General features: G+C 41.7%; 2 protein-coding genes across 2 annotated transcripts; one reads left to right on the forward strand and one right to left on the reverse strand.

Moving 5' to 3' along the window:
* The first annotated feature begins 12,560 nt into the window (after nt 1–12,560).
* LRRC31 (leucine rich repeat containing 31) lies at nt 12,561–41,557 on the forward strand. Its single transcript, XM_065943644.1, is given in 9 exon segments — nt 12,561–12,747; nt 18,999–19,142; nt 21,096–21,263; nt 24,964–25,131; nt 25,639–25,806; nt 26,565–26,729; nt 33,351–33,518; nt 36,627–36,794; nt 41,226–41,557. Coding segments are annotated over 9 exon segments (1,668 nt in total).
* Nucleotides 41,558–42,577: 1,020 nt separating this feature from the next.
* On the reverse strand, nt 42,578–60,694 carry LRRIQ4 (leucine rich repeats and IQ motif containing 4). The gene is given in 9 exon segments (XM_065942305.1): nt 42,578–42,628; nt 43,698–43,829; nt 50,018–50,214; nt 51,717–51,855; nt 53,103–53,276; nt 59,675–59,827; nt 59,829–60,074; nt 60,076–60,168; nt 60,170–60,694. Coding segments are annotated over 9 exon segments (1,710 nt in total).
* Nucleotides 60,695–60,948: the final 254 nt, after the last annotated feature.

Raw genomic sequence — 60,948 nt, forward strand, 5'->3', positions numbered from 1 at the left:
AAGTGATGTGGGGAAAACAAACGCCTCAAAACAAAGAATACAATGAGCTTGCTTTAGGAAGTAAGACTCACAACATGAGTTATAGAATAATCAATACTTTCCCCATCCTAATGTTTAGGCCAGCTTTCTGGGTAGGGGGCTACAGCAGGTCAGTAGTCACAGTTCTCCTCCCCCTCCTGGATTGTCCTTTTGAAGGGAGGTGGCCTTGTGACTTGCTTTGGCCAACAAAATGTTCATGGAGGCGATGCATGTCATTCCCCAGCAGAAGCGTTCAAGAGTCTGTGGCCAAGTCTCCAACCTGTCTTCTTTTGCTGCAGCAATCATGGGAGCAGATATTTGAATAGAGATGCAACAAAATCAGAGCATGCCGATGGAGTGCATTCACTTAAGGTACACCTACTGAGTACCAGTCTTGGTGTGAAGCACTGTCAGATGGAATATAGCAGTCTCCATGCGCATGCACTTTCTTGTCTGCAGGGCAGACATCTATTTTTGACTTACGCAAATCAGCCTTTAACTCTGTCTGTGGCTCATGTTATGAAGGGAAGTAGAACGTGTCAAGAGAGCATGTTACGTGGACATCCTGAAGTCTAATGGGAGGGTTGATTTAACTCAAGTAGGAGTTACCAGTTAAAAAATATCCCTGGCTGGTTTTCTGAGGCACAGAAGGGAGAATTCAATCTGAAGAAAAGACCAGCATGGCTGGACAGGAAAAACTGAGGGCCTAGTGCACCAGGCTGACGGAACATGTAGAAATTACATTGTACAGCCTTGTGGGCTTTGTTAAAGATTTCAATCTCTTTTCTAAAACTTACTCAGGTATTCTTGAAGCAAACAACTAATGTTCATGTATCACTCTCCTATTATACTTTTCTCCACCCTAGCAGCCTTGTGGAGCGGTACTGAATTCCTTCTTGCTGAGGGGTATTTAAGCAAGCTGAGAGGTTGAGCAGGTACCCCTGTCTGATGAGGTCCCCGTGTGGCATCTCCCACTCCTCTGCAGCTCCCACTGTGCCATCCACTGAATCAGGCAGGGTTCTTCAGAAGGGACCAGGATCTGGGACTTCCCTGGTGCAGCGGCTAAGATGCTGAGCTCCCAGGGCAGGGGACCTCGGTTCAATCCCCTGGTCAGGGAACTAGATTCCCCCAGGCCTCAACTAAGACCTGGTACAGCCAAATAATTAATTAAATAAAAATAGATATTATTTTTTTTTAAAAAAGGGATTTGTAACAGATAGTATATGTGTTACAGAATCATGGAGAAATGGATTGTGAGTTGTGTTTCCGGGAAGACCACAAAGCCACCCCATGTTACTGGGCCACCAAGAAAACTGCTGCCCTGTCATAATGAAGCTGCTGCCAGTTGAAACTGGAAGCAGCTGCTGTTTCTGTTAACTCAAAACCACACACATCATGAAATTAGCCATCACGTGACCTGCCCCTGTCCCCGTGCACCTCAGCTGCAAATTCAATGTTTGCACAAATGCACCGGGTCAGCAGAACCTAAATCACAACCAGAGCCTAGCTTGAGGGGAGGCTGGGGAAAGGCATTTTAAGTCTGTAGTTTCTGCAATAGGGAAAACCTGCTGGAAGGGGGGTTGAAAGAGATTTTGAGCACATAATTCATGGTGTTCATCATACCACATATCAAAAGAATAAAAGTGAGATCCCTGCTTTTGAAACTCTTCCAGTCCTCACTTTAGCTCCTTAAAATCCTGTCCTCACCTAGTGCCACTGTGCTTGTTTTCCATTGTCTTTTCCCCTACCGAGAATCAAGTCACTGTAAAAGTGTGTATTTCTCCACTTCTTTTGCATTTGGCTAAATCATGTCCCTGACCTTCTATCCATCTATTCCCTGTTGTAGGAACATTAGAAGCTGTAAGAAGGCAAGTTCTTCATCACAAATGAGCTTTGTCAGAACCTAGCACTGTGTAATGTAAATACACATGCTTACTATACAAATGTTATTTGTCTAAGTTTCTCTATAAGAAGCCGCTCCTGTTTGAGAATACTTAAAAGGGAGCAGAAGTAATGTAACTGGGATGAGCTACTCTGCATATCCAGCTTAAGGACCAGAGGAGGGAGATACCTCAAACGTCTCTGGGCCTATATTATTTTCCGTAACTATTTGGATAGTGCTTTTATAACTCTGATTTTCTTTGTATTTCCCTTATATAAGGCTGCTTTTATGATCAGGCTATATCTAGATAGAACTTTGATTCTCAGAATTCTGTGTAAGTCTTGTTCTCCTGGTGCTGGGCACAGAGATGGTGATATCTAGGTAAGGAAAATGTTTAGTTCAGTTCAGTTGCTCAGTTGTGTCCGACTCTTTGCAACCCCATGGACTGCAGCACACCAGGCTTCCCTGTCCAACACCAACTCCTGGAGCTTGCTCAAACTCATGTCCATCAAGTTGGTTATGCCATCCAACCATCTCATCCTGTGTTGTCCCCTTCTCCTTCTGCCCTCAATCTTTTCCATCATCAGGGTCTTTTCAAATGAGTCAGTTCTTTGCATCAGGTGGCCAAAGTATTGGAGTTTCAGCTTCAGCATCAGTCCTTCCAATGAATATTCAGGACTGACTTCCTTTAGGATGATGAACTTGTTGGATCTCCTTGCTATCCAAGCGACTCTCAAGAGTCTTCTCCAACGCCACAGTTCAAAAGCATCAATTCTTTGGCACTCAGCTTTCTTTATAATCCAACTCTCACATCCGTACATGACTACTGGAAAAAACATAGCTTTGATTAGATGGACCTTGGTTGGCAAAGTTATACCTCTGCTTTTTAATATGCTGTCTAGGTTGGTCATTGCTTTTCTTCCAAGGAGCAAGTGTCTTTTAACTTCATGACTGCAGTCACCATCTGCAGTGATTTTGGAGCCCAAATATATAAAGTCTGTCACTGTTTCCATTGTTTCTCCATCTATTTCCCATGAAGTGATCGGACCGGATGCCATAATCTTAGTTTTCTTAATGTTGAGTTTTAAGCCAAGTTTTTCACTTTCCTCTTTCACTTTCATCAAGAGGTTCTTTAGTTCTTCTTCACTTTTTGCCATAAGGGTGGTGTCATCTGTGTATCTGCAGTTATTTATATTTCTCCTGGCAATCTTGATTCCAGCTGGCGCTTCCAGTTTGTGCTTCATCCAGCCTGGCATTTCCCATGATGTACTCTTTCCAACATCAGGAAAATGTTGGGAGTATCTAAATCCATCTGGATACTTCTGAGCTCAAATGGATACACTCTTCACATTGCAATTTTCCAATCAGGAAACGAGTTCCCTGTAGGAAATACCTGAGGACCAACAGCCCCATAATGAGAGTGAAGATCCCAAGGGCAGGCTTGTTGCTATATCCTTATGTAACTCTACATAATAAGGGATGCATGGGTGGAAGATAATGAGAAAGGACTAAGTGTTAGGGGTTGCAGAGAGGCCAGGAATGTATTGGCTGCACCCCAAATCCTGCACTCAAGACTGGTCTCTGTCTTCTGTTACCTTGGGACCCCAGAGGAGCCTTGGGTACAAGCAGTGAGTGAGTGAAGGTCATTCAATCCTGTCTGATTCTTTGTGACCCTATGGACTATACAGTCCATGGAATTCTCTAGTCCAGAATACGGGAGTGGGTAGCCTTTCCCTTCTCCAGCAGATCTTCCTGACCCAGAAATCAAACTGTGGTCTCCTGCATTGTGGGCAGATTTTTTACCAACTGAGCTAAAATTGCTATTATTATAACTTCTATTTTATAGAAGATATTGAGATTTATAGATTACAAATGTCTAGGATTACACAAAATAGTAGCTGAAAAATCTAAATATAATAAGTAAGACTTTGTTTGGGCAACATATTTCAACTCTTTTATTCTTTTGCCTACTATTTACCTCTACATTTCTACATAACACACTTATACTGTTATTTCAGCTTTAGATACTATATATGGTTCTATGAAGACCTACAAGACCTTTTAGAACTAACAAAGATACCAAAAAAGATATCCTTTTCATTAGAGGGGACTGGAATGCAAAAGTAGGAAGTCAAGAAATACCTGGAGTAACAGGCAAATTTGGCCTTGGAGTACAGAATGAAGCAGGGCAAAGTCTAGTAGAGTTTTGCCAAGAAAGTGCACTGGTCATACATAGCAAACACCCTCTTCCAACAATACAAGAGAAGACTCTACACCTGGACATCACCAGATGGCTAACACCGAAATCAGATTGATTATATTCTTTGCAGCCAAAGATGAAGAAGCTCTATACAGTCAGCAAAAACAAGACTAGGAGCTGACTGTGGCTCAGATCATGAACTCCTTATTGCCAAATTCAGACTTAAACTGAAGAAAGTGTGGAAAACCACTAGACCATTCAGGTATGACCTAAATCAAATCCCTTATGATTATACAGTGGAAGTGAGAAATAGATTTAAGGGACTAGATCTGGTAGACAGAGTGCCTGATGAACTATGGATGGAGGTTCGTGACATTGTACAGGAGACAGGGATCAAGGCCATCCCCAAGAAAAAGAAATGCAATAAAGCAAAATGGCTGTCTGAGGAGGCCTTACAAATAGTTGTGAAAAGAAGAGAAGCGAAAAGCAAAGGAGAAAAGGAAAGATATACCCATTTGAATGCAGAGTTCCAAAGAATAGCAAGGAAAGATAAGAAAGCCTTCCTCAGTGATCAGTGCAAGGAAATAGAGGAAAATAATAGAATGGGCAAGACTAGAGATCTCTTCAAGAAAATTAGAGATACCAAGGGAACATTTCATGCAACGATGGGCTCAATAAAGGACAGAAACGGTATGGACCTAATAGAAGCAGAAGATATTAAGAAGTGGCAAGAATACACAGAACTGTACAAAAAAGATCTTCATGACCCAGATAAACACGATGGTATGATCACTCACCTAGAGCCAGACATCCTGGAATGTGAAGTCAAGTGGGCCTTAGAAAGCATCACTACAAACAAAGCTAGCGGAGGTGATGGGATTCCAGTTGAGCTATTTCAAATCCTGAAAGATGATGTTGTGAAAGTGCTGCACTCAATATGTCAGCAAATTTGGAAAACTCAGCAGTGGCCACAGGACTGGAAAAGGTCAGTTTTCATTCCAATCCCTAAGAAAGGCAGTGCCAAAGAATGCTCAAACTACCACATGATTGCACTCATCTCACATGCTAGTGTTTGTTTTTGCCTATCTTCTATTCATCTCTCAATTTCTCTCTAGTCTTTTTATATCATAGATCAGTTTTCAAATGCCACAAATTCTTTGATATGCCTTCTTTTACAGAGTGAAACTCCCTGTACCCAGAGTATGAACTGGACTTAGGGACTCACTTCTAACGCCTGGAATAAGGTGGGAGGGATGGTGTGTGATCCATGAATCATGTCCTCTGGCAAGTCAGCTGTGGTTTTGTGAGAATATATCAGGCAGCCTATGAAGAGGCCCACGTAGTTACCTTCGGAGAGGAGGGTACAATGGGACAGCTTTCCTAGCTTGATGGCTTTGCTACTGTTATGGCAGTTAAACAATACTGCCTCAGGCTTTTTGAAGCTGTCCCCCACTTCTGCCCTGTCCCCCACTTTATCTGGATCTTCTCTTGCCTTTGCTTGTAGTATCTGTGCTACTCAATTTATTTACTTAAATAATGTAAAGAATTAATTATTTCTGGCTGCACTGGGTCTTCGTTGCTATGCATGGGTTTTTTCTAGCTGTGGTGAGCTGGGGCTCCTCTCTAATTGCAGTGCACAGGCTTCTCATTGCAGAGGCTTCTCTTGTTGTGGGGCGTGGGCTCTGGGAACACAGGTTCAGTAGTTGCAGCTCTCAGGCTCTAAAGCACAGGCTCAATAGTTGTGGTGCACAGGCGTGGTTGCCCCACAGCATGTGGGATCTACCCAGACTGAGGATCTAATCCATATCCCCAGAATTGGCAGACAGATTCTTAACCACTGGGCCACCAGGGAAGTCCTGTGCTACTCAATTTAGATTCTACCACAGACCCTTCTCTGTGAAGGACTCTGTCCTGGAAAGGACGTTCAGTTGGTTAGTTCTGAGATTTAATAGGACCCAGATTGTCCCATACCATCTAACCTTTCCTTTGCCTTCACCCTTAGAACCCAGCTCTGGCAATGTTCCCAGGAAAAACCCAACTATCTTTCTATACCAAGTGGGCACATTTAGAATTTAGCGTTAAGTGCCTTTGGCAGTTTGATTAGACTTTGCTCTTGTTCAGTGTCACCCCAAGACCCTTTGCCTGCTTTCTACTTCCTCTTGCCCACCTGCTGATACCCTGTAGGTCTCACGGATGTCTGTTTATCAGCCCTTTTCTTGTATTTCAGAGTTCACAGGATATCTTACTACTTTCATAGTAGATGATTGTCATGCATTTGTTGTGATGATGTTATTGTTGAGGATTAACATGTTGTTTTATTCTGCTTTTTCCATTTATCTTTCAATCTTGGGTGATTGTGTGCTCAGTCATGCCCCACTCTTTTGCGACCCCATGAACTATAGGATTAGGTGGATTCAAAACTACAGAATGTCACTTTAATCTAGCACAGAAACTATCTCATTTTTGATTTCTAAAATTTCCTTTGTCCCCTGGAGTTCCCCTCTTGTTCATCTCTGATTCTTGGTTTATGAACCCAAGAACTCTCAAAGTGTAATAGTGATTTAAAAAATTCTTTTCTTCTCCTTACACTGCCCTTATTTTCTGCAAGTTTCCTTTTCCTTACTGTTTCTGCATCTCATTTTCTTCTCAGAGTGTTTCCTCAACTACCTTGAGATATTTGTCCCAACCCAGTCATATAGAGCATGAGTGTGTGTGTGCTCAGTCATGTCCAATTCTTTGAAACCCTGTGGACTGTAGGCCACCAGGCTCCTCTGTCCCTGGGATTTCCCAGGTAAGAATACTGAAGTGGGTTGCCATTTCCTCCTCCAGGGGAACAGAATGAAGGGCTCTGTGTATATACATAATAGTGTATTGGTTGCTCAGTCATGTCTGATTCTTTGTGACCCCATGGTCTGCAGCCTGCCAGGCTTCTCTGTTCACAGAATTCTCTAGGCAAGAATACTGGAGTGGATAGCCATTCCCTTCTTCAGGGGATTTTCCTGACCCAGGGATTGAATCCAGGTCTCCTGCATTGCAGGCAGATTCTTTACCATCTGAGCCACCAGGAAAGCCCATAAGGTGTGTTGATCAGCGGGCCTCTCTGTAATTGCTTGGGCAGCTGCAGCTTCGTTTAATTGAGGGACTCCACACAATCAGTATCTGTAGTGTTCTTCTCTTGGGTTGGTCCGTTTCCTACATAGATGTCCTTCCACCTACCTCCACTGGGTGGGGCAAGAGAGTGACTAAATTTGGTTGCCAGTGTGTTCTTCGAGGACCTACAGGGGAAATAGGGAGAGATCTTATTTTTCTGTACATAGACTTTATTCAACCTCTGTATCCAATAAAGTATTCAAAACATGACCAGAGTCTCTGAATCCAGATCCTCTGTGTTTCAACTGGTTCTGAAAATAAACTTTCTGTCTTTTCTAGGGTGGGAAACAGAGCAGTCTTCGGTCTGCCCTGGGGTGAGAAATGGAATTGAATAGTTTAGTTTCTTACACTTTTAAGCTAATCATATTGTTTTCACCCCTACCTATACCCACGTCTTCCTTCCAAGTTACCTGGTACAATTACGGGTACACTTACTGAACCTCTGGGTTTCAGAAATTTGAAAAATTATAAAATATTTACCCTAGCCTTTGCAGGGAATTAAGTATAAAGTCAGGTAAATGCATCTTCATGCTATCTAGATTCCAAAATTTTGTTGGCATCTATCCAGTTTTCTATATCCTTACAGATTTCTTAAGTGGTTGTGTTTTTTAAATTCCTAACATGGGTAAACACATGTTTACCTTTGCCATCTTTTTTTTTTTTTTTAATAAATTTTCTTTTCTGTTGTTATTATTTGCAAAACAGATCATATTGTAATCTTTTAAAATTTTGTTTATCTTTAATGGAAGATATTTGCTTTACAATACTGTGTTGGTTTCTGCCATATATCAATGTGAATCAAACATAGGTATACATATGTCCTCTTCCTCTTGCCACCTTTTTAAAAGAACTGTTGTCATCTTTTTTTTTTTTTCATTTATTTTTACTAGTTGGAGGCTAATTACTTTACAGTATTGTAGTGGGTTTTGTCATACATTGACATGAATCGGCCATGGAGTTACATGTATTTTAGTAAACCTCTTTCCTTGCCTAAATTCATTGAGAATAGGAGTATTAACCAATGCTAGAAATGTATCGACAATAATACGTTTTCAAGACAAGAGTTCTGAATAGGGCTGAAGTAATAGGCCCATTAGACAAGCGACCTAAGATACCGTGGGCCACCAGAATGCTTTAGAACTGAGTGACTGAGTCAGTTTTTAAAAATTACCTAGGAGTTTTACTTTGTATTTCTTTTTTTTTTTTTTTTTTAAATATTATTTTATTAGTTGGAGGCCAATCACTTTACAACATTTCAGTGGGTTTTGTCATACATTGACATGAATCAGCCATATAGTTACATGTATTCCCCATCCCGATCCCCCCTCCCACCTCCCTCCCCACCCGACTCCTCAGGGTCCTCCCAGTGCACCAGGCCCGAGCACCTGACTCATGCATCCCACCTGGGCTGGTGGTCCGTTTCACCATAGATAGTATACATGCTGTTCTTTCAAAACATCCCACCCTCACGTTCTCCCCCAGAGTTCAAAAGTCTGTTCTGTACTTCTGTGTCTCTTTTTCTGTTTTGCATATAGGGTTATCGCCACCATCTATCTAAATTCCGTATATATGTGTTAGTATACTGTAATGTTCTTTATCTTTCTGGCTTACTTCACTCTGTATAATGGGCTCCAGTTTCATCCATCTCATTAGAACTGATTCAAATGAATTCTTTTTAACGGCTGAGTAATATTCCATGGTGTATATGTACCACAGCTTCCTTATCCATTCATCTGTTGATGGGCATCTGGGTTGCTTCCAGATCTGAAAGAGACACGTGCACCCCAATGTTCATCGCAGTACTTTGTATTTCTTAAAACCCATTTAGACACTTGGGTTTTTAAAAATTATGCCATACTTGTAAATACATTAGGAGAAAAAAAGCAAAAAGTGATTAAAGCATTTAAAAAACTTCTTTACATTTAGAGTCAGCCTTCTGAATCATATTTTTAAAATATATTTTAATTTAAAAAATTTTAAAAACTCACAAAACGTAAAATTTAACATCTTAACCATTTCAAAATCTGCAGTTCAGTAGTGTTAAACATACTCACATTGCTGAACAACTGATCTCCAGAGCTTTTTTACCTTACAAAAATAAAACCTTGTATGCATTAAGACAACTCCCAGTTTTCCTCTCCCCCAAGTCCTGGCAACCACTGTACAATCTGTTTCTATATATTTGATTCCTCTATGTACTTCATGCAAGTGGAATCATATAGTATTTGCCTTTTGGTGACTGGGTTTTTCCTCTTACATTCTCAAGCTTCATTCATGTTGTAGTATGTGTCATGCTTCGTAATGAAATAAGTTTTGGGAAGAAAGAAAAACACATTTTCCCTTAACAAGCAACACTGAAAGTATGATTCACTCTGAAAACATTGGATCAAAATTATAAGGCCTTTGAAAGCATTCCTTGAAAATTTTAAATAAACGTTAAGCCAAAACCTAAGGATGGGAAGGAAAAAAAAAGATATTCCTCACTTTTGCAAAAATAAATGAAAACCACTTAAAAGTAAGAGAAGTAATGTGTCAAACATGTATCATCCTTGGGGTTTCATGGCAAATAGCCTTACCAACTGATAATACAGTAAATTATCAACAATAATTACTCAGCTAAATGCCAGCCATTGGTTTTCCCAGAGAGTTTTTAAGTGAATGCCTCCGATTCTGGGACAAGAGGCAAAACCTCGGTTTTCTTTTGTGGCTATAGTCTAATCATGCTGTGATCTGAAAAGTTCCCCAAATTCAGTTTCCAGGGTTTGTTTACATTCACAGTGTAAAACCCAGCACAGAGATGAGGGGGAAGCCAGACTTAAAGCTTGAGTTGCTGTGAGAAATCCTGAGAACTTGTTCAAGTTTGTATATAAAGAGGAATTTCCCAAAGACATTTTGAAAACACTTTTTTTCTAAGCATGAGCATGGTAACCTATAGCTTACCCCACTGTGTATCAAGAAATAGGTGGGGGCTTTCCCCTTTGCTCCCACAAGCCGCCTTCCCCGTACTTGGGACTTTTCTGATTCCCTGGTGCCTCTCAGAAGCTTTCTTTTCCTTCCTGCTTTCCTCGTTCCCCACTGTGAGTTGTTTCCTCTGTGTAGTTTCTGACCCTCCCTGGCTCCCGGCCCTTCCTATTCGAGGACATGAGTGTCCTCGTGTACACGGAGAACCCAGCAGGGCCTCACCAGCTGGGTGGGGTTTCATGCGGGTAAATGACCACATCCTGGAACACCACCCCGCAGGGTTTTCTTAAGACTTGGGACTTGAAGTCACAGCATTTAAGGAGCGGGGAGAAAAAGGAAAGCATTTCCTGGGATGGCTCTCCAGAGAATGGCTGTGTATACACCTCCAAAAGGTGAAATTGAGTGAAGTGACCATGGAGGTAGTCTTGGGTGGGATGCCAGAGAAGCAGTGAAAGGAAAACGGCCCTTGGGAGATGGTGGAATTGAAATGGGGCAGGCACGGCTGCAGCTTGTGGCTGGATTCACAAGCTAAAGGTCTCTCCCACCTAACCTTCTGAGGCTTGGTCAGCTGTGGGGCTGTAGCTGGACAACTGTCTGGTCCCAGGGCTGTCTGTCCCTGTATACACCTGGGCTGAATCCTGCTCTAGTTTGAAAAGACCAAAAAAAAAAAAAAAAAAAGCCTAGCTGTTACTTATAAAATAGTACTCCAGGGGACTTCCCTGGCGGTCTAGTGGTTAAGACTCCAAGCTTCCACTGCAGGGGGCATGGGTTCCATCCCTGATCAGGGCCAAAAATAAATAAATGAAATAATTAAAGTGGTATTCTAGGTATTAGGAACATTCCATTCCCCAAGCATGGAGGTGGGCTCTGCAAGGTCATTGAGGATCCCCTGTGAACAAAATATTTCTTGAACCATTCTGGAATGTAGTACTACAGAAAGACCTATTTTATAGGGAGGGAGCCATGAACATTGTTATTTCAAGAATATCTATTAGGTCCTAGCCTAAGGACAGAATCTAAACTTTAATAGCAGAATCTAAAATTCCATTTATAGTTTTATCCCTTTAGTTTAAGTCTTTAGTACTTAGTTGCGTTGCTCAGTCGTGTCTAACTCTGCAGCCCCATGGACTGTAGCCTGCCAGACTCCTGTGTCCATGGGATTTTCCAGGCAAGAATACTGAAGTGGGTTGCCATTTCTTACTCAGGGGGATCTTCCCTATCCAGGGATGGAACCAGCATCTCTCTTGGATCTTCTGCCTTGACAGGCGGATTCTTTACCACTAGCGCCACCTGGGAAACCCTGCTTAAGTCTTTAATCCTCCTGTAAAATGTAAGGAGATCCCAGGAAGGATGATAGATTAAACCCTCATGAATTTTGAGCCTCAAGTCACACCAGACCCACCCCTAACCTCCAGCCCCCACATCACTTGCTCCAGGCACCCAGAATCCTCTCCTAGAGGCAACCCCAGGCTCCTTTAGGTCTTCATACCTGGAAGCTTTTGAGACGGATTTTTCCTGCCTGGGACACTTTCCCTTCTCTCTTTTTAACTATCTCAAGACCCAGGTAATGTCATTCATTGCTCAGAGTTATGCTCCAAGCCAGGCTTAGTCTAATGGTGGCTTTCCTGACCACGGGGGTCTCTCCTCCCTGACGGCCTTTGTCCCAGGGTAATTATTGGCACATGGGCCCATCTTTCCATCAGGTTAAGACTTAAGTAACATGAGCTGCGTCTTGTTAGTCACTGACGCTTGCGTCAAGAACAGTATCTGGCCCAGAGATGTTCACTTCGTGGAGTGAATTACTTCCTGACTGCCGATGTGTTTTTATGGGAAAAAGTGCAGGGCTGAGTAGGGAAGGTGAAAATGCCAAGAGAAAAGGAACAGTGTGCCAAGAGATGCACCTGGAGTCACTGCAGCAGTCTCCTCTGGGTGACAGTTTTGCAAAGGGCCAGGGAGCTTAGAGGCATGCCAACTTCTTTTATACAATCTCTCTCAGAAGGTAACTACGACTGTTGAAATTTAAAAGGTATCGACACATTGAATGCACTTGTCCAAGAGGTGTTTAAAGAATCGTTTCTCACAATAAAATAGGGCAAAGTCTCAAACTCAAATTTGCTTTGGATTTGTATCTGCTGCCATCTGTTAGTTCCAGGATCCTGGGTTACGTCCTTCTTATTACTACGTTAAACATTACCAGCAATAAGAACAGAAAGAGGAAACAAAAACGTGTGTAGGGAAGTTGGATTTCACAGAGGCTTGACAGTCTTATTCTCTTTTCTTGCTGAAATCCTAGAAAACAGAAAACCACAGGAAGATGGCTTATTGAGAAAGACCCTATTCAACTTGACCATGAGTTGAACAAGGAAAAAAAGTTCCTCAGATAGAGAAACTACACCCCAGGCTCCAGTTGTCGACGAGAGCATCAGGGGGTCAAAATCCAGGTTCCCCAAAGCTGGAAGCAGAAAAGAGTGCATTGACCCTAAAACAACTGATTCCCAATCCCAGGACAAGACACTGAAGACAATCTCAGACATTGGTAAGCTTCTGCCTGATGTTATTTCTTAATTTTTTAGAACAGTTTTCTCCCCTAAGGGCTTCTCTGGTGGCTCAGAGGTAAAGAATCAGCTTGTGATGCAGGAGTTGCAAGAGAAGTAGTTTCGATCCCTGGGTTGGAAAGATCCCCTGGAGGAGGGCATGGCAACCCACTCAAGTATTTTTTCCTGGAGAATCCCATGGACAGAGGAGCCTGGTGGGCTACAGTCCATAGGGTCACAAAGAATTGGACATGACTGAAGTGACTTAGCATTCTCTCCTAAAGAGATGACATGAGTTAAATGACATCTAATATAATAAAATCTGTTCTAAACATATATTTTGTTAAATGTTTTAAATAATTTGCTCATTTTACTTTTAAATTATCAAAGGTCACTATGTCACAGAAAGGTTTAGAGAAAAATACCCAGTTTCCTTTCATTTTAACACAAAGTGCTATCTCTTCAAGATTCTTTTCAGATTCTTTTCATATGCATATATCTACGGTCAACCAACCAGCCAACAAATATTGAGTACCTCCTACGTGCCAGTCACTTATTAGAAATATAGCCATGAAAAAGAGAACCTTACGTACAAAAAGAACCAAAAGCAGGCATACTTTTTGTGTGATAAGTCATATGAAAACCAATAAGCAATCTAAGGAGAGAGCGAATGATGGGCTGGGGTAATTTTAGATGCAGTTGGCAGGAAGGAGTTTCTGATTTAGTAGCAGAAACTCTGAGCTGAGATCTGAAAGTCAGCCACATAGAATGAATGAAACCAGGCATATAGATATTTTAGGGAGTAGCTTTCCAGGCAAAGTGATCTGTGAATGCAAAGGCCCAATATGGGAGTGAGCCTGGAGTGCTTGAGAGCTGGCCAGGATGTTAGGGATGCTGAAGCAGGATGAGAGATGGAGAGAGGAAAGAGTAGTAAGAGACTAGTCAGAGAGGTAGCAGAGGCCAAATGGACATACTTTGCACAATTAGAAGAGCTTATAAACCCCCCTGAGCTTACATGGAGACGTGATCCTACTTCTGGGACTTATACTGTTCAGTTCTCACATGGTTGCATGATGTTCATGTGCCTACTTTTGACAGTGGCATAATATTCCATTCCATGCCTATGGTAAAATTACTTAAGTTCCTCTTTTTGCCCTTTGGTGAATGAATATCTTTGGCTTTCCCTCTCCCTTGTCTTCTGCTTCCCTGTGTTACACTAAATAGCTGAAAGTTCCCAGCACAGAGATTACAAATTCAAGGGTTATGAAAATATTGCCAATCTCTCTCTAAAGTCAAGACATACACAGGGTCATCAATACATTATTAGAGTAAATGTATTTTTCAAGCATTTATACTTTTCATGCAAACACATATAAAAGAGAGAACAGTACGAGTCCCCATGATCACCTCCCTCTAACAATTATCAACCCATGGCCAGTCTTATTTCATTTATACTTACCCCCATGTCTGTCAGATTATTGGTACCAAATACCGGAAATATCACTTTACCAGTGAGCAGTTTGAATATATTTTTGAAAGTAGAAAATTAAGAAGTCTATCTTTAAAAGAAGGTAATCAGAAAGTTGTTGCTATTTGTTCTAAAATATGACTTGGGGCTTTAGGAACTTGGTTAATGGATACCCATGTAGTAGTGCTCAGTTGTGTCTGAGTTTTTTGCAACCCCATGGACTGTAGCCTGCCAGGCTCCTCTGTCCATAGGATTTCACAGGCAAGAACACTGGATTGGGTTGCCATTTCCTCCTCCAGGGAATCTTCCCAACCCAGGGATCAAACCTGCATCTCCTCTGCCAGCAAGTGGATTCTTGGGAAGCCCCAATGGATACCTACTATCATGATTAAATTAACAGTGCGGTCAGCTGGTTATCTCAGCTGGCCAATACCAGCCCCTCAAGATGTGTGTGGCTTCTCCATTTTCATTTCTCCCCAGACTCAGCGGCCCCTGGAGTTACATGAATTGTCCCCCAGATGGCTCTGGGACCTGGTTGGTCTTCTCTGTTGCTGTCCTGGCTTTCTTGTCTATTGCATGGACCACTGCTGCTGTTTCCTACCTGGTTTCTCTCCTCCTGGTCTTGCCAGCCTGTCCCCCACACTTCCGCCGGATGCTCTTTCTAAACCACAGATGTCTTCCACTGGTTTGAAATTCTTCACTGAGTCTTTCTTGCCTTGAAGAGAAAGTCTATATTCCCAAGCATGATCTTCATGGTGTTTGTGGTAAGCTGAATATCTCTTCATGGCCTCTGCCTTCCCCCAGCCTCACATTCATCCTCTACTGCTGATATTCTGATTTACTTGCTGTTTCCTGATCTGGCCACATTCCCCCAGAACAGTTCCCTGTGCCAAAAAAGACCTTCCCTTGTGTCTCTATTCTCCCTCTGCACCCCTCCCCCACTTATCCCTTCCTCCTGACCACCCACCTGGCTGACTCCAACTCATCTTTAAGGTGCAATTTATCTACCACTTTCACTTAGGCTTCCCTGGCGGCTCAGACAGTGAAGAACTTGCCCGCAATGGGGGAGAACTGGGTTTGATCCCTGGGTTGGAAAGATCCCCTGGAGAGGGAAATGGCAACCCGCTTCAGTATTCTTACCTGGAGAATGGCATGGACAGAGGAGCCTGGTGGGCTACAGCCCACGGGGTTGCAAAGAGTTGGACATGACTGAGCGATTAATACTTTCACTTGGAAGCTTGCCAAGACCCATCCCAAGAACGGAAGCATTTACTGTCTCTACCCTGGGCCCCCTGGCACCCCTGCTGGCCTCCACCCTGTTTTTCCTCTGTACTGTGACCCTGGCTCTCTCATCTGTCTCCTCCATCAGACAGGTAGCTCCTTGATAACAGGAGCTTGTTATCTTGATTCCTTGCACTGCACCACCCACGTTGCAAACATATAATCATGTTTTATGAGAGTATTAGGATTCTTGGTTGTAAACAGCAAAAGCCAACCTCTCCAGGTTTAGCTTGGAAAAGAACTAAGGTGAGAAGATCCTGCTTGGCTCACAGAATCTCCTGGAGAAGCAAGAATTTGGTTCAGCAGAACAGCAGCCAGAAAAGGCACTGAATCACTCCACGGAGCTGCTCACATGTGGTCACTTTGCCCCCTCCACGGAGCACCAGCCCTCCTGTAGCAACAGCCAACCTGTAGCAGATCTGACTCATCTCTTATATATATATTGAGCTGTGACATAAGATATTTTTTGAAGGAAGAGTTTCATAGATTTAAAAAAACATATATATGGTCTGTAAGGCGATGTGTGGGGGCCTCAAAAACTGGTACTCATATTTATACTTAGGTGTTTTGATACAGATTTATCATCTTGATTTTGGTAATTGAGGAACTATAAAGCTAATATTCATTCATTCAGTCATTTAGCTATTTGTTCATTCAACAGTGTTTACAAAGTATGTATCATGTCAAAGGTATTGTAGAGGCCCATCTTCCTGGGAAGGTTCAGCAACTTTAAGTCACTACACTCCTGATAAATGATCCAGGTGGGAACTATAGTTTCCATTTTAGATGAGTAAACCAAGGCTCAGAGAAGTTAAATGACTTGCTTACCTGATGGACCCACGAGTTGATCCAGGTTTTCCAGTTGGGCTGCCTTGGACTTGCCAATCATATAAAATATATATTACAGAGCACCCAAGTAGGATGTGGTCTGCAAAGGGATTTCAGAATCTGTCGGTTGGTGGGCTGCACCCTGCTGGCCTGCAAATCTTGTAGCTGCCCCGACTTAAGACCAAAGAAAAAGCCTGGTGACAGCAATAGAGGCATCAGTGTTCATTGGTTAGGGGCATCTTACAGAAAGGTCCTGGAGTCACAGCCCACCATGTGTGACAGACAATGGGCAGGACATGGCCGCAGCCTTGATATTCACCAGGAGAAGGAGGCTCCCATTTATAGGGGAGGTGGGCTCATCAGTAACCAGGGAAGCCAGCAGCTGGGGCATGGGGCAAGCAGGCAGCCAGTTACTGATAAAGCCCTGTAATTAAGAGGATTGGATAGTCATGTGAGGAAAGCAGGGCCTGGTCAAGCAGGGGATGGACAGAGATCAAGAGAACAACCATCCTTACTGGCCTAGCCATCATTGGTGGTGGTGACCTTGGAGAAGCAATTTATTTGCCCATGTGAGCGTGGCAACCAGAAAGTGGAGGATTAATTGGTAACTGTGTTGAAGAAGTGGGGCCAGCAAGCACACTCCACTCTTTTCAAACATTTGACAGTAAAGGAAATGATTGACAGAACAGTGGCTTGAGGAGAAAACAGAAAAAGAAGGCTTGGTGAAGCTGGAACTTGAGCACGGTTGTACGTTGAACCTACAGAGATGAAAAAGCTAAAAGAAAAAAAGGAGCACCATAAGACATAATGCAGAGAAAAAAATTTTAAGCACAAAAATTTAAAAAACACACATAATGGGCTTTGGAGCAGATTGTTCTGGGTTCAAATTCTGACTCTGCTGCTGACCAATTAACAGTCTGAGTCTCAGCTTCCAAATCTATGAGACAGTGTGCTTATGACTCCTTGCATCAAGTGTACACAAAATGTTCTGTCCTCACTGGCATGTTAGAGGCAGTCCCTCCTCGTCCCCCTCATCCATAACTCGCCTCTGTCCACCTCAAATTAGGGTTGTCAGAAAAAGAAAAATACCTGCATTATTTGGGATGTACTTTTACTAAACAATGATTCTTCGTTTATCAGAAGTTTAAGGTTAATTGGACATGGTATTATTGTTTTTCTTATAAATAAAATACCTTGTATCCAACTTACTATAATAAAAATTGAAGGCCAGAGTGAAGAGGTGAACAGTGGGAGGATGATGCTGCCTCTTGCTGGTAGAATGTGGCAACACCAACCATCCTATCAAAGATGTACAGCCTGTAGGTGGTATTCTTAAGAATGGTAAGCGATTCATATCAATGTATGACAAAACCCACTGAAAAAAAAAAAAAAAAGAATGGCAAGCCACTAGACCCACTGCAGAAGAGAGATGGAGTCTTTATTATCCTGCTAATATTTTAGTCTAAATTTACTACTATGGTAATGCTGCTATTTTTTCATTTTCCCTGATGCCAATATACTTCTTTTTCTCTATATGAGTTGTATACTTTTTTGTTAGGGTTAGTAGAGTATTACTGTACATTCTGAACTTATGTTTTCCTATTGGATTCCAGTATGCATGCTGTTTGTATGTATTTTATTTATTTATTTGGTCTGACCACACGGCATGCAGGATTTAAGTTCCCTGACAAGGGATTGAACCCATGCCTCCTGTGGTGGGAGTGTGGACTATTAACTATTGCACCAACAGGGAAGTCCGTATATGTATTATCACTACAAGACCTCATTAAAGTCACTGTCTGTACATGCTTATTCATTTTGTCTTACAAAAGTATAGTATGTTCCACATGTGGCTAACATGTTGACACATGCAGTAGTAAACAATAAAATTGACGCATTTATTAATTATGAATTAATAAAATTAGTATAGTCCATGGGGTTGCAAAGAGTCAGACATGACTGAGAGACTAACATACACACAAAATTATAGCTTTTTATTTTTATTTAATTTTTTAAATGTTAGTGACATGTTAGTGCAGCATTATTACAGAGGAACTTGGCAAGGGTGTTACATATGTCCCTAAAAAAAAAAAAAGTACTTAATAACAAAGACAAATGAGGTTTTCTAAATATATTCTCTGACAAAAGTTGAGAAAATACAAAAGCTCTTGTAGACACTACTCTCTCTGGATTTATCAGTTGAAAGGTCTAGGAATGAGCAGCAGGTGCTTCATTTGCTCCCTTTAGCCATCTGAGGCTCGTTGGGAGTGACTGCAATGTTCCCCCTTCCTCGTCTATCCTGTTAGGAGGCCAGCATGTGGGCACCTCCCCCAGGAGTGCGTTCACCAAAGATGTCTGTGCATCCTTCCAGCAGAGCTGTCTCAAACGCGGTGCTAACAAGTTTACCACTTCGTCTAGGAACATGATTCAGCCTCCATGCAAGAAGCCCAGGTCAGGCCATGAAAGAAGAGCCTCTGAGTTCCTCAGGCTCCATTGTAGGAAAGGGGTCCCTAGAGCAGCCAGTGTTGAGCACCAGCCACAGGGACAGAGGTCAGGTTTTGTCTCCTTCTGAGTTGAGGTTTCACAGAGGACTCGGTCACAGTTGTCTGTCTTCTCACGTGTCTCATCTTTAATACTGTCATTCACAGCAAATTCTTCTTTATTCTTATCATACAGCCAAGACTCTCACTTCAGAAACAGAATTGGGATCCAGGATGGAGGAAAACGAGTGGTTTCTGCAGAAGCTGGGCAGAAAGGCTGTCAACAAGTGTCTAGATGTGAACAACTGCAGGCTGACAGCAGCGGATGTGGGGGAGACGGGTCTGTATGGAGTCGACCTTATCCAGAGGCAGAAGGGTGCAGAGGACTGAGCTGAGCAGGCAAAGCACTCCGACCTCACTTGGTAACCCGAGGTCTGCAGGGTGGCATAGACAATTCGGGAAGAGCAGCTACATCGCTAATTTTTTTTTTAAGTCAATTGATTCTTCCTCAAGTTTCAAAGATTTGAGCCCAAGTTTAGGAGGGAGGTTTGTTTTCCCTGAGCAATTTTACCTCTCTACTAATTACCTTTAACTCTCTGAAATTCATCTGCTCCTGCATAGGATATAAACTCATCCATAAAAGCAAGCCCTACTGGGAATTTAAAGGGGCATCATGTTGCTGTCTGTGGAATGAAAAGTACCATTCCTAGTGATTACAGCTCACATCTTTTTTTACACAAGAGTACAACTACTGTTTGTGACACTCCAGTAGGAGTTTGGTTGCAAAGAATCCTCTCCCCAACAACACCATCATCACCTTCTTAAAGAATCTCTTTTTTCGGATATCTTAAGTCAAGTATTTAATCACATTAAATGTGTCTACCAACAGAGGAATCAAAAGAACTGCGTTTTGAGTGAGGGGGGTCGGTCCTTGACTATTTTAATGAAAATCCATGCCATTACATTTGAGACAGATCTCTTAACAGGAAACTATAACCATGCCTGTGGTTCTCAAATGCCTGTGTACATGTCAGAATCTTGTAGAAGCTATGGAAATGCAGATGCTTGAGTCCAACCCAAACCCACTGAACTGAAATCTTCCAGAGTGGGTCCCAGGAATCCTGGTTTTTTGCCTTTTAATGTGTTCAATAGACTTTCGTACTTTGTAAAGTTAGGATCATGGTAAACAAAATGAAATTGCTGAAATGCTTTGGGCTTTCCTGATGACTCAGACAGTGAAGAATCTACCTGTAATGTGGGAGACCTGGGTTCAATCCCTGGGCTGGGAAGATTCCCTGGAGAAGGAAATGGCAACCCACTCCAGTATTCTTGCCTGGAGAATCCCAAGGACAGAGGAGCCTGGTGGACTATAGTACATGTAGTCACAAAGAGTAGGTAGGACATGACTAAGCGACTAATGCTTTGCATGCTGGTAAAAAGAAAACATAAACAAAGTTTTGCCCCTAAGTATGTGTTCAGAATTTCTTCAGAATGGTGGAAGGTCAGGAATTGCTGTGCCTGTAGCTCTAGAAGCTCACCATGTAACGTCTAAATCCTGCCACTATTTTGACATCCAAGATATTTATTTAAAGCAAGGAAGCAAAGACACCTTCCAACCTCGACTCTGGCATTTCCACTCTCAAGTCTTGTTGCCGCAGGAGATAAAGATAACCTTGGAGAATTTTGTTCACGGAGAGCAGCTTCACTTTTCATGGGCAATGGAGGAGACTCAGAGAAGGTTCTGGTCAGGCTTTGTGCCTGTCTAAACCTCCCCATGTTGGCCCATGTAGGTATAACAGGAGGTTTGTAAGACGGCGCTACCCAGGTGATCTAGATAAGGAAAAAAGAGTTGATGGGCACGGTCTGAGCAATCCTGGCCAGTGGACTGTTCCCCAAGCCTTCAACTTGAAGATCCAATAGAATGACAGGGTGATGGTTGTTAGAGGGTTTGCAAAATAAAAGGACCAGTATACACATTGTAGTGACAGCGATAGTAACGATTGTAGTTGAATTACCATTTCCACTACAGTAAAGGAATTATTATGAAATCTCAGAGAAACACCACTGCCTTTTCAGAATGCAGTTATTTGGCAGAATTAAAAAAGGTCCCAAGAAATAGGATATGTAATATCACAACATCTCCAGTTGCACCCCTGACGGAGCCCTGCTGTGTGGAAAGTCAGCCCGTCCATCCTTCTATCCTCTTACAGAACAACAAGCAGTAGATGGATCCTGTTTACTACAAGTCACAAATTCCACATGTAAATCTGTCTTTTCTTGTGTTCACTTCTAGTTGCTTTGCTGCCTTCTCTCCCAGACTTGGAAAAACTGGATATTTCCTGGAATGATGTCATAGGTGGAAACCTCCATGTATTCACCCAGCAAATGCATCTTGTCAGCAAGTTAAAAATCCTGAGGCTGGGTAGTTGCAGACTTACCGCTGAGGATGTTCGGGCACTGGGTATGATGAATACTTCCCTTGATAGAGTGCTTGCCTGGAAGGATCTCTGCAATCCAAACCCTCAAGGGCAAATTACCTGGGTGACCACTCCCTGTGGATTCCCATGGACGAGGATGAAAGCGCTGTCCGTACATGATGCAATGCTGTGTTGAGGATTTGCATACTTTCTAGAGAACTGTGTAACCTGCACCCTGAATTGCACTAAGCCCTGGGATAAAGAGGGGAACAGGCTGACCAAGCCTCTGGGCTCAGGGAGTTTAAATGGAAATAATAATTGCAAATTTTTTGCTCACTCTGGGTCTGTTACCTCATCTGTCACACAGAGAAATTGGGATAGAAAAATGAAGTTCCTTTCCAATTTCAAAATACTTTTCTGTTTTCCCATTCCTATTTTTAAAAAATTGATCAAAACAAGATTTTTCAAATAATGGTTTAAGTAGAACCAGAACCTCAGTTAAGTTAGTTTTGTATATTGAACATTGAATAACCTAAAATGTAGGCTAAAATTTGTCATGCTGCTAACCCGGCTGCTTTACTGGAATGCTTGCTGATTTTAGATGCCAGACATACTTTTTTAGTCTTCTTTTCATCTCAAGTCTTTATTTCAATGATGTATTTTGATCATTCACATCTTGGCAAAGATTTCTGTAAAAGCAACAAAACTTATGCCAATGTCTTTTCTCTAAACTGGAGGAGGAAATGGCAATCCACCCTAGTATTGTCAGAAATATCCCATGGACAGAGGAGCTTGGTGGGCTACAGTCCATGGGGGTCACAGAGTCAGACATGACTGAGCATGCACAGATGCACTTCTCTCTAATCATTCCCTAGAAAATGGCCAGATCCTAGTTCAAATCCTGGTCCCACTTCTAACTACTTTTGTGACCATGGACAAAACAACCTTTCCGAGCCTCGGTTTTATTACCTCTGAAGTGGGAATGATATCCACCTCAAAAAATTGTGAGGATTAAATAATTTTTATAAAGTACCTACTACATGCTTGACACATAGTAGGCGCTCAATAATCGATAAGTCCCTCTTTCCCTATTTCCCCATCCAAAATTACCTTTCTGTGGTTTTCTATGGTCAATTTAGCCTCACGGGTTAGCAGCTGGTTATCATGTAGCAGAGCCTCAAATTTAACATACTGTTACTCAGTCATGAAAAGAAGTATAGTTTCTTTATTTTTGACTAATCTAATCTTTTTCATGATCCTCCAACCTTAAGGAACCAAAAGTTAAATTTTCTTTAATGTTTACATTTAATTAATTAATTTTAATTTTATTTTTGTAGGCACTGGGTCTTCATTGCACAGACATTTCTCTAGTTGTGGCAAGTGGGATCTACTCTCTAGTTGCAGGGCATGAGTTTCTCACTGTGGCAGCTTCTCTTGTTGAGGAGCACAGGCTTTAGGGCACTCAGCTTCAGTAGTTGTGGCACAGGAGCCTAGTTGCCCCGAGGCATGTGGAATCTTCCCTGACTAGGAATCGAACCAGTGTCCCCTGCATTTCAAGGAAGATTCTTTACCACAGACCACAAGGGAAACCCAGCAAGTGGAATTTCTACCCTGGGACTCACTCCAAACTCATCTGGTCCAGGAGAGGGTCTGCAAACTTGTCACTGATATTCTGTGTCCTTTTCCCTCTCCTCAAGAAGTTATCCTGTCTGGAAGGACTTCTGTATCCTCTTCACCAGGAGGAGCTTTCTTATCATCCATACTCTACTTAGCTGTAATGGCAGATGGGGCATAAGAAAAGTAGGAGAGTAAATGGTTTATTGTTAAGAAGCATAAATCAGGAGTCATTCCAACATTATTACACCTGCTACAATTGCTTAGTGCAGGATGGCAAGTGTATAGCGCTCCAATATTAGACGTACTACAGACAATCATGCCCTCTTTCTCCCTGATCCTGGGCATGCCTCAGGGCTATTAAAGTCACACCCCATTGACTGGCAATGGCATACAAAGTGATACCTGTTTATCGACTTATGTTGTTAAACTTCCTGAAGAATTTGCATTTTTAAGTGGGGTTCTTGGACTCCAAAAACCTTAAAGTGAAAGTTGCTAAGTCATGTCTGACTCTTTGCAACCCCATGAACTGTACAGTCCATGATACTAGAATATAGTCCAGAATACTAGAGTGGGTAGCCTTTTCCTTCTCCAGGGATCTTCCCAACCCAGGGATCGAACCCAGGTATCCTGCATTGCATCGAATTCTTTACCAGCTGAGCCACAAGGGAAGCCTGAAAAACCTTAAACTATAGACTAAATAATCTGTGGCAGAAGTTCACGCCCAGTATCCAGCAGTAGAATAGAGGTTTCTGGACTCAGTTGGACCTTCCAACACTCTTAATTGGTGTTCAGATTGACTCCACATGTTGAGAAAGTACATTTTCTGTGTGTGCAGCTCACCATTCTGTTCTGCCCCCAAAGCAATGACAATCATTCCTAAGGGCTGATCCCCCATTCTCTCCCGGCTTCCACTCTGTAGCCCTCAAGTGTTTCCTGTGTGAAATGGTGTCAGAAATGCTAAGTTTCATCCCTGCTCACTGCATCCTTCTTTACCCTAGGGTTGTCATGAGCTGCTTGCATCCCAAGGCATGATGAGCTGCTAATGCCTGCTGCTGCTGCTAAGTCGCTTCAGTCGTGTCTGACTCTGTGCGACCCCATAGACGGCAGCCCACCAGGCTCCACTGTCCCTGGGATTCTCCAGGCAAGAACACTGGAGTGGGTGCCGTTTCCTTTTCCAATGAATGAAAATGAAAAGTGAAAGTCTCTCAGTCATGTCCGACTCTTCGTGACCCCATGGGCTGCAGCCCACCAGGCTCCTCCGTCCATGGGATTTTCCAGGCAAGAGTACTGGAGTGGGTGCCATTGCCTTCTCCTGCTAATGCCTAGTGCTCACTTCTTCATTCTCCCTGCAGTGGTTGGGTCAGTTGTATGTGATATTCTTGATGTCAGAGTGAGCTTCTCCTCTGTGATGGCCAGTGCCCTGTTTTTGCTTCTACCTCTGGCTGAAATATAACAGTGGTTATGTTGGGGAATAAAATTATGGGTGATTTAAATTTTCATGTTTTATTTTCTAAATCTTTTATATTTCTACCTCTGGACAAGCTTCTCAGCAATAATGATCCCTAAAGAGGGTGGATGGGAGAAAGTAGATGGACTGGTAGAAATATTTACTACCATAAAAACGATTTGGTAAAATCATGGTGGCTCAGGTAAAGAATCTGTCTGCAATGCAGGAGACCTGGGTTTGATTCCTGGGTCAGGAAGATCCCCTGGAGAAGGGAATGGCAACCTACTACAATATTCTTGCCTGGAGAATCCCACAGACAGAGGAGCCTGGCGGGCTACAGTCCACGGGGTCGCAAAGAGTTGGATACAACTGAGGGACTAAGACACACACACACACCTTACCAACAGGTGGATTTTTTTTGTTTGTTTTTGTTTTTGTTTTTTTACAATTTTTGCTTATGAGCATGGCTTCAGAACCCTGGCTGTGCCTAGAAGCTCACCCTGCTGGTCGTGGGTGACCAGGTCCTTTTCTCCTCCCTGTTCCCTGGCATCTAACCAGGACCTGGCCCGGCTTCAATACTTTGTAAATGATGGTTGTATTGACTTTGAAATGAATTCCCTGCTTTGTGAACCTGACAACCAACCTGATCTTTGGACCTTTTTTTTTTTTTTTTTAAACAGGAGAGGCACTTAAAGTGCTGCCTGAACTTGAAGAGTTGAATTTGTCCTGGAACAGTAAAGTGGGAGGAAACTTGCCTCTGATCCTCCAGACGTTGCAAGAAGGGAGCAAGATACAAACCCTTGAGCTTGTGGACTGTATGCTTACATCAGAAGATGGGGTGTTTGTGGGTAAGTAGAATTTGGTAGAGTCCTTCCCAGGAAAAATGTGAAGATGCCCATAATTGGAGAGCCTGGGAGTTGACACTGGCTGTGTTTCCTCTCACCCTGAATTGAAAGAGTAGCTCACTATATCCCAGGTCACATGATGATGTAACACTCCCCCAGCCCGCCTGCCCCAACTTTCATGCCCACATCTGTTTTCTTGGCTGTGCAGGGTCTTCATTGCTGCAAGCGAGCTTTCTCTAGTTGCAGTGAGTGGGGCTACTCTTTTTGCGGAGCACTGGCTCTAGGGTGCATGGGCTCAGTAGTTACAGCCTATGGGCTCCAGAGCACCAGCTTTAGTATTAATAGTTGCAGCTTGCAAGCTTAGTTGCCCCATGGCATGTGAAATCTTCCCAGACCAGGGATGGAACTTGTATCCCTGCACTGCTGACAGATTCTTAACCCCTGGACCACCAGAGAAGTCCCACACCCTGCATCTTTACTGAGTCGTTCTTTGGATTTCTTTTCTTCCAGGTCAGTTGCTACCTAGACTGCAAAACCTTGAAGTACTCGATCTTTCTATTAACATAAACATCGGTGGCAGTCTCAATAGTATTGCTCATGGACTAAAAAGTACCTCAAACCTGAAAGTCTTGAAGTTACATTCATGTGGGTTGTCACAAAAGAGTGTCAAGCTACTGGGTAAGTTAGCAATGACTGAAGCTTCTATATAATTTTATTTTACATTTAATTTTTTAAGCTGTTAGGAAATATAACAAACTAGAAACAGAGGTTAGGTTGGGGAATGAGATCATGGGTAATTTAAATCTTCAAGTTTCATTGATTTTCCAAGTCTTTTACAGTGAGCATGTATTTTTACAATTACAAAACTAAATGGCCAACTCCAAAAAGGCCAGGGTATTTTAGATTTGAGAGAGACAGTGTGCAAAATAAAAGTGTGCTACTAAAGCTCTCCATTTCTCTCTTACTTTTGAAAGTGCCAGCATTATTTTATGCTTAGTAGGAAGAAAGAATTGGTGCTGATAAAAACAACCTCAGTGACATCTGTAGTTAAAATTTACTCTGCTATATAGAGTACCCACATTACATGAGAATACGAAGTGAAATGTATTTTTATCCTTTCATCTTCTAGAGCCTGTCCTATCCTTCTGCTTGGCAGTTTAAGTCTAGAATGCTGCTAATGTACAAATGCTCAAGGAAAGTAGAGGTAGAATCATTAGGTGCAGAAATCTGAGCAAAAGCACTAGCAATCAATGTAGGTCAAAGGGAGAGTGTTCAAAGACACTGTCAGGTCCAAAGGGCTTCGAGGTACAAAGCAGACAGTTATCCCTCCATTTGGGGTTTTGTCATCACAGTGTATGTATTTTCTTAGTCTCCCTTCTCCACGCCTGCCGACTGTCCTGTAACATGTCAGAGTGGGATTTTGACCTCCTTTGTAGATGCTGCCTTTAGATACTTGCGTGAGCTGAGGACACTAGACCTTTCCTGCAACAAGGAGCTGGGTGGAGGGTTTGAAGACACAGCAGGGCTGGCCACGCTGGAGCACCTGGAGGGGCTGGATCTTCACCAGTGCTCGCTGACGGCCGACGACGTGTTGTCCCTGAGTAAGTAGTTGCTGCAGAGCCGAGGCAGGACTCTCAGAGCCTTGGCGTATGTTTGGGAACCTGGCCAATCTGAGATGTACTGTTCATGAAGTTACTGGGAGGATCACATCATAAAAGTTCTGTGAATGTCCCAATATGGTATTTGGCAAATATTAGGTGCCCAATAAATGTTGCTGTTGTTGTTGTTCAGTTGCTAAGTCACGTCCGACTCTTTGCAACCCCATGGATGGCAGCAGGCCAGGCTTCCCTGTCCTTCCCTATTTCCTGGAGTTTGCTCAGACTCATGTCCACCGAGTTGGTGAATTTTAGTGAATCTAAACTCCTATACACATCTGTGAAGGATAGATGTGGCACTCGAGGAAGAAATTTTGAATTCCTGTGACTGTTTAGAAATGAATCTGTGAATGTCACAAAGCATATTACAAAGAAGGACGTAGAGGGAAAGTCAAAATGAAGGGCGCTAAGGCACTCTCTCTCACAAGTTACGCCAAGGCACTTAGATAAGGCGAAGTTACAGAAAGTCAGTGGATAGTGCATAATTACAATTTTAGGTCATCACCTTTTACTTTCCTACCACAGATATAGTCCTGTAACAGGTAATGTATATGCAGTTTCCCCTAACAAACAGCAAGCATAGCCATAGGGATTAAGGGTTTTATTCCATCTGCAGCCACAATAAACCTTCAGAATATATCCTGAATCTGACCACGGCTCACTATCTAGACCTCTACTATCCTGCTCCAGCCCACTGTCAGTTTCATGCCTAGATTATTGCAAGTGTCTAGATGGTTTTCCTGCTCCTGTCACTCTGACTGCATTCACTATTTCTTTCCCCCATCAACTTCTCCAGCTACGCTGTACTGACTCCTATGCACACCAGCCATGCTCTGCTTTCTCTCCGAACTATGGTCTCCTCCTAGGTAGGGATGGTTTTCTTCTGTATCTCTCTATTGTTTGTGTAGAAGGTCTGGCACAGAGTTGGCACCCAGCAAATGCTTGTTCGATGTGCGATTGAATGAATCAATCAGTAAAGAACGAGAAAAAGACATTTTTTGTCATTTTTCGTACAATTGGGGGAAGAAAACAGCAAAATAGGTCTTGGGGTCTAATATCAATCTTTTAGCCCTGCTAATTTATTTCTTAGACTCTTATCCCTCAATTTGGGAAAATGAGATGAGTTTGAGTCTTTCATGAAGATTTTAAAATAGTAAACAATACCTTTTTTGAGCTTTAAATGGAGATTGTCATGGGATCAGCATCCCTTTTACTTATGAGTGTCATGCCTGCGGAGACACTCCTAAATTATCAGGCCATCGGATTCCAAATAATTTCCCCTGCTACAACTGAATAACACAAACCTCACATCTCATCTTGCTGCTCAGATGAAGATTAAAATGCTAGAGGACTTGAATTGTTACCGATAGTTACTGAGAGATTAGCCTCTATTGTCTGGATTCACAGCCACCAATGGGAATAAATGGCCCCAGAAAGGTAATGGTTATTTAATAAGAATTGCATGGTCCTCCTGCTCAATTTTAAAAAGACAGAATTGAAAATACATCCTGTTTTCTACCTTGTGATGTTAAAGAATTGAACATTCTTTTATCTGATCATTCTCAAGGGCTTTATTTATTTATTTATTTTTTGAATGCTTTGAGTACTTTATTTTTTTTTTCAATTATTTTTATTAGTTGGAGGCTAATTACTTCGCAGCATTGCAGTGGGTTTTGTCATACATTGACATGAATCAGCCATGGAGTTACGTGTATTCCCCATCCCGATCCCCCCTCCCAACTCCCCCCCCCCCCCCACCTGATTCCCCTGGGTCCTCCCAGTGCACCTGGCCCGAGCACCTGTCTCATGCATCCCACCTGGGCTGGTGGTCTGTTTCACCATAGATAATATACATGCTTTTCTCTCGAAACATCCCACCCTCGCCTTCTCCCACAGATTCCAAAAGTCTGTTCTGTACATCTGTGTCTCTTTTTCTGTTTTGCATATAGGGTTATCATTACCATCTTTCTAAATTCCATATATATGCGTTAGTATGCTGTAATGATCTTTATCTTTCTGTCTTACTTCACTCTGTATAATGGGCTCCAGTTTCATCCATCTCATTAGAACTGATTCAAATGAATTTGTTTTAATGGCTGAGTAATATTCCATGGTGTATATGTACCACAGCTTCCTTATCCATTCGTCTGCTGATGGGCATCTAGGTTGCTTCCATGTCCTGGCTATTATAAACAGTGCTGCGATGAACATTGGGGTGCACGTGTCTCTTTCAGATCTGGTTTCCTCGATGTGTATGCCCAGAAGTGGTATTGCTGGGTCATATGGCAGTTCTATTTCCAGTTTTTTAAGAAATCTCCACACTGTTTTCCATAGTGGCTGTACTAGTTTGCATTCCCACCAACAGTGTAAGAGGGTTCCCTTTTCTCCACACCCACTCCAGCATTTATTGCTTGTAGACTTTTGGATAGCAGCCATCCTGACTAGCGTGTAATGGTACCTCATTGTAGTTTTGATTTGCATTTCTCTGATAATGAATGATGTTGAGCATCTTTTCATGTGTTTGTTAGCCATCTGTATGTCTTCTTTGGAGAAATGTCTGTTTAGTTCTTTGGCCCATTTTTTGATTGGGTCATTTATTTTTCTGGAATTGAGCTGCAGGAGTTGCTTGTAATTTTTGAGATTAATCCTTTGTCTGTTGCTTCATTTGCTATTATTTTCTCCCAATCTGAGGGCTGTCTTTTCACCTTACTTATAGTTTCCTTTGTTGTGCAAAAACTTTTAAGTTTCATTAGGTCCCATTTGTCTATTTTTGCTTTTATTTCCAATATTCTGGGAGGTGGGTCATAGAGGATCCTGCTGTGATTCATGTCGGAGAGTGTTTTACCTATGTTCTCCTCTAGGAGTTTTATAGTTTCTGGTCTTACATTTAGATCTTTAATCCATTTTGAGTTTATTTTTGTGTATGGTGTTAGAAAGTATTCTAGTTTCATTCTTTTACAAGTGGTTGACCAGTTTTCCCAGCACCACTTGTTGAAGAGGTTGTCTTTTTTCCATTGTATATCCTTGCCTCCTTTGTCGAAGATAAGGTGTCCATAGGTTCGTGGATTTATCTCTGGGCTTTATATCCTGTTCCATTGGTCTATATTTCTGTCTTTGTGCCAGTACCACACTGTCTTGATGACTGTGGCTTTGTAGTAGAGTCTGAAGTCAGGCAGGTTGATTCCTCCAGTTCCATTCTTCTTTCTCAAGATTACTTTGGCTATTCGAGGTTTTTTGTATTTCCATACAAATTGTGAAATTATTTGGACCAGCTAGACCTAATTGATATCTATAGGACATTTCACCCCAAAACAATCAACTATACCTTTTTCTCAAGTGCACACGGAACCTTCTCCAGAATAGATCACATCCTGGGCCACAAATCTGGTCTTGGAAAATTCAAAAAAATTGAAATCATTCCAGTCATCTTTTCTGATCACAGTGCAGTAAGATTAGGTCTCAACTACAGGAAAAAAATTGTTAAAAATTCAAACATATGGAGGCTAAATAAAACGCTTCTGAATAACCAACATGTCATACAAGAAATCAAAATATGCATAGAAATGAATGAAAATGAACACACAACAACCCAAAACCTATGGGACACTGTAAAAGCAGTGCTAAGGGGAAGGTTCATAGCATTACAGGCTTACATCAAGAAACAAGAAAAAAGCCAAATAAATAACCTAACTCTACACCTAAAGCAATTAGAGAAGGAAGAAATGAAGAACCCCAGGGTTACCAGAAGGAAAGAAATCTTAAAAATTAGGGCAGAAATAAATGCAAAAGAAACTAAAGAGACCATAGCAAAAATCAACAAAGCTAAAAGCTGGTTTTTTGAAAAAATAAACAAAATTGACAAACCATTAGCAAGACTCATTAAGAAACAAAGAGAGAAGAACCAAATTAACAAAATTAGAAATGAAAATGGAGAGATCACGACAGACAACACTGAAATACAAAGGATCATAAGAGACTACTACCAGCAGCTCTATGCCAATAAAATGGACAACTTGGATGAAATGGACGAAGTCTTAGAAAAGTATAACTTTGCAAAACTGAACCAGGAAGAAATAGAAGATCTTAACAGAGCCATCACAAGCAAGGAAATCGAAAACATAATCAGAAATCTACCAGCAAACAAAAGCCCAGGACCTGATGGCTTCACGGTTGAATTCTACCAAAAATTTAAAGAAGAGCTAACACCTATCTTACTCGAACTCTTCCAGAAAATTGCAGAAGAAGGTAAATTTCCAAACTCATTCTATGAGGCCACCATCACCCTAATTCCAAAACCAGACAAAGATGCCACAAAAAAAGAAAACTACAGGCCAATATCACTGATGAACATAGATGCAAAAATCCTTAACAAAATTCTAGCAAACAGAATCCAACAACATATTAAAAAAATCATACACCATGACCAAGTGGGTCCCAGGAATGCAAGGATTCTTTAATATCTGCAAATCAATCAACATAATACACCACATTAACAAATTGAAAGATAAAAACCATATGATTATCTCAATAGATGCAGAGAAAGCCTTTGACAAAATTCAATACTCATTTATGATTAAAACTCTCCAGAAAGCAGGAATAGAAGGAACATACCTCAACATAATAAAAGCCATATATGACAAACCCACAGCAAGCATCACCCTCAATGGTGAAAAATTGAAAGCATTTCCCCTGAAATCAGGAACAAGACAAGGGTGCCCACTCTCACCACTACTATTCAACATAGTGTTGGAAGTTTTGGCCACAGCAATCAGAGCAGAAAAAGAAGTAAAAGGAATCCAGATAGGAAAAGAAGAAGTGAAACTCTCGCTGTTTGCAGATGACATGATCCTCTACATAGAAAACCCTAAAGACTCTACCAGAAAATTACTAGAGCTAATCAATGAATATAGTAAAGTTGCAGGATATAAAATTAACACACAGAAATCCCTTGCATTCCTATACATTAACAATGAGAAAACAGAAAGAGAAATTAAGGAAACAATACCATTCACCATTGCAACAAAAAGAATAAAATACTTAGGAGTACATCTACCTAAAGAAACAAAAGACCTATACATAGAAAACTATAAAACACTGATGAAAGAAATCAAAGAGGACACTAACAGATGGAGAAACATACCGTGTTCATGGATTGGAAGAATCAATATTGTCAAAATGGCTATTCTACCCAAAGCAATCTATAGATTCAATGCAATCCCTATCAAGGTACCAACGGTATTTTTCACAGAACTAGATCAATGGCTTTAAAGAAAGGGAATTATGGATCACTTAGCCAATAATATCTGATAAATCATCTAGTTGTTCAAGGCTCTGTGCTGCAGGCTAAGGGAATTCAGAGTCAGGAGCTTCTGTTTGGAGAGGGTGGAAATAAACCAAATACATGGTGAAGATCCCCTGGAGAAGGAAATGGCAACCCACACCAGTTTTCTTGCCTGGGAAATCTCATGGACAGAGGAGCCTGGCAGGCTACAGTCCATGGAGTCAGAGAGTCAAATGTGACTGAAGTGACTTAGCACGCATGGTGAATACAACGTGCTGTGGGCATCAGACGAGGGAGAAATGGTTGCATCTGTAGGGATCACAAGTACCTGCCCCCTTTTTTCATTTCCTTCCCCTTCCTTTCTCCTGTCTTTCTCTCCTTCCACTAATGTTTGCGCCTCCGATTTCCAGACTCTGATGCACATTCTGGGCAGGAAGCAACCTCTACACAAAGAGCTCACCTTCAGTGAGGGAGGGCAGAAGATCTGCATACGAACAATAGATACACAAACAAGTCACGAAAGAGGGGTCCTGGGAGGACAAGAGAATAGGGTGATGTCATTGTGAACACAGGGTTCCTGTGGCTTTGGTGGCCCTGGAAGGCTCTGAGGAGGTGAGTCAGCCCCACAGGGGTCCCAGGAAACTATATTTCCCACACTGGGAAGAACCAGGGCAAAGGCCTGAAGGCAGGAAAAGAGCAGCAAGACAGAAAAATAGCGGTCCCTCCTGGCACAGCAGGGGCCCTCAGGACCCCACTCTGGTGCTGTTACCAACAGACATCTGGTGGGTTTTTTTTTTTTTTTTTTTTAACCAATGTACATACCTTAATTAAAAAAAAAAAAAAATTTAGCTGCATATGGGATCTTAGTTCCCCAACCTGGATTGATCTAGGGCCCCCTGCATTGGAAGCGTGGAGTCATTTTATCTTCCCGTTGTCTCTGTGGAGTAGTTATTGTTATTATCATCGAAAAACTGAGGTTCAGAGAAGTTAAGCAACTTACCCAAAGTCACACTGTTCTTTAGCAACAAACAGGATGAGAACCCAGTTTCCCCTGTCTCCAAAGTCTTTGCTCTCTACTTCCGGCCTGGAGAGAGGCTTAGAGAAGAGCCCAAGCTTCATGCTGGGGAACGTGGCTGGCGTGTGTGGTGAGGAATGGTGTGTAAGGAAGGGTAGGGGTCACATAGGCAAGAGCCATGCTTGCTGATCAAGAAGACTGTGGCACCTCAACACCCAGAGACCCCTTGTGAGATGCTGCCTGAGCCACGTCCCTCTTGATGTTTTAACAGCTCACGTTATCCCTTTACTCTCGAGTCTTCAGGAACTGGATTTATCTGCCAACAAAGAGATGGGCAGCTCTTCTGAAAACCTACTCAGCAGGCTCCGATTTTTACCAGCGTTGAAGTCATTGATAATCAGCAACTGTGCTTTGGAGAGTGAGACTTTTACTGCCCTGGGTAAGCGATTCTCTGGATCCCTGCAGACACTGGTGCAGTAACACCCGAGAGGGAGGCCTCTGTTTCCCTCCAAGTGAATTTCATTCCAAGGCCCAGCCATAGGCACAGTGAAGTATAAATCTGTCTTCTTTTCAGGAAATAGGCTCTCTTAAAAGTGACTTTCAAAGCCACATGGATGACTTCTGGCTTTTGCAAATTTAACCTTTAACATTTTAAGGTGTGCATAGTTGACTCTTTGTATCCAGGGGTTCCAAATCCATGGATTCAACCAAAAGCAGGTCAAAAATAATTTGGAAAAAATTTCTGGAAAAAAATTTCCAGAAAGCTCCAAAAATCAAAACTTGAATTTGCCTCATTCAGGCAACTGTCTATATAGATAGAATTTATATTCTGTTAGTTATTATGTAGGTGGTGCTAGTGGTAAAGAACCCACCGACCAATGCAGAAGAGTTGTGAGTTCAATCCCCGGGTTGGGAAGATACCCTGCAGGAGGTCATGGTAACCCACTCCAGTACTCTTGCCTGGAGAATCCCATGGACAGAGGAGCCTGGCGGGCTACAGTCCATAGGGTTGAAAAGAGTTGGACACAATTGAAGTGACTTAGCACAGCACAGAGATGATTTAAAGTATATATGGGAGGATGTGCATATATTATGTGCAAATTCTATGCCACTTTACATAAGGGACTTCAGTATTGATGGATTCTGGAAACAATATCCCTGTCTATATGGAGGGATGACTGGATAGCCAACTCTGGAGGTTCACATTTGTAGTACCTTGTAATTCCACCGAGGTCAATATAGATTGAGATTGCTGTGAGTCTGATGGGCCATCGGAAGGCATAACTCTTTTCAATTATAGCTACACAATCAAAGAATCATAATCAAGTAGATATTACACTAAATTGCATCATGTGACATGAATCTACAGATAATCCCTGACTTAAGAGTGGTTTAACTTAAGAGTTTTCAACTTTAAGATGATGTAACGGCTTCTCTGGTAGCTCAGCTGGTAAAAAAATCTGCCTGCAATGCAGGAGACCTGGGTTTGATCTCTAGGTTGGGAAGATCCCCTAGAGAAGGGAACAGATACCCACTTCAGTATTCTTGCCTGGAGAATTCCATGGACTATATAGTCTATGGGGTTGCAAAGAGTCATATATGACTGAGTGGCTTTTACTTTCTAAAAGCAATATACATTCAGTAGAAATCACACTTAGAATTTTGATCTTCCCCTGAGCTAATGATACATAATGTGGTATGATACTCTCTCATGCCATCATAAAGGCAAACTTAGCAACCACTCTGTACCCAGACAGCTCTGTTTTTCACTTTCAGTATAGTATTCAATAAATTACACGAAATATCCAACACTTAAGTATAAAATAGGGTTTGTGTAAGATGATTTTGTCCAACTGTGGATGAATATAAATGTTCTGAGAATGTTTAGGTAGGTTGTGTGCGTGTGTGCTAAGTCACTTCAGTTGTGTCCGACTCTTTGCAACCCCGTGGACTGTTGTAGCCCACCAGGTTAGGCAAAGTTATACTGATGACCTAGGTGTACTAAATTAATTTTTTACTTAAGATATTTTCAACTTATCAGAATGTAATCCCACCATAACTCAGGGAAGATCTGTTTAATTCCATTTGAATTAAGAAGTAAACCAACAATAAAAAAGAAGTAAATATATACAGATAAATATATACATATATATGTATTTATGCATATAAATACACACATATACATATGTATTTATGCATATAAATATACACACATATATAAATATATATCTAGTAAATGTATACATATTTCTTTATATCATTTTTAGAATAAAAAGTTCAATTTCTTGTTAATAGGTCACTGTATCATATGAGTGGGAGGGGTGTTCTTTTTTGTTTTTAATTTTTTTATTAGTTGGAGGCTAATTACTTCACAATATTTCAGTGGGTTTTGTCATGCGTTGACATGAATCAGCCATAGAGTTACACGTATTCCCCATCCCGATCCCCCCTCCCCCCTCCCTCTCCACCCAACTCCTCTGGGTCCTCCCAGTGCACCTCCCAGTGCACTGTATCATATGAGTGGGAGGGGTGTTCTTATTAGATATTATAAAAAAAATATATATCTACCCCTCAAACATTTTTTAGAAAGAAAATGTAAAATGTAATTAATGACTATACCTTGTGAATAAGTTGCTCTGGTTAGTTTTAAAGTTAGGGGAAACTATGAACTAGGCAGAAAATCCTTCAATTTCCTTTAAACATCTTTCCAAGATACACGATTTCCCTTCCTTGTTTCTGTAACTGCAGTTAGGTAAACACAATACATTTTGGTGTTTCAGAGTTCCAGGAAGGTTTGGCCTTGTCTCCGTTTCAGAAGCCAGTGGGATGTGTAAAAGCAGAACACACTCTGGAAATCTTGACTAGATGAGAAAACTGTTTATCTCTCTCTCCTTGTTAAACATGAGGTGAAGGAAAGAAATGCCAGTTGATAGTGAATTAACCATTTAACCAAGTTTTACTTTTCTGAAGTTTCCAAAATTTCTTCCAAATGAAAATAGGCAACATAAATTGAATCCATGGATTTCAGGCAGGAGAAACAAGGAATTGTGGAGGGTACTGCCCACACCCAGAAATGATGTCCCTCTTTCACCCAATTTAATCCAAAGACTGCTGGATCTCAGGATTCCCCTAGTGGTCCATGGGCTAATATTCGACCTAGGGTCGATCCCCAGTCAGGAACTAGATCCCACATGCTGCAACTAAGATGTCTCCGAAAGTGAAAGTGCTAGTTGCTCAGTCATGTCTGATTCTTTGTGACCCCATGGACTGTTGCTCACCAGGCTCCTCTATCCATGGGGATTTTCCAGGCAAGAATACTGGAGTGGGTTGTCATGCCCTCTTCCAGGGGATCTTCTCAACCCAAGGATCGAACCCAGGTCTCCTGCATTGCAGACGGTTTCTTTACCATCTGAGCCACCACGGAAGCCCATGACTCTGTTAACTCAGTGATAATAATATGTTGCCCTAGCCTAGGCTGCTCAAGTTCAAAGTTCATGACCTCTAAGGAAGTCTAAGTTATTGGTATTCTTATCGCTGTCAATTTCAGCTGAAGCCTCCATTCACCTCCCTGCTCTGAAAATAGTCAACCTTTCTTGGAATAAGTGTATTGGCGGCAACCTGAAGCTGCTCCTGGAGACGCTAAAGCATTCAATGTCTCTTCAAGTGCTGAGGCTGAGCAGCTGTTCCCTGGTGACAGAGGACGTGGCTCTCTTGGGTGTGTATCTTCTGGTTCCAAAGCTGTCCTGAATCTCAGAGCCCCGTGTGCCTGCCCTGTCAGCCTGGGGGAAGGGAGGCGGAGGAGGCAATGAGACCTGGAGTTAAGCCCTCTGCATCTTCCCTGTTCCTTGACATCTGCTTGGGAGAAAGCTGGTTTGTGCTCAGTCACTTCAGTCATGTCCAACTCTTTGCAACCCCATGAACTGGAGCCCAACAGGCTTCTCTGTTCATGGCATTCTCCAGCAAGAACACTGCAGTGGGTTGCCATGCCCTCTTGCAGGGGATCTTCCCAACCCAGGGATCGAAACTGCATCCCTCCTGCATTGCAGGTAGATTCTTTACCCACTGAGCCACCTGGGAAGCCCTAAAATAGACACAGGCAATTCTAAAACCAAATACACAGTAGAGACTGGTTCATACAAGGAGATGGAGGAATTCCCTGTGGTCCAGTGATTAGGACTTCATGCTTTGAGTGTGCAGGTTCTATTCCTAGTTGGGGAACTAAGATCCTGCAAGCCACCAGGTGCAGCCAACCAGTTAAAAAAAGAAAAAGTAGATAGATACAGATATGGGGTGGAAGAAGGAGGATTATCTGACATAGAATAGAAAGTTGGGACTGGATGTGGATGGGCAAGGCTCCTTGTCCTTGAGAGGGCTGTGCATGTGTGGATTTTGTTTATGCCTATGCCTGGCTTTACTCAGCTAGGTGTAGTTTTTTTCTGTTCACCTTGTGTTTCCTGTGGATGAATTATGTGTAAGCAAATAAGAAATTCGTGTTATGTTCACACTGTTCTCTGATATTTCAATCTAGTTGGAATAAATACGTGCTTTCAAAAAAAGTGTTATGGCCAAACACTGTAATTAGAAGATGGGGACAAATCACTGTGATTTTATTTTGGATTTCCCTAATGACTAACGTGTGATCACCTGACCTGCCTCTTGAGAAACCTGTATGCAGGTCAGGAAGCAACAATTAGAACTGGACATGGAACAACAGACTGGTTCCAAATAGGAAAAGGAGTATGTCAAGGCTGTATATTGTCACCCTGCTTATTTAACTTATATGCAGAGTACATCAAGAGAAATGCTGGGCTGAAAGAAGCACAAGCTGGAATCAAGATTGCCGGAAGAAATATCAGATATACAGATGATACCACCCTTATGGCAGAAAGTGAAGAGGAACTAAAGAGCCTCTTGATGAAAGTGAAAGAGGAGAGTGAATAAGTTGATTTAAAGCTCAGCATTCAGAAAACTAAGATCATGGCATCCGGTCCCATCACTTCATGGGAAATAGATAGGGAAACAGTGGAAACAGTGTCAGACTTTATTTTTGGGGGGCTCCAAAATCAATGCAGATGGTGATTGCAGCCATGAAACTAAAAGATGCTTATTCCTTGGAAGGAAAGTTAGGACCAAACTAGACAGCATATTAAAAAGCAGAGACATTACTTTGCCAACAAAGGTCTGTCTGGTCAAGGCTATGGTTTTTCCCGTGGTCAAGTATGGATGTGAGAGTTGGACTGTGAGGAAAGCTGAGCACCGAAAAATTGATGCTTTTGAACTGTGGTGTTGGAGAAGACTCTTGAGAGTCCCTTGGACTGCAAGGAGATCCAACCAGTTCATCCTAAAGGAGATCAGTCCTGGGTGTTCATTGGAAGGACTGATGCTGAAGCTGAAGCTCCAATCCTTTGGCCACCTCATGCAAAGAGTTGACTCATTGGAAAAGACCCTGATGCTCGGAGGGATTGCGGGCAGGAGGGGAAGGGGACGACAGAGTTTGAGATAGCTGGATGGCATCACCAAATCCATAGAGATGAGTTTGAGTAAACTCCAGGAGTTGGTGATGGACAGGGAGTTCTGGCGTGCTGCGATTCATGGGGTCGCAAAGAGTCGGACATGACTGAGCAACTGAACTGAACTGAACTGAATGACTAATGAATGAGTGCTTCCCAGATGGTGCTAGTGATAAAGAATCTGCCTGCCAGTGTAGGAGACACAAGAAACATGGGTTCAATGCCTGGGTCGGGAAGATCCCCTGGAGAAGGAAATGGCAACCCACTCCAGTATTCTTTCCTGGAGAATTCCATGGACAGAGGAATCTGGCAGGCTACAGTCCATGCGGTTGCAAACTGGTCAATTGATTTTTAGCAAAAATGCAAAAGCAATTCAGTAAGTCTTTTCAACTAACGGTGCTTGATTAACTGAGCTATCATACACAAAAATATTAACTTCAGCCTATATCTCACAACTTGGACAAAAATAACTCAAAATGGATAAGTAAAATGTAAATGTAAAACCTTTAGAATAAAATCTAGGAAAATACTTGGGAACTTGAGTTTTGCAAAAGTTTTTAAGATATAACACAGAAAGCTCTGCCCACCAAATTAGCAAATTGATAAATTGATCTTTATCAAAACTGTGCGTTATGCTGTGCGAAAGATACTGTTAAGGGGGTAAGAAGAAAATGTAGGTAAGTTCTTTACCACTGAGCCGCCAGGGAAGCCTCCATTGGTCTATGCGTCTATTCTTTTACCAATTTCATACTGTCTTGGTTACTAAAGCTTTATAGTAAGCCTTGATGGGAATGGAGCATCCTGCTTGGTCTGGAAGCCATGATGTGTGACAAATGATTGAAGGACCAGGGCATGTTTAGTCCTAACAGGGGGACATTTGCGGGGACCTGACTGTTGTCCAACACTGCATGGTTGGCACGTGGAGGGAGCTGAGATTCCCAGCAGGTAGGCAGTGGCAAGGTCAGATGGGGCCCAGAGGCATGGCTTCCTCGAGCTGAGAGCTGCTTCTCTCTGTTGGGGCAGCCTGAAAGGGCTTAAGGGAGAATTGGGCTGGTCCCCCTTAGAGAAGCTGTGAGAGGGATTTTTCTCTGATCATCTATCTAGAGGTTGAATGTGGAGCCCTCCAGGGTCCCTTCCAGCTCTGAGATTCTGCCCATCTCATCTCTATAACCCATTCCTGCTTTTGGCTGAAAAGGGAAGCACATGTTGTCTACTCTGGCTGTCTCTCCTTACTCCTTTTCTTAGCTTCCTCATTAGCTGTTATTTATTAAGAGCCATTTTAGGTAGCACTGTGATACTACCTAATGTGTGCTATTCAAAGGAAAAACTGACCCATGTATGAAAGGTTCTAATTGACCCATGAATTAGAAATTATCCAAGTATATTTTTTCCATGGAATGTACTCAGTTAAATAACTGTTGAATGAAGAATGAGTAAATAAACAATGAATAATGAAACAGCATTAAACAGCAAGAAGACTATTGACAAACGATCCTGAGTAAAAGCCAGTGAGCAGTCACTCCCCACATTTAATTAGAGAAAGTCTGCAGCAAGAGCTGGGGCTCCATGAGAGCAGAGAGCATGAACTCAACCTGAAAAGACATTCTTCAGGTTGGAATTTGGAAAGAGAAAAAATTCCATTTTCAAGCTGTACATGGGATGCAGAGAAGTGTTACCAGAGTAATTTCAAATGCCCTGAAAAAAACTGCTAGCTAATAACATTCTATTACTTCAGTTCAGTTCAGTTCAGTTCAGTCGCTCAGTCATGTCTGACTCTTTGCGACCCCGTGAATCGCAGCACACCAGGCCTCCCTGTCCATCACCAACTCCCAGAATTTACTCAGACTCATGCCCATGGAGTCGGTGATGCCATCCAGCCATCTCAAACTCTGTCGTCCCCCTCTCCTCCTGCCCCCAATCCCTCCCAGCATCAGGGTCTTTTCCAATGAGTCAACTCTTTGCATGAGGTGGCCAAAGTATTGGAGCTTCAGCTTCAGCATCAGTCCTTCCAATGAACACCCAGGACTGATCTCCTTTAGGATGGACTGGTTGGATCTCCTTGCAGTCCAAGGGACTCTCAAGAGTCTTCTCCAACACCACAGTTCAAAAGCATCAATTTTTCAGTGCTCAGCTTTCTTCACAGTCCAACTCTCACATCCATACTTGACCACTGGAAAAACCATAGCCTTGACCAGACGGACCTTTGTTGGCAAAGTAATTTCTCTGATTTTTAATATGCTATCTAGGTTGGTCATAACTTTCCTTCCAAGGAGTAAGCATCTTTTAATTTCATGGCTGCAATCACCATCTGTGGTGATTTTGGAGCCCCCAAAGTGAAAAAATAAAGTCTGACACTGTTTCCACTGTCTCCCCATCTATTTCCCATGAAGTGATGGGACCGGATGCCATGATCTTAGTTTTCTGAATGTTGAGTTTTAAGCCAACTTTTTCACTCTCGTCTTTCACTTTCATCAAGAGGTTTTTTAGTTCCTCTTCACCTTCTGCCATAAGGGTGGTGTCATCTTAGTGCCACTCTTATTACAAATCCTGGAGCTAGTGTGTTGTGTTATTGGAAGTGGGAAACAGTTGCACTAGCAAGTGTTCTTGGCTTTTAGCAGAGCGATTTTGTTTTTCAGCATCAGTAATTCAGACAGGTCATCTGGCCAGGTTGCAGAAACTGGACCTGAGTTATAACGACAGCATCTGTGAGGCAGGATGGACCATCTTCTGCCAAAACCTGTGGCTCCTCAAGGAATTAACTGAGCTGGATATCAGCCTTCGGCCATCAACTTTTAGGAAGTGCGAACAATGGTTTAGACACTTGCTAAGTGCCGTGACCAAACTTCCCAAGATCACTGAGATAGGAATGAAGAGGTGGCTTCTCTCAGCTTCACAGGAGGAAGAACTACAAGGCTTTGACCAAGATCACAGAAGCAGCATTCACTTTGACCATGGCGGGTTTCAGTAAGCTGACTTTCCAAGGCTCAACTAAGCTACATGTCACCCAAAGGAAGAAGAAAAGAACATGAGTGAATCCTGGTGAAGTCAAAGGAATACCAGCTTCTGAGCTGTGATTTATGTTACAAGAGCTTTGTAAATATATGTCTAGGATAATCTAATAAGAACATGCCTTTATGCTCTATTTTATGAAACAATGGTGGCATTTTTCAATGGATTTTCATTTGTTTGGATACATAGTTAGTTCACTTTCTATTTAGAAGGCCTGACAAAATGTTTCGATTCCAGTAACGCATCTCCTTTTTTCTTTCCCTAGAATTTTCTGCCTCTTTTACTAAATGTTTTAAATATAAGTGTGTGTATTTATGTGAGTGTGTAAAATTCCAATGTGAAGGCACCAATGTGAAAATGTGGAACATTTTCATGTTATCTTTATCATCATATGTGTCTCAATGTGGTCTGATGGAAATGTAATTTTCATCAGAAAGTATGCCCTTCAGTTTTTTATTGTTTTTTGTTCTCTTGTCTTTTATCTCAGATACAAACCATGAATACAAATAATGGTCACTGACATACAGATCTTCATTAAAAGTGATCAAAAATTCAAAACCCAGTATCAAAATCATACCTTGTTAAAATAAAGTAAAACATTTTGTTGCTAAAATAAACAAATTAACATATTACTAATACCTCTGAGCATTTCTTGGACATGGAATTTGCCTCATAAAAACCTATTTAATTCATTAATTAAAGTTCCTGTGTTGCTGTCAGTGATTTTGGGAATTTCTGGTTTTCTCTTACTAGAGCATGAAATTCATTGCATGGCAGAGAGATCTGCTCACACATTTCTATTCTGATATATTCTAATCAGATTATGTTTTGCTTTCTTCTTGCTACACTAATAATTCATATTATAATCATTGCTTGAAGGACATGTTGAATTTGAAATCAATATTATTCCAAAAGAAAAAGTCATCAGGGTGAGGAAGTCTTGATCAGTATAAATGGGGATGTTTTAGGTAATGATTCTTCACTTCTCTGAGTAAATGTTCGGAGCAACATTATTCATACTAGCCAAAAACTGGAAACAGAGAAATACCTTTCAATGGGTGGATGGTGAGCAAACTATGCAATACTACTCAGCAACCGGAAAGGAACAAACTATTGCTACATGCACCATTTGGATGGACTGGAAGTGAATCATGCAAAATTAAAAGGCCAGTCCCCAAATGCTACTTATTATGTGATTCCATTTATATGATCCCCCTGAAATAACAAAATTACAGGTTAGGGGCTGGAAGAGAGATAGGTGGTAGGTGTGATGAAGGGTAACAGCACAAGTGGTGACAGAACAATTCTGTATTTTGATTGTGGTGGTGGCTACCCAAAAGCTGCATGTAAGAAAATTGCGTTGGATTACACACACTCACAAATAAGTGACAAGTGCATGCATAAGTGACGGAATCTGAATAAGCCCTGTGGATGGTACTGGCGTCCATTCCTATAGTCATGGAGGATGTCAACACTGAGGAAGAGTGAAGGGTGCATGGACCTTTCTGCACATTTCTTTGGAACATCCTGTGAATTGTTTCATAATTAAGAGTTTTAAAAGCAGACATGATAGTATAGTGAACCTCCATGTACCTATCACATGCTTTTACAATTACAATTTATGGCTGATCTTGGTTCATTTTAGGGCTTCCCTAGTGGGTCAGACAGTAAAGAATCTGCCTGCAATGCAGGAGACCTGGGTTCGACCCCTGGGTAGAGAAGATCCTCTGGAGAAGGAAATGGCAACCCACTCCAGTATTTTTGCCTGGAAAATAATCCCACGGACAGAGGAGCTTGGTGGGCTACAGTCCATGGGGTCGTAGAGAGTCAGACATGACTGAGTGATAAGCACACTTATTGGTTCATTTGGATCATCTACACTTCTCTCTCTCTGCTATTATTCTGAAGCAATTCCCAGACATCAAAGCATTTTATCCATAAACATTTCAGTAAAAGAATCTTTATGTTTACATGTAACTGTAACTCTGTGAATAATTTTTATATGACAGGCATCTAATTCCTAGAGATTTTGCCTTCTTAATCCACCAGGTTTCACTACCTCAATTCATACATTTATCGAATTATTTATTTTTCTTTACAGGTTTTCCTTTTACATCTTTCTTTCCTTTCTTATCTTTTGGAGAATTCCTTCCCTTCTTTTGCAATTTTAGCAGTTCTTCAAATCTCCCAAATCCTTTGCGTACCATCATTCCACGCCACCAAGCCTGAACCTGAAAATAAGAACAGCATCAGCTCATATCACAGTGGACTGGGGAAGGGTACAGCTCTTTGTTCTGGTGTGCGATATGTGATTTTCAAAATATGGAGAATGGAATATAGCTAGAACTGCAAACCTTATCTTCTCTCTTTCTCAGTTGGCCAGTCATCCAGGCAAAGAATTTTTAAAGTAATTGGTGCTTTTACATGCCAGGCATGGTTCTAGGGAAACAGCAGTTGAACACCAGGATCACTGAGTCGGTGGAGCTCACAGTCCAGTGAGGGGAAAAGACAATGAACAAGAAACACGTGACTGTGTAATCTGACAGATGGTGACAAGTGCCTCGGGGGTAACAGCGCGGCATGGGGGGTGCGTGTGCCCGTACTCTGCCTTCTCTCTTGTTCCGGGACCGCTTGTGCTCCTACTTCCAGGGAATCATCACTTGTTCTTTTTTTTTAAATTTTAACTTATTTTATATTGGGGTATAGCCAGTTACTATGGTGATAGTTATAGGTAAACAATGAAGGGACTCAGCCAAACGTATACAAATATCCATTCCCCCCCCCCAAACTCCCCTCCCACCCAGGTTGCCACAGAATATTGAGCAGAGTCCCCTGTGCTACAGAGCCCTCACTTGTTCTTGAGATCGTATTTCCTAACACCCACCCAGGAACATCCCTCCTCTAGTAGACTCTTCATACCTGCCAGTGGCTCCCCATTTCTCTCAGAATAAAACTCCAGTCCTGGTCTCTTGCCTCCTGAGACAGCCCATGCTTTCTCTGTGGAGTGTTTCTGCCAAGGTCTTTTTCACCTTTTGAGACCAACAGCATTTTGTCTGTGGAATGTGTATATGTGTGTGCTCAGTCAGTTCAGTCCTGTCCAACTCTTTGCAACCCCACGGACTGTAGCCCACCAGGCTCCTCTGTCCATGGGATTCTCCAGGCAGGAATACTGGAGTGGGTTGCTGTGTTCTTCTCCAGGGGATCTTCCCAACCCAGGGATCAAACCTGTGTTTCTTGCGTCTCCTGCAGTTGGCAGATGGATTCTTTACCACTGCACCACCTGGAATGTGTATCTCTCTAAATAAATCCACTTCTTAAAAACACAAACAAAAAACCAAAATTCAAGTCCTTGCACTTGCTTACAAAGCCCTATCGATCTTCCCCCACCCTCCGGACCTCTTCACTCTCCCCTTGCTCACTCGCCCCAGCCATGCAGGCCTCTTTGCTGCTCAGATGCACATAGGCACCATCTCAGCTCAGGACCTTGGCCTTTGCTGCTTTCTCTGCCTGGAACACTCTTCCTAATATTCAGATGGTTCATGCCTCCACTTCTTCAAGAATCTGCTTGATGGTCATTGCTATGAACTGAGTTATGTTCTCCCCAGTTCATGTGTTGAAGTCTTAAACCCCAATGTGTTGGTATCTGGAGATGAGGCCTTGTAAGGTAATGAGGTTTAGATAAGGTCGTAAGGGTGAAGTTCTCATGATGGAATCAGTGCTCTTACAAGAACAGACAGATAGCTTGCTCTCCCTGTCATAGGAGGATGCAGTGAAAGGCAGCATCTGTGAGGTGGGAAGGGAAGCTTTCACCTTGCTGGTACCATGATCCTGGACTTCACGCTTCCAGAACGTGAGAAAATAAATTTCTGTTGTTCAAGCCACCCAGTCTATGATATATTGTAATAGTTGCCTGAGACATTCAATTTCCCAAAGAATCCTACACTGACCATATCAATAAACTGAAACCTCTATAAATCTTTTTTTTTAATAAAGATACAAATGAGCTTATTTACAAAACAGAAATACATTCCCAGACTTAGAAAACAAAGTTACGGTTACCAGAGGGGAAAGTTTGGGGGGAGAGATAGATTGGAAGTTTGGGATGGGCGTAAAACGGATAGCCAACAAGGACCTACTGTATAGCACAGGTAACTGCTCAATGTCATGTAACAACCTAAATGGGAAAAGAATTTGAAAAAGGATATTAATAGATGTATAACTGAATCATTTTGCTTTAGACCTGAGACTAACACATTATTAATCAACTAGGCCCCAATATAACATAAAAATTTAAAAAAATAAAAGGAAGAAGCAGCTAACAGAGCAAGATCAGATGGAAGGAGACTAAATAGAGTAAGTGGCTATTTTAGTAGTCCAGTGAAATGGAAGAGCAGTCTGAACCCTACCAGGTTTTCCTATTTAAGTACATGTTTTGACCAAAAAATAAAATAAAACCCCTATAATACACACACACACACAAGTTCTGGCAACCTCACTTCCTCTTAGCTTGAGCTTTATTCCAATACCACTTAATCACTTTCTCACATATGATTATGTTAGAAACAACATAATCACTTTCTAACATCACTTAGAAATCACTTTCTAACATATATTATGTGTTATACTTCATGTTCTTACTCTCATCACATCAGGCTTTAAGCAATATGAGGACAGAAATATTTGTCCATTTTGTTCAGGAATGTATTTCCAGTGCCTAGAACAGTGCCAGGTACATAGTTGCAGCTCAATAAATATTTGTTGAATGAATGAATGAGGTGGGTGGAGGTATGCTGTTTTATATAAGGGGGCTTGAGGACAGGTGTATGGATATTTGAACAGAGACTGAACTTAGTGAGGGCCACAGTCTTGCCCACACCCGGGGGGGGGAAGCACCTCTGGACAGAGAGGCAGGAACATGCATGAGTCTTGAAGTAAAGTGAAAATGGGAAGGATGAGATGGAGCCTGAAAGCAGCAGACCAGCTAAGGTGGTGACTTTCCAGGGAAGCAGCAGTGCCCAGGAGAGGGATTCCAGAAATTCACAAGGCTTTTTGTGTGTTAAGATTCAAGAGTTCAATTGTGCGCCACTTACTCTGGTCCACAGAGACTTTCCAAGCCTGTGCAGGCTTGGATAGGTTGGAAGCAACTCATTTCCAGAGCTTCAACTCTCATCTGTCTCCCTCCCTAAAACGTGTCTGCCAAGGAACACAACTGCTGATCCTCCAGTCTCACCTTGAGTCCCACCGCCCCTTCCCAACTGCCCCTTTGGCAGCCCCTCATCCATTCGAATCTGACCAGGGTGGGTTGCCCAAGACTCCAAAAACCTCTGGGGCACTGAAAAGGGGGTAATTCAAAATAGTAGTATTGATGTTGGCTCTAAGGACTGGGTAACTGATCCTTTTATAAGAGAGGCGGTTTCTAGCTCTTTGCCTTCAAGAAAATTGAAGTTGATTTGTCAGTTGAGAGCCTACATCTAATTTCGGGGGGCTATATCTGGAGGGAGTTCAGAGATGTGTGAAGGACTGCCATGTAAAGCAAAACAATACAGGCAAACAAATTTTTTCCATTCTTTTTCTTGTCAACTTGTGAATTTGAACAAGCTTTCTCAGCATTTCATCTGTAAAATAAAAAACAGGAATGGAACTGATGCCAAGCCCTATTTCATTCTAGCAGTAAGTAATATTTATGCAAGGATATATGAACTCTTAAAAGTCCTTTGGACTGCAAGGAGATCAAACCAGTTAATCCTAAAGGAAATAAACCCCGAATGTTCACTGGAAGGACTGATGCTGAAGCTCCAACACTTTGGCCACCTGATTTGAAGAACCGACTCATTGGAAAAGATCCAGATACTAGAAAAGACTGAAGGCAAAAGCAGAAGAGGACAGCAGAAGGTGAGATAGTTAGATAGCATCACCAACTCAATGGACATGAATTTGAGCAAGCCCTGGGAGATAATAAAGGACAGAGAAGTCTGCCTTGCTGCAGTCCATGGGGTCACAAAGAGTTGGGCACAGCTTAGCAATTGAACAACAACATATAAACTATGTGAAAAAAATCTTTCCAACAATCCTATATGTCAAATAATTGAATATCAAAATTTATACTGGATTTTATATTGTTTTGGTCAGTTGTATACTACTACTAATTGCACAAAGATTCAATCCAGAATGTTAAAGTGCTATGATCATAGAAAAAAAATTTTAATTTACATAAATATTTTCATAGCCTAGAAATATGAAAGGTCATCTGTTAATTATTTGTATTATATATATATATATCTATATGGGCTCCAAAATCACTGCGGATGGTGACTGCAGCCATGAAATTAAAAGACGCTTACTCCTTGGAAGGAAAGTTAGGACCAACCTAGGTAGCATATTAAAAAGCAGAGTCATTACTTTGCCAACAAAGGTCCGTCTGATCAAGGCTATGGTTTTTCCAGTGGTCATGTATGGATGTGAGAGTTGGACTGTGAAGAAAACTGAGCGCCGAAAAATTGATGCTTTTGAACTGTGGTGTTGGAGAAGACTCTTGAGAGTCCCTTGGACTGCAAGGAGATCCAACCAGTCCATCCTAAAGGAGATCAGTCCTGGGTGTTCATTGGAAGGACTGATGCTGAAGCTGAAGCTCCAATACTTTGGCCACCTCATGCGAAGAGTTGACTCACTGGAAAAGACCCTGATGCTGGGAGGGATTGGAGGCAGGAGGAGAAGAGGGCAACAGAGTTTAAGATGGCTGGATGGCATCACTGACTTGATGGGCATGAGTTTGAGTAAACTCTGGGAGTTGGTGATGGACAGGGAGGCCTGGCGTGCTGTGATTCATGGGGTCGCAAAGAGTCGGACATGACTGAGTGACTGAACTGAACTGATATATACATACGCACGTATTAAGGTCAATTCTAAAGGGAAAGTAGAATGGAAATACATGTTCAAGAAGAAAAATAAATGACAAAAGTTTTGCATGTAAATAAGAGTTTGTTCAAATATTTTGTAAACTGATGTTTACTGATATCAAATCATAATGGTATTTAGAATCCATTAGATACATTTAAAATATTGATCTAACAACAATATTTTAAGATGATATAAAAAATTCATTGGAAGGTAAATCCTTTGCAATGACTAAGTGAAAGTGAAAGTGAAGTTGCTCAGTCGTGTCCAACTCTTTGCACCGACCCCATGAACTGTAGCCTACCAGGCTCCTCCATCTGTGGGATTTTCCAGGCAATAGTACTGGAGTGGATTGCCATTTCCTTCTCCAGGGGATCTTCCCAATCCAGGGATCAAACCCAGGTCTCCCGAATTGTAGACAGACGCTTTACCATCTGAGCCACCAGGGAAGTCCCTAAACTTAATGGCAAAAAAAGTTCTAGTATCAATTTTAAAATGTGCAAGAGGGTACATTGTTCAAAATACTTCTAGAAAGTATCCTAAAAGTAATTTCATTCTTCCAGCATAGTCATCCCTGAGCATATACATATTAAAATTAATATTTCAATATAAACTACTTTTCTTTTGTATTACAGTTTGGGCATTATTTTGATTTATTAAAATTATGTTTGTGGTAGCTTATGTTATCTATGAGTCTAATTTAAAAAGAGTAAGGTAGGTTTCGCATAGTATTTATTAGAGAAGAGAGGGTGCTAGGTCTGATTTGATTGAGGGCCATTGATAAAGGGTCTTACAGACCAAAGACTAATTTTTATTCCAGGTAAAATGGAGAATTGTCGATTTCAGCAAAGTGCAACAAGATCTGACCTAGGTTTCAACAGCGTAGGTCTGACTGCTCAGTGGAAGAGTATATATGGTAGGGGAGGCAGGCAAGTAACAAGGGACCCTAGCTGGAGGCTAATGCAGTCATCTGGGGGTGAGATGATGCAGGCTTGGACCAGCTGAATGGAGAATACTGAATACTGATTGTAATGGACACATTCCTGGGCTCTGGGGTATCCTTATATCTCCACTGGCTTAGTGGGCAATGAGGATCTTAACCCTTTGAAGCTATGTTGGTGGCAGAGCAGAACGCTGGCCTCTAGACCTGTGCTCCAAAATGCTTTCATTTTTAACTTTTCAGGCTTATCTGACTGAGTTAACATAAGCCTTTCACTCCAGTGACTAGCCCGACAGTTTTAGATCATTTGGGGCTTTGACGTTTTGGTTTCTTTTGCCTGTTTGTTGGCTTCTTATCTGACAAAGGGAAAAGGAACAGAAAAGACAAAAAAAAAAAGAAGCTAGGATTTTTGTTCAAAAATCTCTTGCTTAGCCCTGGGGATGTAAAAGTATTCAATAAGTAAGAATCACAATTCTCAAAGTGTAGATATGCAAAGAGCAGCCCTATAGGATAATCTGTAAAGTTTAGCAATACCCTACTCTGAGAAACTATGGATATGTTATCCAAAATCATTGCTTATTTTACCTTTGTTGCCAATTCATTCATATTTCTCCTTTCTTTAAGGTATTCCCATACAGCCTCAGTGCCTCTGACACACACTGACATCGGGGGTTCTTCCATGGGGTTGCCCGTTAGTGTTAGAACTTTTAGATTCACTAGACTATCCAAATTCTCCGGAAGATAAGTGATCAAGTTGTCCTCCAACCGTAATTCTTTCAAAGCTGAAATGATTTTTTAAAAAAATGATGAAATTGTCTTAAAAACTAGCAAAACTAAAGCATACATTGGTTAGTCCAAACACTTTGAAATGTCTATTTTCTGTTAGACCATGCAACAAAAAAATTTAATGTTTTATAACAACTCAGAGTTGTTGAAGTCAGTGTAAATAAGGGTTAGAGGCAGGAAAATAGTAAATACTAAAAAATGTTGAGAATGTTCCATTCCTCCAGGGATTAAGGACAGAATCAGGAGATGGCTAAGGAGTATCGCAGATTCAACCCTCTGGCCCTTCTTCTTCTTCTTCTTTTTTTTTAATTTATCTTTTGCTGTGCTGGGTCTTGGCAGCTGCATGTGGGCTTTCTCTTGTTGCAGCAAGTGGGAGCTACACCCTAGTTGTGGTGTGTGGACTTCGCAGCAGTGTCTTCTGCTACAGAGCACTGGCTGTAGGGAGCACCAGTAGTTGTGGTGCACGAGCCTACTTGCTTGTGGGATCTTCCCAGACCAGGAATTGATACTGTGACTCTTGTATCGACAGGCGGATTCTTAGCCACTAGACCACCAGGGAAGTCCTGCTGCTAATCTTGGAATGTCCCGTGAGTAGGCAACAGAATCCACTCATATTCCTTCATCTTCCTTTCATTAAAGAATAGTCACAGTTTGGAAATATATCTATACACCTGAAGATTCTGCACAATATGGCAAAGAAATATTTTTAAAAACCTGGTTCTAGGAGGATCTCAGCAAAAACCTGTTAATTTTACAAATACAGAGTGGTTTAGCCTAGTGGAAAATCTTTGCATATTCCAATATGAATGATGTATGATTTTTCATGTCAATCAAATAGGTCCACCCCCAACCCCCCCAGCCCCAACTACCTTGCTAATTTCATTACTCTGGGTCAATTCTTTCCTTTTTCTCATAAGTGACTTAGTGATCTAATGCAAATTTACGACAGGACCCCCAAGCCCAAATTCTGGCAGATAATAGGTATTCAGTAAGTTCTGGTTCACAGTATAATGGCTATGAAGATGAATGCCAATCTTCATAGCAGTTGATATTTTCTTTTCAATTCCCAATAAACTAACTGCCTTGTGAGGCTTTTAGCTGTACCAATCAGGTGCCTTGCCTTCCCCGTATCATTAACTAAGAAGCTCTGCAAGGAGATGATGGGGTAGGTCTAAGCTCTCAATGATGAAAAGTGAAGTTGCTCAGTCATGTCTGACTCTTTGCGATCCCATTGACTGTAGCCTACGAGGCTCCTCTGTCCACGGGATTTTCCAGGCAGGAGTACTGGAGTGGGTAGCCATCTCCTTCTCCAGGGGATCTTTCCAACGCAGGGATTGAACCAAGGTCTCCTGCATTGTAGGCAGAAGCTTTTACCGTCTGAGCCACCAGGGAAGTCTCCTCAACATTGAGATTGATCTTTAGCAGTGCAAGGATGCCTTCCATCATAGGAAATGCTAGTCAAACTCCACTGGGTTGTAGATCTACAAAGATCTCTCACCTTGTGCTTGGCAAATAGCATCTGGGAGTTGCTTAATTAGATTGCAGCGGCAATCAAGAATTTCCAAGTTAGGCATTGATCCCAAGGATACAGGCAGGTACTCGAGATGATTGTTCTCAATATACAGCTCTTTAAGATTCTGAAATAACAGAAGAGTATGTTATCATACCATAATAAAAGAATTATGGTAACTAGAATCACCTATGAGTTCCCATGTTCTTTCAATGGGAATAGTATTCATTAGGATTAAGGGGAAAACACATTTAAAGAATCATCAACAAAAAATATAATTAATCTTGAGTTAAGCCACTGATCATGGTTCCCAGGTATGCAGGGAAAAGAGAACATGGGAATCCAGTGTTTATTTGTTTCACTAGAACTTAATGCAGAAAAACAATTTGGATCATTTAACGATAAATATAATTTGTTCCCTTTCAATAGCTAATTATCTGTGGCAGTTGCTATAGCACTGCAATTGCCTCAATTATCAACCCAACATGGCCCATGTGGAAGTAGACAAAATGTACAGAGAATAGGTTGACTATTTGCAGATTCACTGGGTAAAAATTTAATGTTTGCATTTCTCCCTAAGATTCTGGAGAGTGTGGCATGACATGTACAAGGAGCAAATTGATGAAAAGAGTTCTGTGAACACAGAGCAAAGGAATGAAGAATTAGGAATAGGTTAGAAGTACCTGTGCTGTGTGTCATTACTCAGTTCCATGACTGGGAGCTATGTACTGGCTTACACCTACTTCATTATTAAAAGTGTAGCACCAGGAACATGAAAAAATCATGCTTTAAAGCATGCATACATAAAGACACATTGGTATAGCTACTTTGAATAACGTTATATTGTTGCTTTGCTGGGGTTTAGCACAGTGCTGTGGACCCATCTTCAGCAGGAACCTGTTGCAATGGTTAAATAAACCATGATATGCTTTCCACCATGCAGGAAGGGGAATCAGACTCTCTCATGCAAAATGCAGATTCCTGATCACATCATCTGTATGATAGTTTAAAAGTACATCTGTATGACAGTTTAAAAGTATAACTTTCGGAGAATACTTTTAAAAAGTGGAAATTGATTGGAGAGTGGTATGGCTCAACTTTGCAAATAAAACATGACAAACCACACAGAAGGAATGAGTATGCCCTGACATATCCAAGACCAGTCACAATAAAATGTTCTTCAAGTGTGGACCTGCAGATGTTCAGGAAGACAATGGAAGCCTCAAAATGTAATAATGACTCCTTGCTGGGAGCTAGAAATCTAGTATAGGTGATTCCACATGCAACCTGTGAGAATACGGCCATGTTTTCTCAGTATCAGCCAAGGAATCAGTGGGCATATACTTCTTTGCCTGCTCGTTTGGGGAGGCTTACCTGTAGTCTCCTAATGCAGTCTGGCAGATGGGTGAGCTTGGCTCCCTCATCTTGACCAATGTATAATTTCTCTAAAGACGCTAAAGAAAGGATCTCTTTTGGAAATGAAGAGAACTGATTTCCTGTTAGTCCAAGAATCTTCAGTTTCGAAAGTAAACCAAAGTCTGAAGGTAACTGGAAATATTTCAAAGAGATAAGTTTCAGATCAGGTTTATTTTTAAAAGTAAGAAAATAAATTGGGCTTTTAGTTTTGAGGCAGATTTTTTTTTAAAGGGAGCAATTTAGCATCTCCTGCAGATGCAAAATTGGCTCATATGTTTGCATATATAGTATTTGTACTTGTAGATCTACTGTCTGGTGTTCTACTTTTTCTCCAACCTCTGTGCTCTTTACTTTCATGCTCTGGATAAAGTTAGAGCAATTTTTAACCTATGTTATTGCAAATTTTTCAACTCTGGTGTAGCAAATGCTTGACACTACTGAAAGAAAAAGTACAAAGCTTATTAGTATACTATTGCAACTATAATATTCATAATTAATTCAGTTATTGGCACTGATCAATTTAGTGATGTGACCTCCATCCTAAAAGGCTTTCGGTCAGCAATTTTGAAACTTTTAAAATACCAGTTGGAAGGACAAAAATGAAGATGATTATAATCATATCTTCTGCCCTGCAGTGAATCCCAAGGCTATGAGCCCTGGTATATTAGTCAGGCATTGCACAGATTCCTAGACTTTCAGAGTTGGAAGGCCTTAAAAATGTCTCTGTTCTTACCCTCTAATATCGTGGTTGGATATGTTCCATAGTTAGCCATCCAGCTCTTATTTAAACACTACCTCCTGGGATGAAAAGATCACTGGATGAAGACCACTTGGATTTCCTTCTACATACTTGGATTTCCTTCTCCTGCCAAAATCTGTGTCACTAATACATCCCCTGTTGACCTCTTGCTGGCCCTCTGCAACCACATGAAAAATCTCATTCTTTAAATACATGACACAATCACCCTACTGAATAAGTTAAATAGATGCCTATTTTCTTGTAGGAAAAAAAGGCCCAACTCTGAAAGTTAATAACTTCATTTATTTTGAACCACTTCTGTTACCAGGCTCTATTCTTCACTGGGCAACCTTTCCTCACAGGTCCCTGTTTAACCCTTGGCTTTCCTCCCACCCATTCCCTAACCTGCCATTCTATTTTTCATGAGAATGTTTAGTAGACTTCTGCTCAACCCAACCTCTCCCTAGATTAGGGTGGAATAGGTAAATAATTAGTGAATAAATTATTCCCATAGCAGGCTTTCTTTTGACCTATAGGCAAAAATTTCAAACACTTGGAATAAACCATAAGACATTTTCCTCCTTGTTATGAAGGGTGAGGGCTCATTTTCTTAAAAAGTTATAAAACATTTCCAGTTTTATTTACATCTAGAAAAAGAAAACTGAGAACAAGTCAAACTCCAGAGACACTGATGTTTAAGCTTTCCTTCTTGGCTATTTCAAAATTCTTCATCAGGCCCTTAGATCCCTTCAATACAAAACATCTGCATTTAGTGCAGTCCTAAATAACAGGGAAAGATTTATTAACCTAATCACTTCATTATAACCCAGTCATTTCATTTGTATTGCTGTATCTTAGCTCATAGGTTTAGCATTACTTTTTCAAAAGCCCACTGAATATCTAAAGATTTTTTTTCCAGGATATTCAAGAGCCAATAATGAATACCATCATAGTCATATTATAGCAGAAATAAATTTGGATGTACAGAAAGCCCGCAGAGCATGAGGTGAGAACAATTATTGCTGACAGTAAACTGAGCTGTAACAATTCTGAAACTGAGCTTTCTCCCTTAATAGTGTGAATGTAAAATGTTGCCTGCCAAATAAGTAAACAAAGGATGTAGCAACCATTGAGGCACTGCAGCTACTGGACCATGAACCCTGAAGGAACTCAGGATGGGAAGATGTGAATACTGGCCTTAGATAGCTAAATTCAGTTCAGTCACTCAGTCATGTCCGACTCTTTGCGACCCCATGAACCGCAGCATGCCAGGCCTCCCTGTCCATCACCAACACCCAGAGTCCACCCAAACCCATGTCCATTGTGTCGGTGATGCCATCCAACCATCTCATCCTCTGTTGTCCCCTTTTCCTCCTGCCCTCAATCTTTCCCAGAATCAGGGTCTTTTCCAATGAGTCAGCTCTTCACATCAGGTGGCCAAAGTATTGGAGTTTCAGCTTCAACATCAGTTCTTCCAATGAACACCCAGGACTGATCTTCTTTAGGATGGGCTGATTGGATCTCCTCACAGTCCAAGGGACTCTCAAGAGTCTTTTCCAACACCATAGTCCAAAAGCATCAATTCTTTGGCGCTCAGCTTTCTTTATAGTTCAACTCTCACATCCATACATGACTACTGGAAAAACCATAGCCTTGACTAGATGAACCTTTGTTGGCAAAGTAATGTCTCTGCTTTTTAATATGCTGTCTAGGTTGGTTGTAACTTTCCTTCCAAGGAGTAAGCGTTTTTTAATTTCATGGCTGCAATCACCATCTGCAGTGATTTTGGAGCCCCCAAAAATAAAGTCAGCCACTGTTTCCACTGTTTCCCCAACCATTTGCCATGAAGTGATGGCACTGGATGCCATGATCTTAGTTTTCTGAATGTTGAGCTTTAAGCCAACTTTTTCACTCTCCTCTTTCACTTTCATCAAGAGGCCCTTTAGTTCTTCACTTTCTGCCATAAGGGTGGTGTCATCTGCATATCTGAGGTTATTGATGTTTCTCCTGGCAATCTTGATTCCAGCTTCTGCTTCCTCCAGCCCAGCATTTCTCATGATTGTACTCTGCATATAAGTTAAATAAGCAGAGTGACAATATACAGGCTTGACATATTCCTTTTCCTATTTGGAACCAGTCTGTTGTTCCATGTCCAGTTTTAACTGTTGCTTCCTGAGCTGCAGACAGGTTTTTCAAGAGGCAGGTCAGGTGGTCTGGTATGCCCATCTCTTTCAGAATTTTCCACAGTTTATTGTGATCCACACAGTCAAAGGCTTTGGCATAGTCAGTAAAGCAGAAATAGATGTTTTTCTGGAACTTTCTTGCTTTTTCGATGATCCAGCAGATGTTGGCAGTTTGAACTCTGGTTCCTCTGCCTTTTCTAAAACCTCCTTGAACATCTGAAGTTCACGGTTTACGTATTGCTGAAGTCTGGTTTGGAGAATTTTGAGCATTACTTTACTAACGTGTGAGATGAGTGAATTGTGCAGTAGCTTGAGCATTCTTTGGCATTGCCTTTCTTAGGGATTGGAATGAAAACTGACCTTTTCCAGTCCTGTGGCCACTGCTGAGTTTTCCATATTTGCTGGCATATTGAGTGCAGCACTTTCACAGTATCGTCTTTCAGGATTTGAAACAGCTCAACTGGAATTCCAACACCTCCACTAGCTTTGTTCGTAGTGATGCTTGTAAGGCCCACTTGGCTTCACATTCCAGGATGTCTGGCTCTAGGTGAGTGATCACACCATTGTGATTATCTGGGTTGTGAAGATCTTTTTTAGGCTCATATCAAAAGAATTATTTTAATGAAGCCACTGAAATACATGATTTCAATGAACCTAGACTCTTGCATCTTCTCATATATAGAAATGCACTGAATTAATTAACTTGAGAATTTGGTTTTCTTTAGGGGTGAATGTTTTTGTTTTGCTTTTGTTTCTTGACTGCACCTGGTCTTAGTTGTGGCATGTGGGATCTAGTTCCCCAACCAGGGATGGAACCTGGGCTCCCTGCATTGGAGGCACAGAGTCTTAGCCACTAAACTACCAGGGAAGTCAGAATTTGGTTTTCTTTAATTAACAGTTAAATCATTTGAGATTCTGACTACGTGTTCTTTGTTGTGAAAAGTTCTACATATCCTGGCTCCTCCCTTATATCTGTGGAGCAGTCCCTCTGACCTATCCGAGAGGCTGCTTTCTGGGCTTAAGTCCTCAGTTCTGTCCACCAAATAAAACACAGTTCTCAACTTCTAGGTTGTGCATCACTTTTTCAGTCAACAATAGGAACGAACCATACACATAAAATCCATCTAGGTATACGTGAAAAGTCAGCTATTTTTGCCTCCATCTAGGCAAGAAAAAGCTACTGGCTAGGCTTCAAGTGCCAAAAGTCCATGAGGTAAATTTGGGGGTGGGAGAAAGAAGAAACTGGCTTAAAGGCCATGTGTCATTAGAGAGAGAATTGATTCGGAGGTTCCTAGAGGGACTGGAATTATAGGAGATTGAGAAAGGAAGACAAAAAACACAGTAATACCATCATAAGAACTGAAGAATCATAAGTACTCATATGGAAATTTCCATGTTCAACATAATAACACTGAACATGTCCACGTTTTGGTGCAATCTGACTTGCAGTAAAGCTTGGCATTGGATGAGGCTAATCTTTGGTGATGGACAGGGAGGCCTGGCATGCTGTGGTTCATGGTGTCACAAAGAGTCGGACACGACTGAGCGACTGAACTGAACTGAACTGAATCTTTGCTAAGAGGCCATCTGCGTGTGATTCTCTCCTCCACCCTGACCTCTTAAAAAGTCTCACAAGAGAGTATTAGGTATCATTCATGACTCAATAGGATTTAAGTGAACTGTGTTATACACCTCCCAAGGGCACTTTATATTCTGATACTTTCACTCCCACTATGGAATGACAGACTTTGCTCACTGTAACAGGAATTCTTACATTGGCAGCAGAAGAGTTGGGGATGGGCAGAGGGCTTCTCATAGAAACTCTAAAATCCTCCAAGATGGGTTGCTCCGTATAATAAGTTGAAACTAAGTACTAGATTCTTTTCCTAAATCTTAAAGTCATCATCAAAATGTTTACTTCCAGTTATGAAACTCTCTAACAATGAGGAAAACAAAACAAAAAATCCCAAAGTTCTAAAAGTTGAAAATCAAGTAAAAGATTCAAAAAGAACAAAAAACAACTTTAAAGCTAGGACTTTTATAATGTATAAGATACACATTGAGAGTGTTGTTCACAACCAGGAAAAACAAACATGATATTTGGTTACCGTTGTTGGTTTCTAAACCTTCCATTCTTTCTCTCCAGAATAGTCTTTTGCTTTTAACAGAACTCTGTTCTTTCAAATTTTCAAATATTAAAAAACAATAAGGGGCTTTCCTGGTGGTCCAGGGGTTGAGAATCTGCCTTGCAATGCAGGGGACATAAAATATGTGTTATATGTTGTGTATATGTAGTTTTGTGTGATTAAAGATTTCTATGTGGCACAATATTCTGCAATTAGGTGTTTTACTTTTTAATAAACATCACAATTTTGAGATCTATCCACATTGGCACATATAACTCCAGTTCACTTAAACTATTGTATAATATCCCATTATATAAATATACCACAATTTACTTGCAAATTCCTCTCCCAACTGACATTCACATTATCGCCCATAAACCATGATTATCAACAATACTATGACGAATGTCAACACAGCACCCTGCACACACATGGGAGAGCTTCTCTGAGGACTAATCTGGTTTTGCTGATAGTTTTGGAACATTAGGGCCTAAGGTTGCATGTGTCAGAACTCTGGAAGATGAACCCTGCAGTCCAATGTTATGGATTGGAATTCTGACTCTATCAGTATGTGGCCTTGACACGTTAAAAGCCCCATGCCTCATTCTGCTCATATATCATTGAGGATGATATCACCCACATCAGAAAGTCATTGTGAGTAACGTATGCAATTTAAGAAAAAAATCATGCAGGAAGTCAGAGGATCTCAGGAAGGAAAGCAGAGTGTGACAAGACAATTTAACTGTATTACAAATGTATAAATTAATCTTCCTCCCAATAACCAATAACTCCAGTCTTATGAGAAAAAAATCAAACAAATTCCAATAGTGGGGGCATCCTACCGCATAGCTTGCCAGTACACCTCAAAACTGACAAGGTCATCAGATACAAGGAAAGTCTGAAAAACTCTCAAAGCCAAGGAGAGCTAAGGAGACGCAAAAACTAAGTGTAATGTAGAAACCTGGATGGGATCCTGAACGGAAAAAGATTAGATCAAAGCTATGGAAACATGGATAAATTATGGACTTCAGTGAATAAAAGTATATCGATACTGGTTGATTAATTGTAACAAACGTACCATAGTAATCTAAGATGTTAATTGTTGGGGAATCTCAGTGTGGAATATATGAAAATTCTCTGAAATATGTTCTCAATTTGACTATAAATCTGAAACTATCCTAAAAAAGAAAGGCTATTTAAATTAAAAGAAAAAAAGCCATTGTGAGGATTCAATGTGATAATACACAAAAAACATTTAGCCCAGTGACTGGCACCTACATACTGCAAATAAACATCAGCTACCATTATGATTACTGCTGCTATTCAGGCGGGAAAGGTAACATGAATGATGACCTTGTTGGAGAGATCTGCCAATCCCGATTTTCACTCATAAACTCAGCTCGAATTTTCTGATGTTTAGACACGGAACCACACCAATGTAGGGCCGGGCAGCATAGTGACAGCCAGGCAAGGAGTCAGTACCTGGCATATTTTATTATCATCCAGCGCCAAGACTTCCAGGTTCTTCAGCGCACAGATCTGCAACGGACAGTGTTCCAGCAAGTTCTGGCTGAGGTCGAGAAACCGCAGGTTGACCAGGCGCCGGAAGGAGCGGCGCAGCCGCCGCAGGCCGGTGTTGCGCAGGTAGAGCAGGAAGAGCGAGGTCCACCTGCAGAGGAGGCGCGGCATCTTCTCCAGGTGGTTCCCACTCAGCCCCACCTCCGTCATCTGCGAGAGCTCGCCCAGGGTGTGCGGCAGGGCATGGAGGCGGTTGTAGGAGAGGTCCAGCACCGATAGCTTGGTGCACCGGCCCAGCGACTCCGGCAGAACAGCCAGGCTGTTGTAGGAGACGTAGAACTTCTTCAGCTTCGTCAGGTTCCCGATCTCTTCCGGGACCATCGTGAGCTTGTTCTCATCCAGGTCGATGATCTCCAGGTTGTAGAGACCACACAGCTCCAGAGGGAACGCTGCAAATTGGTTATGCTTCAGGTGGATCTCCCTCAGTTTGGTCTGGTTCACTATTTCCTTGGGCAGAGATTCCAGGCGGTTTCCGGCCAGTCCGAGCAGCTCGAGGTGGTGAAGGAGTTTGCAGATGACGATGGGGATGTCCGCTAGGTCGGTGCGGTAGAGGCGGAGCTCGCGGAGCTGGCGGAGGCCGCTAAGCACCGGCAGGGACGAGGCTTCCAGCGGGTTGTCGCTCAGGTCCAGGCCCTCTAGGTTGCTCAGCCTTCCCAGCTCCGGGCATAGATTCTTCAGCTTGTTCTTGTTCAGGTAGAGAACCCTGACCTTCCTTAAATGCTGAATATCCTTGGGTATTTCTGCAATCTGGTTGTTTTCCAAATGCACTTCCTCTAATTCTCTTAATGCTAAAATGTCTTCTGGAATAGTAAGCAAGCTCTGATTGGAAGCGTCAATGAAAAATATCCTATCAGAAACCTGCTGTGGATCACTTTTCTGCTGAATTCTAGATGAATGTTCGCATTTTGTGCTGTCACTTGACATTATTCTGATGGAAAGTTCAAATATTCAAAATCTGAAATACTGTGAAAAGAAAGAAACATGTATCAGAGTTTTATCTGTCACCAGATTTAGTATCCTTAAGAGAAATAAAATTGAAATCTAGTTGATTAAATTTAGTGCTCACTGTGACACAATATAAAATGTAGGTTTTCGTGTTTCATGTTGGAAGATAAATCGAAGTGTAGATTCCTCTTTCTCTTAACCTAGGTTGACTCATATTGATTAAAAAAAAAAAA

The sequence above is a fragment of the Muntiacus reevesi genome, chromosome 8, assembly GCF_963930625.1.
Source record: "Muntiacus reevesi chromosome 8, mMunRee1.1, whole genome shotgun sequence".
Lineage (NCBI taxonomy): Eukaryota > Metazoa > Chordata > Mammalia > Artiodactyla > Cervidae > Muntiacus > Muntiacus reevesi.